This window comes from Bidens hawaiensis, unplaced genomic scaffold (assembly GCF_021521415.1).
Source record: "Bidens hawaiensis isolate Kalapana, Puna unplaced genomic scaffold, B.hawaiensis_p1.1 tig00052912_1, whole genome shotgun sequence".
Lineage (NCBI taxonomy): Eukaryota > Viridiplantae > Streptophyta > Magnoliopsida > Asterales > Asteraceae > Bidens > Bidens hawaiensis.
In genome coordinates this window covers 1-72,089 of record NW_027506231.1, presented here as the reverse complement: position 1 = coordinate 72,089, position 72,089 = coordinate 1, and the positions used below count along the sequence as shown (strand labels likewise).

At 36.9% G+C, this 72,089-nt stretch overlaps 2 protein-coding genes across 2 annotated transcripts; both read left to right on the top strand.

Annotated features, from left to right (window-relative positions):
- Nucleotides 1-53,741: 53,741 nt before the first annotated feature.
- LOC143617174 (dihydrodipicolinate reductase-like protein CRR1, chloroplastic) lies at nucleotides 53,742-57,893 on the top strand. Its single transcript, XM_077089815.1, has 10 exons — nucleotides 53,742-53,916; nucleotides 54,018-54,140; nucleotides 54,215-54,289; nucleotides 54,928-54,993; nucleotides 55,078-55,173; nucleotides 55,270-55,386; nucleotides 56,428-56,520; nucleotides 56,610-56,711; nucleotides 57,139-57,225; nucleotides 57,343-57,893. The coding sequence occupies exons 1-10, from the start codon at nucleotides 53,800-53,802 to the stop codon at nucleotides 57,373-57,375; spliced, it is 909 nt and encodes a 302-aa protein (XP_076945930.1). The 5' UTR covers nucleotides 53,742-53,799; the 3' UTR covers nucleotides 57,376-57,893.
- Nucleotides 57,894-68,575: 10,682 nt separating this feature from the next.
- On the top strand, nucleotides 68,576-71,299 carry LOC143617175 (putative transcriptional regulator SLK2). Its single transcript, XM_077089816.1, has 5 exons — nucleotides 68,576-69,600; nucleotides 70,384-70,515; nucleotides 70,598-70,646; nucleotides 70,746-70,960; nucleotides 71,054-71,299. The coding sequence occupies exons 1-5, from the start codon at nucleotides 68,779-68,781 to the stop codon at nucleotides 71,153-71,155; spliced, it is 1,320 nt and encodes a 439-aa protein (XP_076945931.1). The 5' UTR covers nucleotides 68,576-68,778; the 3' UTR covers nucleotides 71,156-71,299.
- Nucleotides 71,300-72,089: the final 790 nt, after the last annotated feature.

The following is a 72,089-nucleotide window of genomic DNA, read 5'->3' as shown; positions in this document are numbered from 1 at the left end:
GGCCGTAATCAAACTAATCCTAGCCTTGAACACTGGAAAGCAGCTAAGAAGTTGCTTCGATATCTACAAAGGACGAAAGACTACAAACTGACTTATAGAAGAAGTGATAATTTAGAAGTGTAGGTTATTCTGATTCTGATTTTGCTAAATGCAAAGATGGCAAGAAGTCTACTTCAAGGTATATCTTTATGTTAGCAGGCGGGCCAATCTCATGGAGGAGTCTTAAATGACACTTAATGACAACTTCCACTATGATGGCAAAATATATAGTTGTTTATAATGCAACATGTCATGGAATATTGCTTAAAAATCTGATCTCTGGACTTAAAATAGTCAATTCCATTTCTAGACTATTGAAGCTTTATTGTGATTATTCAGTTGACGTTAGTTTCTCGAACGGTAACAGTTCGAATGGAGCTGGTTTATATATTGATACAAAGTATTTGTTCGTGCATAAACGAGTTGAGGTAAACAAACTTTGTATTGAGATTATTAGTACATATAGTATGCTAGCGGATCCGATAACTAAAGGTTTTCGACCTAAAGTTTTTGAAGAACATGTTTCTAATATTGGATTTTGTTCAAACAGACATAGGGCAACTAGACGGTATTAAGTATAAAAAAGAAATTCTTTATATATATATTCGAACCACTCTTGGTCATATTTCTCTTTATCGAGAAATAGAAGAAGCCATACAGGGATTTTGGCAGGGCTGTTGTAATTCTATGCTGCCAGGGGGAATTCGAATCTCGCCGGGTTAACTAGGACTAGAATTGCGGAATTTCTACGTGAATCAAGATCTAGAAAAGGAAGTTTTCCAATCACTGACTCAAACCCATTGTCAAAAATTCTACTCAGCACAACGCAATATGGAGGTACTGATGGCAGAACGGCCCACTCAGGTCTTTCACAATAAAGTGATAGACGGAACTGCCATGAAACGCCTTATTAGTCGATTTATTGATCACTATGGAATAGGATATACATCACATATCATGGATCAAGTAAAGACTCTGGGTTTCCGACAAGCTACCGCCGCATCCATTTCATTAGGAATTGATGACCCCTTGAAAACTTTGGTAGTGTTCCTGAATCTGAATCAACATAATGACTCAGAGCACATGGAGCCATCTTCTTATTTTTCTGTCAAAAATAAAAATGGCGGACTACTCGACATGAATTAGGCGTTAATGAAACCTTTTACAGGAACCTTTCACTTTACTAAAGACCTTATTTAATTGCATATTGTACTTATTTACATTTTATTTAATAAAATTTCCTCGGTTTTGATTTTATATGTCTATTAATATGTTTTGCGTGCGTAATGACATATAAACAAATTAGTATACAAATCAAATATTTGAAGGGCTTACATATAAAATTTTGATCATAACTACTTAGATTTTAAACAATGACCACAGTATGATTAATGAGGGTCTTGAGTTGATGTTCAATTCAATGACTGTATTCATCTGCTCTAGTTTGAGTTTAAAGCTAAATAGATTGTTAAAATCTACACACTAATCCAATGCTCAATATAAATGATTATTCGGCCAAGTGAGAGAATGTAAAAATCTATACATATATATATATATGGCCATCATTATCATTTATATAATATTAGATCAAAATTAATTAAATTATACCTTATTATTAATTAGCTAGGTAATTGTTTCCCCTTGGGTATAAATAAATATATAGAGAGGCTAATTAACATCATAAGACATAACCCTAAACCTCACAAGAAATTCGTCACCCTTCTCTCTATATATATATTATTCAATTTCTCAAGAACCTAATCTCCATCACTAATTTACATCTTAAAGGGGAACTCGACAAAGCTGATTATCATGTCGTCTGGATCATTCTCATTAGCCGTGGCTACTCTCTCTGTTGTAACATTTATGCTTTAGTTATAGGGTTATCATCAAAATATTGATGTTTTTAATTACAAACGTGAAGAACTGATCAACGTCATCTAGAATTATAATGGCATAGCTATAGGTTATCGTTTAATAAATAAATTATTACTATGCCTATTATAAGTTTTGGCTTCATTGACCAATTTTGATTCCACTGTTTTGAAATCAATATAATTAAACCAAAACCTACTGACCAACTCTTTTTCCAAGTAATGAAGGTCGAGTTTGTAGAAGAAATTATGCCTATAATAATGGTTTGTGAGGGTTTTTCAATGGCGCCATCAACATAGTCGAGAAGGTGTTCATAAGAGAAACGATTTTTCTATAAGACCACTTGATATGCTCTAACGCTTCTGATGTGAAATGGCCACATCACCACGCGTCCACACGAGGTGATGTTAAATTATATCATTCAAAGCAAAGGGGCGCCAAAAGAAGGGGGCTCCTTTTCCCTTCGGTTATTGTGTTAGCGCCGGTTTGGCTCAAATTAAATGACGGGTTGGTTAAAGTCTCGCTGTCTACGTGACAGTGAAATGCACTTTAACTAACATCTCATGGTTAAACCATAATAGATAGCCTTTGGTGACATTGGATGAGAAAAGTGGGTCGTTGGGCCTACGGAAACAGGAGATGGAAAAAACTTACGTTTACATTTTTTGATGTATTCATTCATCATATATAATGCAAGTAGAATTAAACAATAAACTACTCTACTTTTTATAAGATTTATACATCAATAGCGTACTCTTTATCCTTACATGTTCAAACTTATGTTGTCCTTTTAACTTGTTTTATCACAAATAACAACACGTTAATATTATATATATATATATATATATATATATATTAAAAGACAACATACTTAACCAAATTCGTGCTTTACAGGTTGTACAGCTGGTTTATATTGTTATACATGGTGTTTTACTCATTGTAAATTTGGCTCAGTGGATTGTATCTGTTGCCATTGGTTTTAAAGTCACCACGTTAGATTACACGTGTCTTCCCCACATAAGACTTGTATGTCTTCTGCATGTTCTTTTCCTTTTTTCCTTCTCTTTATTCCTTTCTTTTCTTTTGTATGCTTCCTTCTCTCGTTCCAGGCTGAGAGATGACATATCCACATCCGGTAGTCTATGTGTTGTCGTGTTCCATTTTGGAAAACCTAGGCGGCGCTGCGACGGGGTGTGTGTGTTACATTCCCAAAATTTCGATCCAAATTTGACAACTTAGTAAAGTTAAAGGATCAAAATTATTCTCAAAAATAAGTTATGAGAAAATTTAAATAAAGAAAATAAAGCATTTGATAAGGAAATAAAAATATTCCTTAAATAAAGTCATCTTATGTTAAGTTTATGGAATAAGGAAATTCCATCCCACATGGAAAGATGGAAGAAAGTGGAAGCATTCCACTTGGGTATAAATAAGGAAAATGGAATCTATCCCACATGGAAAGTGGTAAATATTAGGAAGCTCTTTATAAAGAGATAAAATTCCATACTAATATTCTTTTATGCCTAGCATGCATCTAGTGGTCCTAGCAGAGGGTGCGAAGCACCCGACGCGCACACGCACGGGCTCGAGCAAAAGGCGATGGGCACAATGTGGCGCTTTGATAGCGCACTTCGCATTCTCGCATCGCCGCGAGCCGCTTGAGAGCCGCCTTAGTATTTTTAGACAATAGGAGTTAGACCCAGAAGTGACAATCTAACAAAAGACAAGGGACCAAAAGTGAAAGATTGAATTCAGGAACCCATCGCTCTACGCGATGAGCCCAGAACACAGGTCATCGCGTATCGCGATGGACCTTAATGAGCCAGCGGACACGCGTCAGCACATGGTATGGCGGCGTAAAAATGCGGCGTCGCGATACGCGACGGGATTTCTAAGACCCATCGCGTATCGGGATGGGTTGAGAGATTAGGCTATAAATAGGGGTTCATGGCACCTCATTTTCTCACACCAATTCATTTTCCCTCTCTAGAATTACTCTCTCTCTCTCTACCTCGGTTTCCGTGCCATGAACCGACAATCATCACCTCGATTTCCGTACCATATACCGACGATACCTCGAAGTGCGTGCGACCTGAAAATAACCCGACAATCTATCTCGAAGTACGTGCACGACACGACGACCACCATATGCCGCCTCGTTTTGCGTGCCGAGTATCATATTGTGTGCCAAGCTCTGAGGTTCCAACAGTCTAAGCTCTAGAACGCGATAGAGAGTGGAAGTGTTGCTCGATCAATCTTAGTAATAGAACTTCGAATACCCGCGTAAGGTAGGGATTCTGCCAAAGTCATTATTTTATTACTATATTATATGGCTTAGACCATAGTCAGGGGTATAGCCCAAACCTTGATCATATTTATGTTTACATAAGCTTTAAACATACAAGGATTATAGTAATGTTTCTTTACAATTAAGAAACATATCATTTTTCATTCATAAGGATATCGTCAGAATATAGTTTCTTCACGATTAAGAAACGGGGCTCGGGCGAAGGGCGATGGGCGCAATGTGGCTCTTTGATGGCGCACTTCGCACGCTCGCATCGCCGCGAGCCGCTTGAGAGCCGCCTTAGTATATTTGGACAATGGGAGTTAGACCCAGAAGTGACAAGCTAACAAAAGACAAGGGACCAAAAGTGAAAGATTGAACTCAGGAACCCATCGTGCTACGTGATGAGCCTAGAAAACAGGTCATCGCGTATCACGATGGACCTTGACGAGTCAGTGGACACGTGTCAGCACGTGGTATGGCGGCGTAAAAATGCGGCGTCGTGCTACGCGACGGGATTTCCAAAACCCATCGCGTATCGCGATGGGTTGCAAGATCAGGCTATAAATAGGGGTTCATGGCACCTCATTTTCTCTCCACCTCGGTTTCCGTGCCACAACCCGACAATCGTCACCTTGATTTCCGTACCACATACCGACGATACCTCGAAGTGTGTGCCACTTGAAAATAACCCGGCAATCTATCTCTAAGTACGTGAACGACACGACGACCACCATATCCTGCCTCGTTTTGTGTGCCGAGTATCATATTTTATGCCAAGCTCTGAGTTTCCGACAGTCTAAGCTCTAGAACGCGATAGAGAGTGGAAGTGCTGCTCGATCAATCTTAGTAATAGAACTTCGAATACCCGCGTAAGGTAGGGATTCTGCCTAAGTCATTATTTGTCAGGTCCCTGATTTTCAGCTGGATCTTACTTAATCATGTCATAACTCACACAAATAGATGTGTCGACAAGGGAGTTAATGACGGGTTGCTATATTTAGAAAGATATCCGTTTGTTAAAGGCGGAATCAATAACAAACATGCGGTTGCTTAATCAGTATTCAATGGTAATCAACACTAACAAGATTCACTCAAAAGATTTCCATTTATATAATATCAATCATACAAATTGGTTAATAGATTTAGGGTTTCTTGAAGGAAAAGCGGCGCTGCTCAATAAATATTCTCGTATTCAGCTGCCTATTTTTCCGTGTGTTCTCTCTCTGTCTCAGGTGTGCCCTAATTATTCCTTTTATAGGCCTGACACCTTCGGACAACTGTCATTCCTTCTAGAAACCCCAAAACATTAATACATATTCAAATTACATAATCACAAAATATGCTAAGTGTAAAACAAGTCTTCCAGGTAGGCTTTGCATCAACCTTCATTCTCCGAGTAGGCTATGTACTCTGCCATCCTTTACAACTTGGTAACATAGAAGTGTGTCCGGGATCAGTTTCCGGGTAGACTTTACTTGAAGAGTATTTACCAAGTAAAATACTCACCGGGTAGACTTCAGTCTTCTTGACTTTGCCAGACTTTGCCCGACAAACCCTTACGAGCAACCCTGTTCTTCAATGGTCCATTTCAACTCTTTGCTATAAAATAACTTATTAGCAAAGTGTACTCGAGAGTACTGTTCCTTTCTTGAGTTGAACCTCGCCCGATTTTACTTAAAGATATTTATCTAAAATATCAAGCTTGCTCGGACCACGATTATTAATAAATACCTTGCCGGGTCTTCCAAATACTTGGCTTCAGAGCTTGGTTAGCCAAAAGCTTACTCGGGAGTAAACTTTGCTTGGCTATGAAGAACTGACTTGTTTGATAAAGTGAACCGTGCCCGGATTTACATAAATTAGTGAACCTTGCCCGGCAATGAACTAATTTGCAAACCCTGCTTGGATATCCACTAATGAAGACTTCTTGAAGATAACCTTGCTCGATAGACAAAATATCGTACCCGGCTAAGTAAAAGCTTGCTCGGAGGTCTAAAGTGTGCCCGGATCCATACTTAGCAAATTCTGAGGAGGTTGAGAAGATTCCAATCTTCCATATACTTCATTTTGGTCAAATCTTTGACTCAACAATCTCCCCCTAGATTGGAACACCTCAGCTGACCCAAAACATTTCTAAGGTTACTTACACTTAGTCAAAATATATATCAAATCAAAATCAAATTACATATTCAAATAACATACGCATATTACATAATCAAAAGCTGTCCGAAGACATTACAAAGCAAACCCTATTCTATTTATCTTGTCTCTTCCTTGCATTATGGGCAGCTTGTCTTCGATTTACTATTTCTGATGCAGCTTTCATTTTGAAGATATTAAGGATTTGGTAGTGAGTATGACTTTCTGGTATAACCAAATCCCTTATATTCATCAGATCTTCATTATACAGGCAGGTCAAGTCTTCATATTTCTTAATAATCCCCAATATTTTTCCATCAGAGTTTCTCAGTACATAATGATCAGCATTTTCTTTATACTTAATCTCAGCTATAATGCCATTCTTTTATACTGTGTAGTTGGGGCGTATCATTCTTCTACCAAGACTTATGCATGTGTTCATGTTTGACTATGGATTCTCATCTCTGAATCATATAGTCTCTATTAGCAATGTCCATTCTTCTCAATTTTTCTGTCCTTTTTGACCTGTGAAGTTGAATCATTCTCCAACCTCTCTTCTCCTTTAAGAACTTGAATCCTTTGTCAGCTTCATCTTTCAAAAACTTTGATAAATCATTCATCTGCCTTCCTGACATTCTGTTTCTGTTTCTGTAATCATACAAGTTAAGAGTGGCCATCCTTTCCAATTGTTCTTCAGTATATTCACGGAAGTCACTTCTTACAACAATTTCTCTCAGTTGCCTACTTTCCATAATCAATTTCAAGGACTCAGTAACAGAATCAAAGTAGATTTCTCTTGGAAGATCTACATTTGACTGTGGTCTTGTTGTTCTTTGTTGTGCAGATCTACTTGATTCACCTCTTCCACCTTGTGGTTGTCTTCTTGAGACTGGAGGCCTAAAAGGAACAGACTTCTTTGGTTTTCCAGGCCTTAAGTTAAAAACTTTGATGTAGATAGCTTCTACCATTTCTGGTAGAAGGTTGGCAAGTTCAACAACATCTAGTCCTGCTAGTTCTTTAAGATCAAGTAACATTTTTGGCATACCAGGTCTGTCTGACAATCCAGCAGGTACAAATTTTCCATCTACTAAGCTTCTAGGGTTTTCTCCTTCCCTTAGAGCTTTCTCCCATTCGGCCTTTTGGATAGAGAAAAGGTTCTTCAAATCCTCCTTTTCCAAAACATTAAAATCTGCTTCACTCATTCCCCTTTGATTGATCATTATGTTCCTCAAAATCTTAATCATCTCTTCATTCTCCCAAGGAACAATTGGTTCATCTTCAGGTTCAGGTTTCACTTCTTGTGGGGTAGGAGTTTCAACTGATTTTCTTTGCTTGAGGTTCATCAATTGGTTCAGATTGTTTGGAAGACTTCTCAGTTTGTGTTCTTTTCAATTTTTCTTTTCTTTTTAATTTATTGTACTGGTCTACCACTGATTCTCTTGACAGGTTTTCAAAAATTTCAGGCTTTAATTCTCTTTCCAGTAGGTAACCACACATACCTCCATGCTTCTTTTTCAAAGCTTCAGTCTTTTCAAGTTTCTCATTTTCTCTTACACACTTTTCAATCACTTTTTCTCTTTCACTGTTATACAGATCTTGGAGTTGGTCAAAGTTAAAATGAGACAGATCTTTCTCTGAATAGTTGTGCCTTCTGAGATATTCACTGAACTTCTGACTATCCCTGTTCTTTTCTTCCATCTTTTTCTTTAGACCATCTCTTTCCTTATCAAGTCTCTTTTGCAACTGATCATCATCAAGATCAGCCAAAGTTTCAAAACTTATGCCATACTTTCTCAACTTTACAATCAATGGATTTTTCTTTTTAGCTTCCCTCATACTCAACTCAATGTTTGCCCTCTGTTCATCAGTCATTACAACCTCTGGGGACACATCATTAGTAGATTTGACACTCTTTCCTTGATCATTCTCAGGATCATCATCATCATCATCATCATCAGAATCCTCAGACTCATCCTCTCCTTCAGTTAAGTCATTCACAGCATCAATCTTTGGTTCATCAGAGGGTGGATGATCTGGTTCACTTCTGATTGGCACATCAGGAACACCTTGAACCCTTTCACCTGGTTGCAAGGTCTGCAATGGGACTACCCTGATTGGGCTTGAATCATCATCAGGAGTTTGTACAAAATATTTGTTTTTCTCATCCCATTTGCCCTTCTTTGCAGGTCTCTCATCTTCAGATTGTGCCTTTTTCCTCTTTCTTCTCATGTAAATCTTAGAAAATCTATTGACTTTCTCAGCAAATTGTTCATACAAATTTGAAAGTCTTTCTTTCTTTTGTTGGAGTGTTTCTGGTCTTTGAGATTGAGTCACTTTTACCCTTTCAGACCAGCTGTCAGTTGGGTTCTTCTTAAGATCTTCTTTCACTTGCTCAGCCCATTTCTTGGCAGCCATTGAAGCAATGGACTCACTAATTTCTTCTTCAATAATCAGACCAGTATTCAGATTGGTTGGTTCATCAATTTCTGCTGACTTACTTTCTGGTTGACTTTGGGATTGAAACTTGCTAACCACCATAGCTAAGGATTTTTCAGCTTCCTCTTGCTCTTTTAACTTAATTAAGGCTTCAATTACTTCTTGATCAGCCACATCATCAATGATTTTTTTGTAAGTTTGGCTTGTTTGATCAAGGCTTCCTGTTCTGCCATTTCTTCAGGAGTCATGGATTGGGCTAGAATTTCCCTATCCCTTGTTTCTCTCAAAATGTTCTCTTGTTCTCTTAAGGCAGCATCAGCAGCAATGGCATCATCTGTAAACAGGATGTTTTTCTCTTGATATGCCTTAGCTGGTTCTTCTTCAGTAACTTTTCCTTTGCCTTTATCCATTCTTCTAGGCATTTCTTCCTCATCTTCATCAAACTGTCTATAATCATCAATTTCTTTTTCAATTGCTTCTAACTCAGGGTCATATTCTACTCTCTTGGAGCATTCAGGTTGTTCAGTTTGAGTAATAGGCTCCTCAGTAGCAACATTCCCTTCATTCATCACTTCAGTCTCTACTCCAGTTTGAATGTCAGTTAAGACATCAGTAGCTATATCAGCAGCAGCTGCATTCTCTTCAACATTTGTCTTATTAATTTCATCCTCTGTCTCAACATTTTCTTCATCCCTTTCCACATTTACTATTTCATCATTGTAATCATAGTCCTGTTCTTCAACATCTGATCTATCACCTTCATACTCCTCATCCTCAATCCTCCTCTCCTCACTACTCTCCTCTTCATCATCATAAGCATTCATAATCAACTTCAAACTGTCTGCAGTCTCTACAACTGTTACAGTTTCAGTTTCAACATTTACACCAGAGACAGTTGGCAAACTTTCATTCTCCCCTTGTTTTGGAGCAGCTGAGGTCTTCTCAACCTCCTGCTCTAGGGATTTGATTCTCAATTCAGCTCGTACCAACTTCTCAATCAACATAACATTCTCCTCTGTCACTTCCTCATTTCTTCTCTTCAGTTCAGCATTTTCTTTTAACAGTGTCAACAAGTCCGTGTTAGTGGGTGGTGTTGTAGGTGGTGATGTAGAAAATTGTTCATATTCAGGTTGTTCTGTGTGTGTGGTGTGAGTTTGGAATATGGATGGTGATGGTGATTGTGTATGAGGTGGGCTTGAAATGAATGGATCAGTATGAATTGGGCTTGTTGGTGGTGGTGTTTGTGGTGTTGGGGATATATGTGTTGATGTTTCAGGTTGGCTTATGGTTAGGGTTTGTGGTGGGGATTGAGTAGTTTGGTGTGGTGGAGTTTGTGGTGGTGAAGGTATAATGGGTTGGTCAATGTGTGGTGGTGATTGTGGTGGTGTTGAAATAATGGGTTGTTCTTGTTGCTCTGGTTGCTCCCCCTGATCGTATGCACCAACAATCATGGCTCCTCCAGCCCCTCCTTCATCTCCATCAAAATCATCATCAGAACCATCATCATCACCTTCCTCTTCTTCCTCCTCTGAGCTCAAATCAGGCACAGGCGTCACCTTCAGGTTATGATCCAACAACCATGGTAAAATTTCAAATGGAATTTCAGAGTCAAATCTATTGGCAGCACCTGGATTCTTAATTCTCTTGTAAGTGTCAGGATTTTGCAGTAGGTGTGTTATGCCAACAGTCGGTAGATCTTGTAATTCACTGTTAAAGATTATCTGTAGAAACCTTGGGTACTGCAGAAATCTATCTACCTCAGCCTTCTTCAAATTTGAAATTAATCCCTCAAAGATCATCTTTGAGAAATTAACTGGTAGATCATAGATAATTCCAACAGTGGCATTTGCTAGATCACAACTCATCAAAGTCCATGATCCTTTTCGTGGAGCAAATCCTTGTATCACATGATGTATTAAAATCTGTACAACATAGGGAACATTCCCTTTTGAAATTGTCCATCATGTATTGTCCCCTGATAGCCCATCGTTTCTTCAAATATTCTCATCAGGTGATCAATATTGAAATTTATTGGATTATGGTCATCATCATTCAACTATAAGCATCTTCTAATCATTCTTTCAGTTATCTGTATATCTTGTCTTGCCACAGTTGCTTCGATTCTTTTTCCATTGATATCTTCAACTAGTTCCGTAGATCTCCAGAAATCCAGTGAATGATTTCTGTAGATGACAGGACTTTCAGTGAAAGTAAAGCTGACATTTGATCTAGCCATCCAAGTAATCATTTTCTCCATTGGCTCGTTGTCAGGAGTGACTTGCAACAGTGCACACATATTATGCTTCTTCTCGAAGAAGTATTTGGGTTGTTCTTCTTCTTCTGCCATATCTGTTCTTCGACAAGTTTATAACCTAAACACATAAACAGAGTATTAGTAATCAAATACATAATCAAAGCCCATTATAGTCTAATCGTGATCGGAAAACACATTATTAATGCTTACCGAGTCAGAATTAGAGGGCTAATTCAAGTTAGGGTTTGGATTAAAGTTGAATGGGATAAGTCGGTTAGGTTTCTTTGCAAGTAAGCAGTTGCAGTGGAATGAGAGAGAGGAAAAAGTAATGTTGAAAATTTTGCCTAACTCCCTCCTATATACCTTTTGAAAGTGGGTTTTAAATGCTTTTTGTCATTTTGTGAATTATTAGCTGTCAAACAGTAACATTATCCACTTGATATATTAAAAACAATATTTATCTTTTAAGTTAATAAAACCTTACTCGGAAAGTGTAATATATCCAAAGTCTACTCGGTATACATCCACTTACAAAGCTTACCCGGTCAAACCTTGCTTGGAAAATTTTCATTACTGAAATTACAAAGTTTGCCCGAATACTTCCATTTATAAACCTTGCTTGGTCAAGTTAATTAATTTAAAGTTAAGACATAATGAAGAAAGCTTACCCGAAATACTATATTTCTCGAGAACTTAATCACAAGGCAAATAATCAAGTATAAACATCAAATAAACATCCTTACTAGGAATCAATTAAGACACCCGTATAAATTTCTCAAATTCAAATTAAAAACTTAATCTAGCATAACCCTATCAGAATAAGAAACATATTCAATCAAGCATATTAAAAACATATTCAATCAAGTATACTTAGAAGCATAGTGTGCCCGAGCAACCTTTCATAAGAATAGTGTGCCCGATCATCCATCTAATGCAAAGTATACCCGAATAACCTTCATAAAGTACAAAGTGTGCCCGGAAAAGGATTTCTAACAGACAGTGTACTCGGAAAGTCAAGTTTTGAAATTACCAAGTATATTGAGGGAACAAAAGTGTACCCGAAATATAAAGTGTGCCCGGAAAACAAAGTTTGCCCGAAAACATTTGTAATTTCAAAGAAATCATAAACACAAATATCACAGAGCATGCCAGGTATGAAATTAAAACACATTAACATCTAAGTGTGCTATAGTCTAAAATTTCAGATAGCTTGCTCGAATATCCTATGTTAGCACTAAGCTTGCTAGGATACACACATTCAATCATCAGGTATGCCCTTACCCGAGGGATTTCAACATGTCAAACCATACCCGAAAATGACAAACTTAAATAAAAGTATCTAAGTGTGCCTAGAAGAATCAAAATCATTCCTAACATATTCACACATAACACAAAGCTTACTCGGTGAACTATTCAAAGTTCACAAAGTTTGCTTGGAATTAATAATCAGCATATAGAATGCAAAGCTTACCCGAAACAAGAATTTCTTATTAAAAGCTAGCTATAACACATAATCATTTCAAGACTTCAAGCTTGCTCGGGAAATGAGTACACCAATGTACTCTACCCGGAAAGTGTTAACACTTCAAAGCATGCCCGAAAATCATAAACTTAGAAAAAATAACTAAGCTTGCCCGGAAAGGTCATAAATCATCAAACCTTACCCGAAAATACATATTCAAACATATTCAACTGTTTTGTGCCCGGAAAGGTTATAAAACACCAAACCTTACCCGAACATACATATTCAACCTATTAAAGGCAAAATGCAACTCTTTTTGACTTAAACCACTTGTCATAATATATTTTTCATTAAAGATCATAGTTTAAGAGCAAATGGTGCATTTAGAGATCAAATTTCAGTTATATTTCTCTTCAAAACAGTTTGTTTCATTTTCTGAAAAGATCTCAAGAATGGGATCATATTGACTAAGTAGCTTTCTCAATACTTCATTCTCAGCATTATTATGACAACTTAGATAGGTTAACAGCAGGTATTAACAAAGCATGATTTTCATCTATTTGGTGATATGATTAAGGTTCATTTAGTAGCATAATGAATTAATGGTCAACACTGTGCTATGATGCCTCATATCTCTTCTCAAAGCTTATTTGGCATTCCCCAGATCACCCCAATTTGACTCCAACCTCCTGTATTTGGTTAAAAATTGTTTTTGTATGACAGACTTATTGTATTTTTGTATTTTGAGATTCAAACATATATAGAGGTTGAACTTTGGACTTATAGTTAAATAACAGGCCTTTCATTCAAGATGAGACAGATTTTGTCAACATCTTTGTAGTTCTAGTTGTAACCCTCTTGTTTGATAAAATATTTAAAACACTTATCAACTTTTGGTTGATTTATTCATACTTCCCCTTGTTTTTGATATTTTCTCAACTTTTCTTAAATCATGTTCTTTGTCATATTTAAAGATGCTTCATTTTCGGTTGACCAAATAACAACAGGATCGTGTATGACTGGGTAATCACTTTTCTGCCTATCATTTGGAGAGATTTATCTTGAGATATGCAAAGACAACTATGTATCTCCACATAAAGATCAGCATATTCATTATGTTTATGTCACCTTAGATTTTACATCATCATGGGAAAGCAACCATACATGTTAATGACTATACTAAGGCCTTTTTGGCTTATTAAATCCATATGATTGGCTAAGTAGTCAATGTACTATCATTTCCCAACTTAATTCAGTTTAATATTCAATCACCCCAATTTCTCTTAATTGTCAGGTAAATGGCTATCCTATTTGACCAAAGGTGATCAACAAGACCAAACATACATGTGAATATATGTCCTTTCAAAGTCAGAGCTATTGACATAGATTTAAGTGAAGGAAAAAGAAACAAGTCATAATTGCCCCCAAATGCATTCAATTTTCAGGTCAATGGATATCCTTTCAATCTGTAGATATTTAAGGACCAAACATACACAAGTGTATGTTCTTCCAACTGAGCAAATGACATAATTTTTAGCAAGAACAATTATTTGAGACTTTTCTTTAAAAATCCTTCTTTTAAGCTTCTTTTAAAGCTTGAACTGAATAATCTTATCATATCTCTGTACCATTAATCAACATGCTCATTTTGACTAAAATAAAGTATTTATGCAAAATTCATTAGAAAATTCATTTTATCACTTAATTTTGACATAAGACTTATTTTGACACAAACAGTTGTAACATATTCAAATCTTAATCAAACATGATATCATCAAGAAAGTAGACAGTACAAACATTCAAAGTCTAACCTATCTTAATAACATTAGAAGATCAGATAAAGTACATATTCAAGTATTTAAGCAATGATATCAGATAAGCTTACATCAACAGATAATTCATAACAAGAACACTTATCCTAACATCACAAATGCACATTAGGTGATAAACATGCACATTTTTTAAGCAAAATTAATCATGTTAAACCTTGCACATAAAATCAGTTAAAGCATATAACAGTTAACATATTCAGTAGCATACTCAAGTAACATAATTAAGCAACATAATCAAGCATATTCACTAAACATTCAAAATGTGTAATCTCTAACAAAATAATCAGTTAGCGCAGAGAGACACACAGCTAGGCACACATCCTTAATCAGATTTCATCAAAGTTGATCATTCCCAGGGCTTTCAGAAGAAAGTTGAACCTGGTTCTATCAAGTGGTTGGTGAATAGGTCAGCCAAATTGTCACTTGTATCAACTCTTTGCATTTCAATCAAACCTTTTTCACTGCAATCTCTTATGAAATGATGTCTGATTTCAATGTGCTTAGTTTTAGAATGCTGAACTGGATTCTTAACAGTAAAATATGCAGCAGTATTATCAATAAGAATAGGGGTGTTCAAAAAATTCAAACCATAGTCCAGCATCTGATTTTGAATCCATAGAACTTGTGCACAGCAGGCAGATGCAGCAACATATTCAGCTTCTGCAGTGGAGATTGAAACAGTAGTCTACTTTTTGCATTGCCATGACACTAGCCTTTCACCCAAAAATTGACATCCTCCAAAGGTTGACTTTCTGCTCATGTTATAGCCATCATAATCACTGTCTGTATATGCGATTAGATCAAAAGATTTGTTCTTTGGATACCAAATCCCTAAGTCTAGTCTTCCCTTCAAATATCTGAATATTCTTTTAATAGCATTCATGTGGGAGACTTTTGGACTTGATTGGAATCTTGCACACACACATACAGCAAACATGATATCTGGTCTTGTTGCAGTCAGATACATCAGATATCCAATTTTGGCTCTATATTCATGTTCATCCACAGTCTCCCCCTTTTCATCTGCAATCATATTTTCTTTGGTGTCCATTGGAGTTGAAACAGTCTTGTACTCATGACAGCTGAACTTGTTCAGGATGTCCTGCACATATTTATTTTGGTGAATGAAGATTCCTTCAGCTTTCTGTTGAACTTGCAATCTAAGAAAGAAGTTCATTTCTCCCATAGAACTCATGCTGTATTTGGACTTCATCACCCCTTCAAACTCCATGCACATTTGTTCATTTGTAGATCCAAAGATGATATCATCCACATACACTTGTAACAGAAGTAAGTCTGATCCCTTTCTTTTGTAGAAGAGTGTCTTGTCAATGGCTCCTCTTTTAAAACCATTTTCAAGAAGATGGTTTGACAGCTCATCATACCATGCTCTAGGAGCCTGATGCAGTCCATATAGAGCTTTGTTTAGTTTATATACCCTGTTTGGATACATTGGATCCTCAAAACCTGGAGGTTGAGCTACATACACCTCTTCATCAATCTTTCCATATAGGAATGCAGATTTAACATCAAGCTAGAACACTTTAATGTTCTATGAGGCAGCATATGCAAGAAAGATCCTGATAGCTTCAAGTCTTGCAACAGGTGCAAAGACTTCCTCAAAGTCTATTCCTTCTTCTTGAAGGCATCCCAGTGCTACAAGTCTAGCTTTATTCTTAATCACCAAACCCCTCTCATCCCTTTTGTTTCTAAAAACCCATTTGGTTCCTATTGCATATCTGTCTCCTATCAACAAGATCCCACACATGTAGGTCTCTGAACTGTGCCAGTTCCTCCTGCATTTCTTCCACCCAACTATTGTCTTTTAGTGCTTGAGCAATATTCTTTGGCTCTATTTGGGATAGAAAGCAGGAGTAAAGGCAGATGTTTGCAATTTCAGAATGACTTCTTGTAACTCTTTCATGCAAATCTCCAATGATGTTTTCAGAAGGATGATTCTTTTCCACATAAGGAGTTTGTACAATCATATCTGTAGACAAATTTGTGTCAAGATTTGTTTCATTGAGATCTGGTTCATCAATGATCAAATCTGTTTCAGCATCATGAAATTCTGGTGCTTCATCATTATGTTGTCCTGAAGTAGATGCACCATTGTTTTCTAAATTCAATCTTTGAAACAGGTCATGAAATCTTGCAGTAGATGCAGCTACTTCTTCACTTGCTTGGTTGCTTATGTCTCCCTCATTCTGAACTTGACCATTCTGTACATCTTGATTGTTCTCAGAGTGATCATACTCAGGAATGTGATGGTTTTCTTGATTATTCTCTTGATCTTGCACAGCAGCATCACATGAGGAATTCTTCACAAAAATGTATTCCTTTTCTTTTCTTGCAACCTTCTTCCATAATTCTTCCAAGTCCAATATTTTCTTTTTCTTTTCTTCAATTTCACTGGTCTTGTAGAATGAGTTGTCAAAGTCTTCAGGATAAATCTTGAAAGACTTTACTAACTTCTCATGATCAAACAGCCATGCTGCACCATCAACTGTATTGAATTGATTCTCATTAAAGATGATGTCAGATGATTCTATAACACTCAAATGGTCTTTCACATATACTCTGTATGCTTTTGAGTGTGTAGAATATCCAACAAAGAAACAATCCAGAGATTTTGTTTGAAACTTGTTCAAATAATCCCTTGTGTTCAGAAGAAAACATTTGCATCCAAAGGGCTTGAAAAACTTGATGTAAGGCTTTCTATTGTTGAATATTTCATAAGGAGTTTTGTTACGCCTTTTGTTGACAAGTACCATGTTCTGAACATAGCAGGCTGTATTTATGGCTTCAGCCCAAAAAGTGACAGGTAAATTGGCATCTGCTAACATGGTTCTTGCAGCTTCAATTAGTGTTCTGTTTCTTCTTTTTGCTACACCATTCTGTTCAGGAGTTCTAGGAGCTGAGAATTGCTGTAATATTCCTTTCTGTGTACAAAATTCTTCCATAACTCCATTTTTGAACTCTGTGCCATTGTCACTTCTCATCTTTTTGACCTTCTTATTCAATTTGTTCTCAATCATTGTTACACATCCCTTAATCAACTCTGCAGTCTCATCCTTGGTACTTAGGAAATAAACCCAAGTATATCTTGAATAGTCATCAATGATCACAAGACAATATCTTTTCTTTCCTATACTTGGCACACTCACAGGACCAAAAAGATCCATATGAAGTAATTCAAGTACTTGATCAATTGAGTTGATGAGCTTTGGCTTATGAGTGGATTTGTGTTGCTTTCCTTTCTGACATGAACTACAGTGATTTTCCAATTTGAATTCTCTTGTGGGTAAGCCAATGACATGCTCACCTTTCACAAGTTTGTTCATGTTTTTCAGGTTCACATGACACAGTTTCCTATGCCACAATTTTGACTCGTTTTCAGTGGCTTTGGAAACAAAACATGCACCTCCTTTTGAAACAGCTTCTTTCATGTTCAATTCATACAAGTTGCCATTTCTTGGTGCCATCATCATAATCATTTCAGGTGGAATTACAAACTCAGGTTTTAGAATGAAACAGTGTGAATCATCAAAACGGACTTTGTATCCCAGTAGATTGTACTGAAGACCTTCAACATGAAACACATTGTCAAATGAGACCTTTCCATTTGTTAAGATTCCTTTCCCTACAATCTTTCCACCATTTTCATCACTACCAAAAGCTACAGGACCTTCAAACTTTCTTCATAATTGATAAGAGATCTCTTGTCACAAGTCATGTGCCTAGAACAACCACTATCCATGTACCATATGTCATTCAGAGGAGTGGACTGTTCCTGCACATAAGAAAAAGTTTGATTAGTTGAATGATGAAGTGCAAGCCTTATCAACTTGCAGTTCATCAGATTCAGTTTCAGACACAGCTTGGGAAGTGAGTGTTGTTGGGTCAGGATCTTCATGAGTGATTTCAATGTTTTCTGAATTGTCAGTTTCATAACCACACTCTCTAGGGGTTTTAACAAATGAGGTTGAGTTCTGGTATTCTGCTTAATCAGTGGCATACTCCTTTATCACATAGTCTTTCTTCTCAGAGTAATCTCTTACATCAGCAACTGTCTCAACTTTGGTTTCAGCCTTAGGTTTCCAAAGGAATCCTTCAGGTTCAAATTCATGTTTCATCAGATACTTTTCATCACCAGTGAGTTCTCTTAGTTTCTTTCTAGGATATGCATCTTTTCTTCTTGTCTTCTCACTGCTTGATGATCCTTGAGAACTATTAGATTTGACAGATTGAGTATCCTTTTTAGTGATTATTCTCAAGTGTTGAGAGCCCATTCTAACATTTTTCACATGTTTCACAGGAGATTTACTCTTTTTAACAGGCTTATCCACATGTTCTTGGCTTTCATTGACTGCTTTTGTCTCTCATTCTTCAAAACTTCCTCTTCACAAATTTTTCCCATACCCAAGTATTTTTCATACTTGATTTTGTATGCCGCAAAGTCTTGTCCATACCTTGTTTCATCTGGGACATGAAAAGGTTTGAATTTGAGTCTTTCATTACAAGAGTCTGTATGATGACCATACTCATCACACTTTTTTCACCAAACCTTTCCTTTATATTTCTCATGTTCCTTTTCTTTCTTGAATCTTTCACTTGGTCTTGGTTCTTTGACTCCAATGGTCTTCTTGTTCTATAGACTATCAAAGTTGATTGAGAAAGGGACAAATTCCTAAATCTTGATGTCTTATCTTTCAGTCTTGCTCTTTACAAACACAATTTTTTGCATATTCAGTGGTTCTTCATCCTGATTTTCTCTATATCTTGATTGTCTCTTCTCATATTCTTCCATAGTTTTCACTTCTCCAATATCAAGAACTTCATGATTAGAGAAAATAGGATAAACAAGGATAAAGTTTTCAACATTCACATCTTTCACCCTTTTCTTGTTAATCTGCTTTATCCTTTCCAATACTTCTTGGCTTGGAGGCCTTACAGCATTGTAATTTACCTTCTTTCTTTCACAAATGTCAAAAGAAAGATGTTCTCTCTTTGTTCTTTCATTCTGTTTCTCCATTCTTGATGTGACAGGTGGATACTTTGGAAGTTTGTCAATGGATTCGGCTTCTTGAATCTTCTTCCTCTTTCAGCAGCTTTAATTTCCTCTTCAGTAATTTGATCACTTAAATCACTCAAGTCATCTTGATTCGAATCAATTGACTCAAGGTCATCTTCAGAGACTTGAACTCCTATTGACTTTTCTTCTTTCAACTCTTTCTTCACAACAAACTCTCCTTCTTCACTTACCTGAACATTCTTGTACAAATCCACAAGTTCTTCTTTGTCTTGAAAGACATCTTTGAATTGTTGTAGATATGCATTTCTTTTCTCTTTATCAACTTTTGGCATAAAGTTGTTGTTGAAAGGTGGTGGTACTGCTTTGTACTTGTCTTCTTCCTTAACTTGGTTTAAAATTCCACAAATATTTCCAGTGGAGACCAAGTTCTTCAAGAATTCATTATCAGCATGCAGTTTTGTGTTCAGCACCTTCTCTTCTATAATCATTTTCTTCAACCCATCAATTTCAGTTGTGAATCTTTTCTGAGCTCTGTAACTTTTTACACAGTCTTCTTCCAAACTTTTCATTCTCTCCTCACTCACTAGTTCACTTGCCTCATATGCATTGATGATACTTTGTTTCTTAAAACACTCACTTTCCAGCTTTCCTACTTTCATTTTTAGTTCATTGATAACTTCAGTTAAATCAATAGTAGGAGCAGAATGTACCTGAGATGATGATCCAGATTCTTTCTCAATTATGGCCATGAATGCCACATTTGCCTTCTTGATATCATCTGCAATATCTTCTTCATGATTGCTCCAATCAAAGTTACCCTCATGTTGTGTTGTTACAGCAACATTTCCTTGATTTCTGATCTGGTTTTGATTGGCTGGAACAGTGTTGTTTGGAACATTTTGAAGATTTTGGTTGTTGTTTCTCTGAAAACCTTGATTCTGAGGCACTTCTTGATCATGATTGTTCATTTGAGGTTGGAAGTTGTTGAAGTTGGGATTATATTTGTTGTTGGGATTGTTGTTGAAGTTGTTGGTGTTAGGTCTCTGCCGATATTGAGGTTGTTGTTGATATTGAGATTGCTGATTTCTTGGTTGGTTCTGAAATTGATTCACTTGGAAGTTTCTTGGCATGTTACACTCTCTTGCAAAATGACCAGGTTGTTGGCAATTATAGTAAATGGCCTTTGACTTGTCAAAACCAATTCTTTCATTTGGACCCAATAGAAGTGACCTACCAGTTCTGTTGTAAAGCCTCTTGCTTCTAAGAGCCAACATGGCTGCTTGCCACTTCAAATCCATGTCCTCCAAATCATCTGCATCTATCTGCTCAAGATCATCTTGTACTACACTAGTGTGAATTAAGTTCTTTGCAACAAATGCATTATATGACTCTGTAAACATAGAAAGCAAGGCATGTGTTTCATTGCCTTGACTATTTCCACCACTAGAGTGAGGTAAATTCCCACTTGCCATTGAGGCAGAATCAGTGTCATCAATCAGCTACACATTGAACCTCTACTGATTTCCTTGATTACTAGTGCTACCACCAATGAAAGACTTTGTAGTATCAGCATTATGCTCAACTGGTTCCTCAATGATAGGAATCTGCTGTTGATTCTTGGTAGTCAAATTACCCATAGGTTCAATCAATGCATTTGAAACATTGAAGCAGGGTCTTTCCTCCTTAATCGTCTCATTCTCTATCATCTCTATCCTTCAGCTTGAAGAAAGCACACTACATCATCCAATTTCAAGTCATTGAAGTTGTGCTTCTGAAGGATGAATTTGCAGGCAGTGTACCATTCTTTTAGCATAGAGTTGAGCAGCTTGGTATTAAGGTCAAAGTCAGTCATGACATAGTCAGTGGTTCTTAGATCATTAACTATCCCCAAAAACCTTTCAAGGATAGACTTTAACCTTTCTCCATCTTTATACTTAAATCTTTCTAGCTGCTACTTCAATCTTTGCTTCTTGATGTTTTTAAGCTCAACATTTCCCTCAAACATTTCAAGTATTGCATCATACATTTCCTTGGCATTGGGATGATGTGCAACCTTGGTGAGTATTTCCCAAGACAGACCTAGCTTCAACATAGCTAAATCCTTGTCATCTACTTTTCTCATCCTTTCTCTCACAGCAGCAGTTGCTGCCGGATTTGCACCTTCTTCAACAGTGGCTTGTGGACCATTCCTGATGGAGTTCCACATATCAACATCATTGTAGCAAACAGCTGCTTCAAACAAGATCTTCCATTTTGTGAAATTTTCCTGTCCATACAGCCTAGGAATCTTGTTAGTAGACACTTCTTGTTCTTCGTAACCAGACATTTTAAGAAATCAAAAGTAGTTTCTTTGTTAAAAACAGAGTTTGAAAATAATCAGATCTGAAAACCGATTGAACAGACCGAGGTGTCTGATGCGACAAGAACAAGATTTATATATAAAGATTGAAACTTTAATCAAAATAAGGAAGAGAAAACGCCGGTAGATTGTAGATCTGGAAGAAAAATGAAGAACAGAGCTGCTGACATCACTTTTCAATGTAACAGTGGCCTGCTTACGTCTTTCTTCTTCAAATCTTCAATCAGCAACAATCTTTCCAAAATAGCAGTAACAAGCTTTGATACCACTTGTCAGGTCCCTGATTTTCAGCTGGATCTTACTTAATCATGTCATAACTCACACAAATAGATGTGTCGACAAGGGAGTTAATGACGGGTTGCTATATTTAGAAAGATGTCCGTTTGTTAAAGACGGAATCAATAACAAACATACGGTTGCTTAATCACTATTCAATGGTAATCAACACTAACAAGATTCACTCAAAAGATTTTCATTTATATAATATCAATCATACAAATTAAATAATTGATTTAGGGTTTCTTGAAGGAAAAGCGGCGCTGCTCAATAAATATTCTCGTATTCAGCTGCCTATTTTTCCGTGTGTTCTCTCTCTGTCTCAGGTGTGCCCTAATTATTCCTTTTATAGGCCTGACACCTTCGGACAGTTGTCATTCCTTATAGAAACCCCAAAACATTAATACATATTCAAATTACATAATCACAAAATATGCTAAGTGTAAAAGAAGTCTTCCGGGTAGGCTTTGCATCAACCTTCATTCTCCGAGTAGGCTATGTACTCTGCCATCCTTTACAACTTGGTAACAAAGAAGTGTGCCCAGGATCAGTTTCCGAGTAGACTTTACTTGAAGAGTATTTTACCAAGTAAAATACTCACCGGGTAGACTTCAGTCTTCTTGACTTTGCCAGACTTTGCCCGACAAACCCTTACGAGCAACCTTGTTCTTCAATGGTCCATTTCAACTCTTTGCTATAAAATAACTTATTAGCAAAGTGTACTCGAGAGTACTGTTCCTTTCTTGAGTTGAACCTCGCCCGATTTTACTTAAAGATATTTATCTAAAACATCAAGCTTGCTCGGACCACGATTATTAATAAATACCTTGCCCGGTCTTCCAAATACTTGGCTTCAGAGCTTGGTTAGCCAAAAGCTTACTCGGGAGTGAACTTTGCTTGGCTATGAAGAACAGACTTGCTTGATAAAGTGAACCATGCCCGGATTTACATAAATTAGTGAACCTTGCCCGGCAATGAACTAATTTGCAAACCCTGCTTGGATATCCACTAAAGAAGACTTCTTGAAGATAACCTTGCCCGATAGACAAAATATCGTACCCGGCTAAGTAAAAGCTTGCTCGGAGGTCTAAAGTGTGCCCGGATCCATACTTAGCGAATTCTGAGGAGGTTGAGAAGATTCCAATCTTCCATATACTTCATTTTGGTCAAATCTTTGACTCAACAATATTTTATTATTATATTATATGGCTTAGACCATAGTCAGGGGTATAGCCCAAACCTTTATCATAATTATGTTTACATAAGCTTTAAACATACAAAGGATTATAGTAATGTTTCTTTACAATTAAGAAACATATAGTTTTTCATTCATAAGGATATCGTCAGATATAGTTTCTTCATGATTAAGAAACATAGCATTTCACATACAACGAATATAGCTAAAACATTGTTTCTTCATCATTAAGAAACATAAGATTTTTCATACAAAGGTAGCAGTCAATGAATGTTTCTTCTTGAAGAAGAAACAGATTATAGATGTTTTTTCATGAAGAAGAAACTCAGCATATGATTTGTAAATAAAAAGAAAGACTAGAGGTCTAAATATTTCACTCGAACAAATGATCAATCAAGGTTTAAAGCTATCAAAACTAGACTAAAGGTTTATATCCGAATCAAGAGACTCTCCTGGTATTTATGTAAACCTATTTTATACGTCAATCATCAATCAATCAATCAATCAATCAATCAGTCAATCATTCACAGTCAAGGTTTCAAACGCACACCCATTACAGGTGAATACGTTAACCTTTCAATCAGTCAAAACATATTTATACTCGATAAGATGAACGGGTGTCTGTCTTATTGAGTCAATCAACGTTTACATGAGATTATGTGTTCTCTAAAACGTTATAATACAAGATAGAAAATAAAAGCAACTCAGACCGATTACACATGTGTCTGGATCCAAACATAACTGTTCAGCCTAATCAGTTAAAGACCAGGTGGCTGTGGGCTAACGATCATAACTAGTTTTCCTTGCAGGAGCTACATAGCTCGGGAGAACACTTGTGCGTGTGTAGGGTAGTGGTACAAAGCCCAGAAGTAGAAATACCTCTGCTGATTGTACAGAAAACTATAATTGTATTGTAATCGTCATTAAAATATTTTATAGAGTCATACGTGTTCACCAGCATATAGCTGACGTATTTTCCCTACATTTCAGGGAAAAAGATTAGCACAGGTAGCAAGGAATATAGTCATTCATGAAGATAGACGCTCGCAAGGTAGAGATGGCTCAGTTTTTAATTACTAAAATATTATAAACAAGATTTAAACATGATTTATAAATCAAACACTCGGGTATTTATTATCCGAGCAAAGTTTCAAATAAATTAATATTTTATTATAAAAGTCTTTCGCTAAAATAAACCACAACTCTGATATATTTACAAAACAGATACCAACTATTGGTCATACGCCTAGGCCCTAAACCGGGGTGTGACAGTGTGGGTGGTCGTAAACCATCGTTGCCGGCGACATTTTTATGCCGTTTTTGGTGGCGGTGGTGGTCGTTATCGGATTTCATTTTGGAATCCTTGGAGGCAACGATGGTGTAAGTAAAACGGTGATGTTTGACCGTTGTGGGTTCCATTTTTGAGGTCTTAACGGCTTCTATGGTGGTGGCGGACCTTCGACTTGTCACTGTGGTCATGGTTGAGGGATTTTGCCCTAATTTTGAGGTAATTACCTACTTTCTAACCTTTAAAGCTTGATTTTATTTAACCACTTAAGTTGAAAGTTAATTAATTTGACTCTTTGGTTGTGTATTTATTCGTGGATTGAAGAATATGCTGATACAGTTTTGGTTTTTCATCAATCATGTTGAAATTGGGGTTTCCTCTTTCTCATCTGGGTTGGTGGTTCTGTTCCCACTAAGGAAGGAAGGTACTCATCTTTGTTGTTCAAAATACTATAGTTTTCAGAAAAGAGAAAGGTTGTTTTTGTTAAATTTATTTAATAATTTGTCAAGTAAATTTATACCATAAGTGGACAAATATGGTTATTACGGGTCTCATGACTGTTGACAGGTTCCTTTTTGGAACCGTAGGTGACAATTCGCCCCACTTTTTGGAACAGTGGCTGCGTTGTATTGTGCTGCCGAAGCAACGGCTTTGTGGTTGTCAATCATTTGTGATTCGCGGTGACTATTTTGCCCATTGTCGAGTTAGGAAATCGTAATGGTTGGTTTTGAGGGTTGTATCAGCAGCCTCTAGATGGTTGTTTTACCGATGTCTTACTTTGGCGCAGCTTGGTTGACAAAGGCTATGATGATCATGTGTTTGAGCCTATGACGATGATCGTCTATCGTTACCAGGCTCTGATTCGTAACCCTTGGTGACGATTAAGCCAATTTGGCATTTTCCGACTGTGATTTAGTGTTTTGTCGCTGGCTTTACGCCTTTACGGCTTACGTTGACATGGTTTCACTGATAACGGCTATGATGATCATGTATCTGAGCCTATTATGGTTCGTTTTCTTATTCGTTTAAAGATTAATATTATTTTTTTACTGTAATTATGAAGACTTGAATGCAGTTATAAGGAAATGTTATAATTGGGTTTTTTACAAGACGTAGTGTTGTCTGCTTTACGTTTTTGAGGTTACATTCTATCTGATACGGTCGTGATGATTAACTTACATGTGCCGGTCGTGATGATCAACTTACATGTGCCGACTAGATTAAAGTAAAAACATTGATTATCTACATCTTGGCAGGTCAATCATGCCGGTTATGTGTAAGAAACAATTGTTTGTATCTGAACCACAATATTCATTAACAGGTTTGTGGGTTTTTATTTGATTTCTTATCATTTTTTTTACTGCGGTGAGAAGTGTGTTTGTGATTAAATTAAAGCTATTGTAACTTTTACCACTAACAGGTTGAAATCGAAGGTTTTTCCTTCTATTTTTAGTTGTATGTTTTAACTCAGTTTTCTTATTTTTGCTGCTGTTTTTCCTGTTCTTTCTGTTGTTTTTTTATTTTTTTTTTTTTTTTTTTTTTTGCTTTTGATTGATGATTAATTCAAAGTGAATAACAATCTTAAAAGTGAATTGTGAAGTGAGTATTGAAATTCAATTAATCATTCTCAAAGTCAAAGTTCAAGTTTGAGATTAGATTAAAGCTATTGTAACTTTTACTACTAACATGTTGAAATTGATTTCGAATTGAAATTCATCGCATATTTGAACATTCTGTCAAAGGGCAGCCTTGACTATTTGTTTGTACACCGCGTTTCGCTATGATGACGCTCCGTTATTTGGAACGGCAACATATGTTGCAACCATATCGGAGATCTGAGCCTATGTTTTGTACCGTTGTTTTATTTTAATTCATTTGAGCTATGATGATGAGTTGAAACTGAACTTTGAATTAGTTTGTCATTTTTCAAAACCGTGATCAAAATTGAGAAAATTTGATTGACTCGATCACTAAGATCTAAACGTTGCCTATGGTTCCACAACCTCCTGCAACGCGGGGAGTCGAAATACTAGTTTAACATTAAATAACAAGAAAACTTCCAAATGAAACGAATTAAGTTTCACATTCCGAACTCAAGATAACTTGATGAATGGCAAAACCACAACCCATGTTCAAACAATTACAACTAACCACCTTGTTTTGAAAACTTAACGTGTGGTTTTCTTTTGACTAAAACTTATAGATTTGTCATACAAAAGGGTATAATATGGAGTTAATAGAGGTATTTAAATCTCACCTATCACAAATAATTTCTATCATTAAAGGTGAACAACTAAAAAGTATTAAGTTCATGTTATAGACTACCTTACTACTTCTCAATTTAACATCAATAACATTCATAGCTAGTTGGAAGCCATAGAAGGTTTGCAATTATCAGGGGTTCAAGTTCAATAACACAAGGATTTTGTGTTATAAGATCGCGGAGGAGGTCAAAGAAGGGTCATTTCTATGGATGAAGCTTCGTTCTAAGTTCATTGATTTCAGATCGGAGAAATTGGTGTAATGCTATAATTTAATGATGTAATGTTGTGTTTTGCTAGGTTCCCTTTGTTTTTTCCTTTAATATTAACCGCTTTAAATAAAATATCTAAATATAACAATGAAATAATGATTGTAAGAACATGTTACAAGTATACACTTATACATTGAACTTTACTAACACCACTACACGGATTTATAAAAAGATTATGTGAAATGATAACCATCGGATTATGTGAAACACATCATACATATGTGACCTCAAAGGGATTAAAGATGTAAAAAATAAAAATACAATTATATGTTAATTTATCAGCATGTTCGTTGCTGAAAATACATGATTCATCGTCGATTTTACATGTAAAATCAATATTAGTTCTGAGAAAGATATATATTGGATTTTTTTTAATGATCATTTGAATCACACAGTGATTCATCCTGATTCATCCGATCATTTCCATTTCATTTTTAGTTGAAACCCACCATAGATGTAGCATTGGATACAATATTTTGTTAGTTTTAACCTTATCCTCAATCTCACAACATATCTACACAACATATCTACGATTGGGCCTAATTGATCTTATTAGAAAAATAAGACTACATGCTAAATGGCTCACTGGTGGAGAAACTTGAAAGGCCCAAGAAAGTTACATTTAGAGCCATTCAGGCCAGGGGTAGTATAACAATTAAGCAGTGCATGTGCCACCATGTCGCCTCCTTACTGGATGTGTTGGTTACTGAAGAGGTAGGTCCCAGCAGAGCCCAGTTGGACCCGCAAGACTCACCTTGAAGAGGGACGTCTGCACAAGGACCAACTGGTTCCGCAGGACCCACCATGCTCAGAGATGAAGACCTTACGCGCAGTACGCCAGCTGTTCCCGCAGGGAAAGCCTCCCAATGGTGAAGTACCCCGCCTGTCCCCGCAGCTGCGGATACAAGCCATCAGGGAAGGCTACCCGCACTAATAGCAAGGCTACACGCACAAGGCACTAACTCTCAATAATTCAGTGTCACCTGAAGGAATGAGCAAGGCGGGAATACTCCCGCCCAAATGAGCCAGTCCGTATGCTTCTGGAAGATCTTTTGTACTATACCTGCCAAGGTATGGACAAAATAGACAAGATCTGACCAAAGCAGCCCATGAACCAATCACAGGGTGACAGCTCACCGACAACAGTACGAGGAGGAGCGTGCTCTAGTACTGTTTGTCACTATTAGCCGCTGCCTACTCACCAACCCTTGTCGTGGCACGCACATAGCCTGCAGTTGGTGGAAAGGGAACAGTACACAGCCGGCCTTGTCACTATCAGCCGCTGCCTACCCACCAACCAGCATGGCACGTGCGTAGCCCATAGTTGGTAGAACAGGAATATTATACAGCTGGCTGTACCTGCTTGGAAACCTACCTTCGGCTATAAATACTCCAACACCTTGGAACGGTATCATCATCTTGTATCTTATCTTCTCTAGCAATCTCTCTCTATATACACATATTCAGAGCAATCTAGTCTGATTCTCACGCCGGAGGGTGGTCACAAGGAGGAACCCCCCCCCCCCCTTCTCAGTGACGAGCTCACGGTGTCTGTTTTGCAGGTCATCAGAATAACCATCTCTGCCGGACCTAACCCTCGTGGGAAACATTACTTAACCCCCAGGTTATCCATAATCTGCTCGGGGTCGATTAGTGTTTCTTCAGTTACTACGCCTCATGTAGTATGTTCATCATTCTGATCAAATTTAAAAAAAAACTCAAAATTCCAACTGGAAATCACTAAGTTCGAAATTCGATTGATTTTTAATATCGAATTTGTGATTTTTTGATTCAATGTTCGATTTGTGTTGGTTGCTACTGGCAATTTCAATCCTTCGACTTTTCTAACACCAAAATGCTTTATTCCTCAACATAGAATATGTCATGAATACTTGTACGTATACTCATTTTATAGAGGGTGTTACACCAAACACTACTTGCATGATTGACCTTGTAAACCAATCAAAAATAACGATTAATCTTTTGATTAATTCTGATATGTTTTGTTTGCATCATTGTCATTGGCAACATGCCACTTGTTAATAACTTTATCTATATCTATATTATATACTATATATAATGCATCACTCATGAGAAAATTAAAAACACTCATTTTTAAGTAATTTACAATATTTGAAGCATGATGTATAACAATAACTAGGGACAAAAATATCATTTTTACATTAAATCTCACATGCATTTAAAATTTTTTTCAAAATAATTACAATTTGCATCCCTTAAAGTTACAACATTGGTCCTTACTCTTTTACTTATATATTATTTTATTTTCACTTTTAACCCAACTACCGCCATGGTTTTTAACGGTCATAAATTTTTCATACGTTGATATTTTTCAAAACAAATGGTATCATAAAAACGAGCATTTTATTATCTTTAATTTGAGTATGATATTGTTATAATCTTCGAAGTTAAAAATACAATTTATGCAAAAGTGTTTGCGGTTCGGTTTTGATGATTTTAAATTAAACCATGAGCCAACTTTATACGTTTTTTTTGTCGTCGAAAATCAAAACTGAACTGTTTAAAATTAAAACCCAACTAAGTCAAACCATTACCAACGATTAGGTTCCGATATAGTTTGTAATTCAATAAATAAAAATTGAGTTTAAAAGTTAAAATAAGAATTAGTAATCTGCATATACCTTCATTTCAAACTAAGCACCAACTAATACATTATTAAGAGAATCATACTATGAACAAATATAACTTTGGTCGCATAAATAATAAACGTTATTAGAATAAATAGAAGACGAAATCATAACAAGAACAAAGACTATAAAAAACATACTGAAAATTGGGCTAACTTAAAGTTGTAATATACGAGTTTTCTTGTATTAAATACAACTTTGTTTAACTATATTTTAACTATGTCTAATATATATTATAAAACATATCTAATACTAAATAAGTAAATAATTAACATTTCAATATGTACGACCAGCTCCGGTTTCAATCGGGAAACCAAACTGGTGAACGGTCTCACAGTTTCAAACGGAATAATGAACACCCATAAATTTATTACATGATTATCAAAGTATGTGTTTCCCGCTGTATCGCGCGGGCATTTTCTTAGTACTATATATAATAGGAAAATTGGTTTTTATTGGTCCCAACTATTGCCTTTTGGTCATTGTCGGTCCCAACTAACGAATTGGTCACTGATGGTTCCAACTTTTAATGTATTTGTTCTTAACAGTCCGCGGCTAACAGAATCCTAATGTCGTTAGTTTCAAGTCGCCGGAAAAACGTTTTTGGCCGGAAAAGTCAATTTGTTTTGCCGGAAAACACCACCTGAACACCGTCACCGCCAACTAACCACCATCACTTATGCACCATCAACTGATTCCGACAATGAATCTAGGCCGGCGACATCAATAATTGGGGCTTTTACTAGAAAAAGGTTCTTAAAGGTACGATACAAAGTTACCATGATGTTTAGGATAAAATTGTTGAGTTTTCGGGAAAACAATGTGTGTTTTCCGGCCAAAAACGTTTTCTGACGACCTGAAACTAACGACGTTAGAATTCTGTTAGTCGCGGACCGTTAGGAACAAATACGATAAAAGTTGGGGCCGTCAGCAGCCAATTCGTTAGTTGTGATCGGCAGTGACCAAAAGACGATAGTTGGGATCAATAAAAACCAATTTTCCTATATAATATAGGAGTCATGGGCAAATTAAGATAATAGATTCTAAGGGATTTACAAATGTTTAAACACATAGTACAACCTAAAAATGAGGGCAAACTGGTCATTCTAGCATTAAATCTCAAGTGTTTTCCATTTTTCTTCAAAATAATTACAACTTTTCTCCCTTAACTTTAATCAACTTTTATAAATTTAAAGAATAATTATAAATTTGGTCCTTTATCTTTTAACCATCTATTTATTATAATTTCATTTTTAACCCAAATACACCCCACGGTTTTTAAACGGTCATAAATTTTTCGTACGTTAATATATTTTTTTAAATATTGCACCATAAAATGAGCATTTAATTCTCTTTAAATTGAGTATGATATTGTCATAGTTTCTTTTCAGTTAAAAAAATAAAATTTTACGTATATGCATTTGTTGTCCGGATTTAATGGTTTTAGATTGGGATATTGATTTTAAATACTCTAAACTTTGACCCATTGGTAGATAACACTCCCAACTTAAGAAATGTTCCCCAACACTCCCAACTTTTAACATATTTTCTTCTGGCACTCTCGGAGTAACGAAACACTAACTTCGTTAGTGTTTGGGGTAAAAAAATGTCATTTTTCAAAGTTCAAGGGATAAAAACAAAATTGTATTTATGTAAGTCCCGAATCTGGATCACTACAATTATGATATCAATAAACAAGTATTGGTGCAAAAATCCAACACTTGGTGACTCAAGAACACACGCAAATACAAACACGTAACATGGGGATTGCTTCAAAACACACGTATGTCTATTATACGTCGGGTGCTTAAGCACAAATACACCTCGTCTATCAAATACGTAGACGGCTAACAAAACAAGTGAGTGAACAACCTAACCCTATACTATGCATGTTATATATATAGGGAACCAACACAACTGGCCCAACATCTAACCAAAAGCCCACCGAGATCCCAAGGGATCTCGGTTTACATCATTAGCCCGTAGCCCAAGCCCAAAATACAAGCTAAAACCAAACACAAAATAGACTAAGTACAAACCACTCTAATCTAGGCCCAACAATCTCCCCCTTGGTTTGTAGCTTGGTCTTCAATCATGCTCCATGTAATCAATATCAACATCTTTGAACGCGCCAGCCCAAAACTTGCATCTGATAATAGACGCTACCATACTCGTGTATTCCTTAGCAGCAACCTCAAAAAGTGGCTCAGCTATTATCTGGATGTGCTGAGAGTCTTAATATCTTTTTCACCAAACTTCAGCAAATTCCTTGGATCAACAAATCTATATTGCCCCTTGCCCTTCTGTAATTTGACAACAACGGTGGCAGTTGCACTATCGTAAATCCAAAACCGCATGTTGTCCAATGTACCGTCTGGAATCGCGTCAGGTACAGGAATATGAGTAGCCTTCTTTGTGGCAGGCCACATAACGTTTACCATTGTTTTTCCTGTCTTCGGATCTATGACTCCCTTAGCTTTCTTCAGGAATGATTCGGCAGTTGGCATTGTTGGAAAACCTCGATCAACCAGATTTCTCAAGAAGTTCCAGAAATTCGTAGCACGTTTATCATTCGACGGGTTGTGGAACGGAGAGTTTATCAAGTCATTGAGATCCACTCTGGTCCAAGACCCAAATTGTTTCATCTTTTTGTAATACTCAGTGGTTCCCGACTTCCTCTTTACCCACCACATATTTTTCTCAGCGTCAAAACCCCATGATACAACTCCCGATCTATCACCATATTTATCCGAGAAGCCCTTTGGAAAAGTTACGACGAACCTGTCTGGATGGTCTGATGATTCCACATTCTGATTTGAGTTCTTCATCACCAGTAGCTTTCTCTGAACTCTATCTGACTTTTCTTTGGTGATTGGTGGTGCAAACATATACTGTTTCAAGGTCTCAGACTCATAAATGTTGTCAGCTGGACGAATATGAGAGCTCTTACCATGATCAACGTTGGGTGTTTGAGAAGCCACATCATCATTGCCTTTAAAATCATCTCCAAACTTTTGAAATAGTTTTTGTTGGAGGTCAAGATACATGGCGTTAATCCTCCCTTGCCAGACTGTAACTCTTTAATCTTGGAATCCTTTTCAGAGTTGCTTGCTTCCGGTTCTTGAATACGAACATCCTTGACCGCTGAATCTTGCTCGAGTTCAAAGACTCAACGTTGTAGTGCGTGAATATCAATAGAAGCATCTTCAGGAACAACTCCCTTACCCTTGTTCTGAAAATAAGTTTCTTGCATGACAAGAATTTGGGCAATCTTGTCTGATGCGCCAGAACTTGACTGACCTTCATCAGCTGGGCCAGATGAGCCTGAGGGGATGTGCTGAATATCTATCTCGAAATCAAAATCACTAGCAAAGTCATCAAACATCTGATCTTGAAATAAAGACTCTGTAGTGGATGCACCTTTGTAAACTTGAGTCTCTGGAGCATGGGACTCAGGTTGTTGTTGTCACACCCTCAAAATCCACTAATGGAGTTTTACCTTCAGAGGGTGTGAACTAACAGGATCGGAATCATTAGTTATAATCAAACACCATATTCAAAGTTTCTTTTTTTTAACCACAAATATTAAAGTTTAAATACGTGTGGAAGCGTAAATCATAAACCAAGTGTTGCATCACGCAGGACGACTTAAAACCCAATTTATAACAGTTTAAAAACAAGTTTGCAAAAACGATAGTGTTCAATGAAATGCATGTTCCTATACCACGCGCCCGCCTCGGCTACCTGAGAAAAACATACTAAAAGTGTCAATACAAGGTTGGTGAGTTCACATATATATATAAAGATAATGTTTGCGTTTACGTTTTTGCGTTTGCGTTACCAGATAATGTTAAGTCAATTATATATCGATAGGTAGCTAGCCTATAAAACAAGTATTACTAAGTGTTCGACACCGAAGCTGACTGTTTATCAATTGTCTTGCCACCATGTCTACCACGACCATGGAAAATGTGTTAGCCAAGATTACACCCACTCGACCTGCCGTCAAGTTTAGAGTTGGGTGGGGTTTGTCAAACCCAGTAGTACTACTCAACAGTGACTCGCTATTATACAAATACTAAACGATTCGATGTTATTAAGGACTTTAGTTGGTTTGTTTGCCACTTAGCCTTACAAGTGATATATAACTAATAACAAAATCTAAAGCGTTTGGAGTATGTTATCTCCCCCTAATAAAAGCGTTTAAAAGAGTAAAAAGGGGACGTGAAACTCACTGTTTGCGAAGAATTCAAAAACAAGTCAACCGAGAGATGCGCGTCACAGAAAATCCTCACTAGCGCTCTAAAACAAGAATGAGATTTTCTAAGTATTGGAACTATTATTGAATCTCTAGACTCAGCACATAATACCTATGCATGAGATACGTTTCGTGTTTCGTTTGTGAATTATGTGTGACTCGACAAACACATTGGTGACACGTTACATGTGTAAACAACTACATAAGTATCAAGTACTAACATTGTACATTACTAGTAATTATTCCCCACAAGGGCAATTTAGTCAAAAACATAGCAAATATCGATCAACAAACACGTTTCATGTATTTTCACATAGTTCAGCAGCTAGTTTTATCAAGACGGAATTCTACTTGGAAAGATTACTCAATTCAACAGATCATAACATATCAATTAATTTTCCAAAAATCGTCACAGAAGAACACATGAGGTAGGTTTCTAAAAATATTTTTATTGTATTTTTATTCCACATAGATTTCTCACAATGATCAAAACATTACAGTAAACTCACAGCAGTCAAGATCATGCGCAACAGAATGATATTTGTTATTCCCGTTAAATGGTATATTCAATTAATGCAAGACCAATTGGGTTAGATTCTTAACTCAAAATTTTAACTTCCAGAAGTGGAACCAACCCATTTGGTCTTGTACTTTATGAGGTATGATAATTTCAAAACATCCTAACAGCAGACCTCACAATTCAGACTTGCACTACGGTTTTGTAAAATAATAAAAGTTAAATTTTACACGTCCAATAATTACGAATTTGGATTCTTTAGAAACTAGACTCAACCTAGTATATTATAGAATCAGAAATCGCATCAAAACATGTAAATAACATCGAGTTACATTCATCCAAACATGAATTAAATAATCTATCCAGCATCAGTTTTGACCTTTGATCACTTTTAAATCGTTTGAGTAACCAAAACACCTCCAAATCAGGCGTGGTTGGGTTTTCTGAAAACTAGACTCAGAGTACTACCTTTTAGACTCAAAAATGGTCCAGTTTGGTTTCATATTTAACAAGTTACACCTCGTTCAAGTTTAACTATCTCTGCTGTCAAAAATCAGCAAGCACACACAATCATCTAGCATGCATCCTAAGCATACGACACATCCCCAAACATGCAATAAACATTGTAATCATGCAGAAACACTTTATATTCAGTTGTAACACTAATCATCCATAAAAATCATTAGTAAACCCTATAGGTTTTACGAAAAAATCAATGATATAACAATTTTTCACTGTTCAAAATCACACACGATCATTTAAATCAACAACCGAAGCATAATCAAGCATCATCTTATCAAAACAAAGCATATGAACACTTAACACATAATTTTCGAAAACTAGGGTTTATGTTTATACCTCAAAAACGCAGAAACAAGCAAGAGGAAGGTGAGGGATGACTAGAAACAAGTGCGGGATGCTCCGATTATGAAAAACGAGGTCAAACGGAAGTGGTATGGTGGTGGTTGGTGATTGCCGTCGCCAAGGGGGTGTGAGGAGGGGGGGCGATCGATTGTAAGGGAGAGGGAGCGAGGTTAGGGTTTGTTAATATTAAATATTAACTTGTTACACTTAAGTCCCTCTACTTCTTGTTATTCAATTTCTAGTATAATTAATAACCCTTGTCTCTTGTGTTTAGTATTTCACATACTTATCAAGTAACATATAGATTATAACATATACTTATCAAGTATTTATTGTTTGATATTTGTCGTTTGTTCACCAATGGTTTGAGTCAACTCGTTTGCGTTTCGGTGCAATCCCGAAAGACTACATGTGTAGTGATTGTCGAGCGTCATTTAAAACCCTATTTTAAATGTAATGAGATGTGTGTTATAGTTCTAGTGATCTTAAGTTTGAATTGACGGAGTTTGGTTTAACGGAGTTAACCTGAAATTGACGAGTGTCACATCATTCCCATGTTGAAAGAATTTTCGTCCCGAAAATTTAAGTCAAGTCGCGATGGGTGTCTGAAAAAGCAAGAAAAATTTTCAGTTTGTCATATCATCCCCTAGTAGAAAGAAATTTCGTCCCGAAATTTAATTCATACCTCTGGCGATTTCTGAAGGTTTGACGGCTTTCGCGGTTTTCGGTGTTTGGTCAACCCTTCAAAAATGTGAGGATACTTTTTCATCATTTGGTCCTCGCGTTCCCACGTGAACTCTGGTCCACGTCTCGAGTTCCAACGAACCTTAACGATTGGAATTTTGCTGTGCTTGAGTGTTTTGGTTTCCCAATCCATAACTTCGATTGGTTCTTCGATGAAGCGTAGCTGTTCATCAACTTGCAACTCGTCCAAAGGAACTGCTTGGGTTTCATCGGAAAGGCATTTCTTCAAATTGGATACATGGAATACATTGTGTATGCTACTGAGTTCCGTTGGTAAATCCAGTCGGTACGCTACCGGACCAATGCGCTCAGTTATCCGGTATGGGCAACGTATCATGGATTGAGTTTGTTTCGCTTTCCGAAGCGAACTACACCTTTCCAAGGTGAGACTTTGAGTAAAACTTGTTCGTCCACTTGGAATTCAAGAGGCTTTCGGCGCTTGTCAGCGTAACTCTTTTGGCGATCTCGTGTTGCTGCCATGCGGTTTCGGATTTGGACAATCTTTTCAGAGGTTTCAAGTACTAATTCTGGACCAGTGACTTGGCTATCACCCACCTCTGCCCAGCAAAAAGGTGATCGAAACTTCCGTCCATACAACGCTTCAAACGGCGCTGCTTTAATGCTTGCGTGGTAGCTGTTATTATACGAAAACTCTACCAAAGGCAAGTGAGGTTCCCAACTCTTTCCGAAATCCAACACGCATGCACGCAACATGTCCTCCAAGGTCTGAATGGTGCGCTCACTTTTCCCATCCGTCTGAGGATGGTATTCTGTGCTCATATCAAGGCGGGTGCCTAGTGCACTCTGTAGTGACTTCCAGAAGTGCGAAATGAAACGGGAATCTCGATCAGATATGATTGAGACAGGCACTCCGTGTCTAGACACTACTTCTTTCATATAGATGCGAGTCAGTCTTTCTATTTTGTCTGATTCCTTGATTGCTAAGAAGTGTGCAGACTTAGTCAACCGGTCAACAATCACCCAGATGGTATCGCATCCCGTCGGTGTTCTGGGTAATCCCGTGATGAAATCCATGGAAATGTGTTCCCATTTCCACGTTGGAAGTTCCGGTTGCTGTAGCAGACCAGATGGTTTCTGATATTCTATTTTGGCTCTTGCACAAGTCAAGCATTTGCTCACGTAGGTGGCAATGTCAGCTTTCATGTTTGGCCACCAGTAAAGTGCCTTTAGGTCGTGGTACATTTTATCTAAGCCAGGGTGGATGGAATATAGGGACTTGTGTGCTTCGTCCATTACTAGGGTTCTCAACTCTCCGTATCAAGGGACCCAAATCCGGTTTTCGAAATATCGGACTCCGTCCAATTTGGTTTCAAGTTGTTTGTTCATGCCCCGCATGAGTTCTGATGGGAGATTGTCGTCTTTCAAGGCTTCGAGTTGAGCATCACGAATCTGATCGGGTAAGTTGGCGTGAATCGTGAGTTGTAATACTCGCACTCGTCTAGGTTTGTCAGTTTCTTTTCTGCTGAGAGCATCGGCCACTACATTGGCCTTGCCAGGGTGGTACTTGATGGCACAATCATAATCCTTAAGCAGCTCGACCCAACGACGATGTCGCATGTTCAGCTCCTTCTGATCGTAGATATGTTGGAGACTCTTGTGGTCGGTGTAAATGGTAAACTTGGTACCGTACAAGTAATGCCTCCATATCTCAGGAGCAAACACCACAGCTCCGAGTTCCAAGTCATGGGTCGTGTAGTTCTTCTCGTGAATCCGTAGTTGTCGAGAGGCATAGGCTATAACCTTCTCGAGTTGCATCAACACGCAACCGAGGCCTTGTATCGATGCATCACAGTGCACTTCAAAATTTTCCGTTCCCTCGGGGAGGGCTAGGATAGGGGCGCTACAAATTTTGGTTTTCAGCAGTTGGAAGGCAGATTCCTGCGCGTCACCCCAATTGTACTTAGTACCCTTGTGAGTCAAGCGGTGAGGGGTTGAGCAATCTTTGAAAATCCCTCGATGAAACGTCGGTAGTAGCCAGCCAGTCCTAGGAATTGTCGCACAACAGTCGGAGTCTTAGATGCTTCCCTGTTTTTGATGGCCTCTACCTTGCCGGGATCGACATGGATTCCATTCTCATTGATCACATGTCCTAAGAAGTGAACCTCGCGAAGCCAAAATTCGCATTTCGAGAGTTTATCATACAGTTGTTCCTTCTTTAACAATTCTAGGATCAACCTTAGGTGTTCTTCGTGGTCGGTCTTTTTCTTGGAGTAGACGAGGATATCATCAATAAATACAATCACAAACTTGTCGAGGAACGCCTTGAATACTCTGTTCATGAGATCCATGAATACGGCTGGTGCGTTGGTTAAGCCAAAAGGCATAACTGAAAACTCGTAGTGACCGTACCGAGTTCTGAAAGCCGTCTTTGAAATGTCTTCTTCGCGCACTCTTAATTGATGGTAACCAGATCTCAGATCGATCTTCGAGTAGTAACTCGATCCTTGCAGCTGGTCGAAGAGATCATCAATTCGGGGTAAGGGATAACGGTTCTTAACCGTCACCTTGTTCAGTTCTTGGTAGTCGATGCACATGCGGAAAGTCCCGTCCTTCTTTTGAACAAATAAGACAGGAGCTCCCCATGGTGATGAGCTGGGTCGGATAAAACCTTTATCCAACAAATCTTGTAATTGAGTGGACAACTCTTGAAGCTCCGCCGGTGCGAGCCGATACGGGGCTCGTGCTATGGGTGCTGCACCGGGGGTCAATTCGATTTGGAACTCGACTTTTCGAATAGGTGGGAGTCCAGGCAAATCCTTCGGGAAGACTTCCGGAAAATCTCGCACAATCGGTATGTCTTCGATTCGCTTCTCCTCCGTGGGTTTCTTGACAATATGAGCTAAAATTGCTGGATGACCCTTTCATAAATATTTCTGCGCCTTCATGAGGGTGATGACGCTGGTGGTCATGCCGCTCTTCTCGCCCTGGATCGAAATGATTTCGCCGGAAGGGGTAGTGATGTGGACTATCTTGTCGTGACATATAATCTCCGCTCGGTTCTCGGATAGCCAGTCCATGCCGACAACGACATCGAAACTATCCAGTGTAAAAGGTATGAGGTCGATATCAAAAGTATGACCCGACAGTTTCAACTTACATCCCGCAAGTACATGAGTTGTTTTTATAGACTTACCGTCGGCTAATTCAACAGGAAACTTAACATCTAACGGGGTTGGAGTTAAGTCTAAGAGTTTACTAAAGGCTTCCGATATAAAACTCCTGTCAGCTCCATTGTCAAACAAAACAGAACCAAAACAGTCGTTCACAGGAAACTTACCGGTAACCACATTCGGATCGTTGCGGGCCTGGCCCGACCCAATGACGAAAGCTCTACCTTTACCACTGCTTCCGCCACTGTTGCTGCCTCCATTGTTCTCATTCTGCTTTAGTTTGGGGCAATCCTTCCTGAAATGACCCTCTTGACCACACTCGAAGCACCCTTTAGTCGCTGTAGGCTGTTTAGGAGCACCCTTTGCCGCTAGGTCTCCCCTACAGTCGTTGGTCTGATGACCCATTTTTCCGCATCTCAGACAACTTGATACGGTCGCATGAGCCAGCATGGTGATAGCTGCACTTGCTGCATTTCGGGTACTTCCCAGCATAGCCACTCGAACCCTGCCCGCCACCGTTGTTGTTATTGTTGAAACCCTGATTATAGAAGTTCCGAGTGAGTTCAGGTTTACGGTAGTGTTGTTGCTGTGGGGGGTTCGATGATGAGGACCTGGTGCTGTCGAATTTCCTCTTTCCATTACCCGAGTTGTTGTTGTTGTTGTCAGTGATTGAGTTTTCTCGAGTTTTAGAGGTGGAACCTCTAGGTGGTAACGCACCTTGTGCCACTTCTTGGTCTGTCAGTTTGTGGGCTATTCGGATCGCTTGCTGAATCGTAGCCGGTTTGGAAGACGTCACCATACCCTGAATCTGGGGTACCAAACCATCGATATACATCTCGATTCTCTTACTTGGCGGGTCTACCATCCGTGGACACATTACTTCTAGCTCATGGGAACGGGTGGTATAGGCTTCAAACTCGGAACCCACCATTTTCAACGACCAAAATTCAGATTCCAACTTCGCGATTTCCTCTCTAGGACAATACTCTTCCCGCATCATATTCTTGAACTCATCCCAGTTCATAGCGTTCGCCAAATCCAACCCAAGAATTTGCACATTAGAGTTCCACCAGGTGAGGGCGGAATCCTACAGTGTTCCAGCAGCAAACTTGACCCTGCTGGCTGATGGACAGTTGCACTTCTCACCCTGAGATGTCGTCATCTGAGGACACGTCCTAGTGTGCCTCCTCCCCAGCCGGCTCTTCCTCCGGTTCCTCTTCGGGTTTCTACTCGGGACCTTCTTTGGGTTCTTCCTCGGGATCTTCTTCAGGATCCTCATCCTGTGCCGCTGCGTTCGGGGCAATTCGTGCCTCTAGTGTCTCGCAACGAGCTAGAGTTACTGCTGCAAGGCTTCTTGCTTTCCAAACTTCTTCCTGCAAGTCTATCATCTCTAATTGCATCATGGTCACTAGCTTCATTAACTGAACATGAGAGCATCCTGAACTTCCTTCATGGCTTCAGTCAGGTAGGAAATTTCTTTCCTAGTCTCGGTTCCATCTCTTAATAATTCGGGAACGTTCACTTTCGCCGAGCGAATAAAATCCGCGTCACGCTCTAGACAGGAAACAACAGCTGCGAGAACACGCTCTATCGGTTCGGTTGTGGGTGGTAGGGTGTTGGGGTATGCAGGACGGCTCGGGTGAGGTAGTGGGGGAACTTGCTCGCGGTAAACCATACGCCTGATCTGACTCGGGTACCACTCCCAGCTAATGTCATTGTTGTACATGCCTCCAGATAGGCGATGCCTCTTCGGTGCAGGGGCTTCTAGTTCCGGGGCTACTCGGGGTGGCGATGAGGTAGGTAATTGCGGTTCCTTTCCATGGGCATAAGTCACCTGGTCGGATAATGATGATGGTGGCGTCGACATCCCTACAGGATAAGTCGTGTATGCGCGCGTATGAGGGAATGAGGTAAAGAGATAAAGATAACGAAAGACTAAATAAAATATATGTGCAGTGGGAAGAAATTATAACAAATGGGTCGTTGCGGTTATAGTTTAGTATGCATGCAATTCTAGTTCTCTATAACCAATGGCTCTGATACCAATCTGTCACACCCTCAAAATCCACTAACGGAGTTTTACCTTCAGAGGGTGTGAACTAACAGGATTGAAATCATTAGTTATAATCAAACACCATATTCAAAGTTTTTTTTTTTAACCACAAATATTAAAGTTTAAATACATGTAGAAGCGTAAATCATAAACCAAGTGTTGCGTCACGCAGGACGACTTAAAACCCAATTTATAACAGTTTAAAAACAAGTTTGCAAAAAAGATAGTGTTCAATGAAATGCATGTTCCTATACCGCGCGCCCGCCTCGGCTACCTGAGAATAATATACTAAAAGTGTCAACACAGGGTTGGTGAGTTCACATATATAAATAAAGATAATGTTTGCGTTTACGTGTTTGCGTTTGCGTTACCAGATAATGTTAAGTCAATTATATATCGATAGGTAGCTAGCCTATAAAACAAGTATTACTAAGTGTTCGACACCGAAGCTGACTTTTTATCAATTGCCTTGCCACCATGTCTACCACGACCATGGAAAATGTGTTAGCCAAGATTACACCCACTCGACCTGCCGTCGAGTTTAGAGTTGGGGGGGTTTGTCAAACCCAGTAGTACTACTCAACAGTGACTCGCTATTATACAAATACTAAACGGTTCGATGTTATTAAGGACTTTAGTTGGTTTGTTTGCCACTTAGCCTTACAAGTGATATATAACTAATAACAAAATCTAAAGCGTTTGGAGTATGTTATCTCCCCCTAATAAAAGCGTTTAAAAGAGTAAAAAGGGGACGTGAAACTCACTGTTTGCGAAGAATTCAAAAACAAGTCAACCGAGAGATGCGCGTCACAGAAAATCCTCACTAGCGCTCTAAAACAAGAATGAGATTTTCTAAGTATTGGAACTATTATTGAGTCTCTAGACTCAGCACATAATACCTATGCATGAGATACGTTTCGTGTTTCGTTTGTGAATTATGTGTGACTCGACAAACACATTGGTGACATGTTACATGTGTAAACAACTACATAAGTATCAAGTACTAACATTGTACATTACTAGTAATTATTCCCCACAAGGGCAATTTAGTCAAAAACATAGCAAATATCGATCAACAAACACGTTTCATGTATTTTCACATAGTTCAGCAGCTAGTTTTATCAAGACGGAATTCTACTTGGAAAGATTACTCAATTCAACAAATCATAACATATCAATTAATTTTCCAAAAATCGTCACAGAAGAACACATGAGGTAGGTTTCTAAAAATATTTTTATTGTATTTTTATTCCACATAGATTTCTCACAATGATCAAAATATTACAGTAAACTCACAGCAGTCAAGATCATGCGCAACAGAATGATATTTGTTATTCCCGTTAAATGGTATATTCAATTAATGCAAGACCAATTGGGTTAGATTCTTAACTCAAAATGTTAACTTCCAGAAGTGGAACCAACCCATTTGGTCTTGTACTTTATGAGGTATGATAATTTCAAAACATCCTAACAGCAGACCTCACAATTCAGACTTACACTACGGTTTTGTAAAATAATAAAAGTTAACTTTTACACGTCCAAAAATTACGAATTTGTACTCTTTAGAAACTAGACTCAACCTAGTATATTATAGAATCAGAAATCGCAACAAAACATGTAAATAACATCGAGTTACATTCATCCAAACATGAATTAAATAATCTATCCAGCATCAGTTTTGACCTTTGATCACATTTAAATCGTTTGAGTAACCCAAACACCTCCAAATCAGGCGTGGTTGGGTTTTCTGAAAACTAGACTCAGAGTACTACCTTTTAGACTCAAAAATAGTCCAGTTTGGTTTCATATTTAACAAGTTACACCTCGTTCAAGTTTAACTATCTCTGCTGTCAAAAATCAGCAAGCACACACAATCATCTAGCATGCATCCTAAGCATACGACACATCCCCAAACATGCAATAAACATTGTAATCATGCAAAAACACTTTATATTCAGTTGTAACACTAATCATCCATAAAAATCATTGGTAAACCCTCTAGGTTTTACGAAAAAATCAATGATATAACAATTTTTCACTGTTCAAAATCACACACGATCATTTAAATCAACAACCGAAGCATAATCAAGCATCATCTAATCAAAACAAAGCATATGAACACTTAACACATAATTTTCGAAAACTAGGGTTTATGTTTATACCTCAAAAACGCAGAAACAAGCAAGAGGAAGGTGAGGGATGACTAGAAACAAGTGCGGGATGCTCCGATTATGAAAAACGAGGTCAAACGGAAGTGGTATGGTGGTGGTTGGTGATTGCCGTCGCCGAGGGGGTGTGAGGAGGGGGGCGATCGATTGTAAGGGAGAGGGAGCGAGGTTAGGGTTTGTTAATATTAAATATTAACTTGTTACACTTAAGTCCCTCTACTTCTTTTTATTCAATTTCTAGTATAATTAATAACCCTTGTCTCTTGTGTTTAGTATTTCACATACTTATCAAGTAACATATAGATTATAACACATACTTATCAAGTATTTATTGTTTGATATTTGTCGTTTGTTCACCAATGGTTTGAGTCAACTCGTTTGCGTTTCGGTGCAATCCCGAAAGACTACATGTGTAGTGATTGTCGAGCGTCATTTAAAACCCTAGTTTAAATGTAATGAGATGTGCGTTATAGTTCTAGTGATCTTAAGTTTGAATTGACGGAGTTTGGATAAACGGAGTTAACCTGAAATTGACGAGTGCTTTCAGTCGTTGGGTAAATGGCTATCCTGTGATACTACAAGTAGAACACCGGACCAACCATATACAAGTATATGTCCTTCAAACTTGAGCAACTGACATAATTTTAAGCGAGAATGAAATAAAAACAACGCACACATACTATTTTTTTTTATTTTTCTAAAAGACAACGCACACATTTTTATTTTTCTAAAAGACAACGCGCACACTATTTTTGACTTTTTGATATTTTGATTTTTCTCCCCCCAAATTTGTGCAAATTAAACGAATATGTACAAATTTATTCCCAAAAAGACTCAATCCTCGAAACGAAGCATTTTAAGAAAACTCACAAGCTCATTAAATTAGGTTGTTCCGACCGGTTTTGTAAATAAGTCCGCCACATTGTTGTTAGTGTGAACTTGTTCAAGGTGAATCAATTTTTGATCGAAACAGTCACGAATAAAATGAATTTTAATATCGATGTGCTTGGTTTTAGAGTGCTGAACAGGATTTTTCACAATTGCAATGGCAGCATCATTATCACAAAAAATTGGAGTATCAAGAAATTCCAAACCGTAATCCAGCAGTTGGTTTTGCATCCAGATAACCTGAGAACAGCAAGCTAACGCGGCAACATATTCCGCTTCGGCGGTCAAGGTAGACACTGTCTGTTATTTCTTACATTGCCATGAAATGAGACGATCTCCTAAGAACTGGCATGATGTGGATTTCCTGTCAATGTCATCTCCACCATAATTGCTATCAGCAAAAGCATAAAGATCAAATTCTAATTGTTTGGGATACCAAAGACCTAACTTCGGTTGTCCCTTCAGATATCTAAAAATACGTTTAACAGTAATTAATGAGAGATTTTAGGATTAGCCTGGAAACGAGCACATTGGCAGACTGCAAACATGATGTCAGGACGACTGGCTGTGAGGTACATCAGAGACCCGATCATCGATCGATAGTACGTTTGATCTACGGGACTCCCTTCAGGATCAGATGACAGCAATGGCCTTTCTGCCATAGGAGTGTTGGCACTCTTGGAATCTTGGAGTCTATGCCACCGGGGCATAGACTTCAGTGTAATCTAATCCCTCAACCTAATGAAAACCACGAACTACTAACCGTGCTTTATTTCGAACAATAACCCCGGTATCGTCTTGCTTGTTTCTGAAAACCCATCTTGTATCAAGAGCTTTCTTTCCTTCCGGTAATTTAACCAATCTCCAAACCTTCAACTTATCAAACCGATTCAATTCTTCATGCATAGCATCAACCGAACTAGATTCCTGAAGAGCCATTTCTACTGTCTTCGGCTCAATTTGATAAATGAAACAGGAAAACATACAGATGTTTATGTGTCCTGTCTGACTTCGGGTGGACACTACCGTTTCAATGAGACCTATGACATTCTCAATTGGATGATTCTTCTGGATTCTTGATGGAATTAAATGATCGGAAACATCACTGTTAGGTTGCAGGTTTGACAAGTTCTCACTAACATCAGCAAGGGGATTCTTCCAGCCAGAGGTCGCCGTACTGTGAGAGTACGAAGTACCGGCAACATATTCATTTGGAATGGCACCGGGAAATAGTGTGCTCCCGAAGATCTAACGGATGGAACTCTCCCCCTCAACTGCAGCAACATCTTCAGACGAGTTCGACGAACGTTCGGTTTATGGAGTTTCCTTTGGCTGAGCGTTGGTTGCGGGTGAGTCATTACTTAATTCAGTGACATCATCATCCAGAAATGGAGAGATATGAGATACTGCCAGTGGGTCATCTTTTGCAGTTTCCACTATAGGACCACCCGAAGGTTCTGTGTTGATAACTGGGAACACGTTGAATGGTTTGAAGAGTTCATTGTAATCAAATAACCAGTCTGGACCAACACGAGTATCAATCTCATTTTCTTCCAACCAACGAACCTCATAGGACTCTAGAATCTGCTTGGTTGATTTATTGTAGACCCTGTAAGCTGTATTACCCGCATAACCAACAAAATAGAGCTCATCAGTTGTGGCCCCAAACTTTGGAGTAGACTCAAGATTTAGTAGTGTGCAGGGACAGCCAAAAGCTCTGAAATGTGCAACAGTGGGTTTGTGACCATAGACAATCTCATATGGGGTTTTCATCTTGGATTTGTTGATTATCACCCGATTCTGAACATAACATGTAGTAATAATAGCTTCTGCCCATAAGAACAAAGGCAGTTTAGAATCAAACAACATAGTCCTTGTTGCCTCGATAAGAGTTATGTTTCTCCTTTCAGCTACACCATTTTGCTGTGGTGTTCTTACAGCGTTTTACTGACGTAGCACCCCCTTTTCTGAACAGAAATGATTCAATGATGCATTCTTGAATTATGTTCCATTATCATAGCGAATTCCCTTCAGCTTCAAGTTCAGTTGGTTCTCCATGAGCACAACAAACTTCTTGATTAAATATGCAGTTTCGCTCCTATTCGACAAGAAAAATACCCATGTAAAACGTGAGTAATCATCAGTAATAACAAGACAATAAGAACTACGAGAAAGACTCAAAACATGAACTGGTCCAAAAAGGTCCATATGGAGCAATTGAAAAACTAATGATATAGTATTAATTAACTTTGGCTTGTGAGCTTTTCGATGATGTTTACCCAAAGCACAAGCCACACACTTTTCAATAGTCACAAAATCCTTAATTGGTAAACCACGTACCAAATTATTTTTAGCAAGACGATTCAGGTTTTTAGAATTAGCATGACCAAGCCGACGATGCCAAAGCATTGCATTATGTTATGACACTTTTGAAAACAAACAGGTTATTTCGTCAGGAACATCTTTGTTCATGTCAAACATATAAGCATTATCTTTTCGTTATGATCGAACAAGAATCCAGTCTTCTGGTATGATAATACCATGTTTCAAAATCAGACACTCTTTCTTAGTAAAATGATTTGAGAACTCTCGGTCACAAATTTGTGACACGCTCAAAAGACTGTGCTTTAATTCTGGAACAAAGTTAACATTTTCAAATTTTAGAACACCGTTACTTACAATACCCTTTTGAGTGATCTTTCCTTTCTCTCCTCCCACAAAGGACACATACCCACCATTAAATGTTTGAATGTCGTGTAGTTGGGTGATGTCTCTATCATGTTCCTGGAACAGCCACTATCAACATACCAAGTTCTGATGATATTCCTCCATAGCTGTCCCTGCACAAAGCGCGGGATTAGTTAGTTTTTGGTACCCAGTCCATAGTTACACTAGGTGACCCTGATTCATCTACAGTCGTCACGGATTGCCATGACATGTCCTTCTGAGCGTCAAACATAGATTTGGTAGATACTTTCACTGGAGATTTAGGCAACCATTTATGTCTGTATGATTTAGTATTATAAGTGCGGATGGTTGTCGTAACCTCCGGTGTTTTGGATTTGGAAGAAGACGAATTTGTCTTTCCCCCCTATTTTGGTTTAAACTTAGTGTTTATATTTGAGTTTGAATTTGAAACACCTTTTCTAACCCTTTCGCGAAACATGTTAGGTTTGGTCTGATGATGACTAACCCTGCCAGATTTGTTTCGACTCCAATCATCATCAGAGCGACTAGCCTGATTATGCCTGAATCTTTGCCTGAATGAGTTATGAGGCATATGGGGCATGTTCCTCTCATAAAATCCATAATAAGGAACACATGGACGATGTGGACAATTTCTGGCAATATGACCAAGAGTGCCACAATTAAAACAAGTTTGACGTTTTATGTAAAAATCATTTTGGGCAACTCCTCGTCTGGACTGGTTGTGTGGACCAGTTTGCTTAAAACTGCGAGAACCCTTTTTAGCATCCTTGAACTTATCATCTTGTTTGTCATTAGAGCATCCATCTTTGACAAATTTAGGTGCTACGTGTTTTTTGGATGTTTTTTAATTTTTAATTTTATTAGAAACCACATTATTAATATTCAAAGTTGCAACCGAATCAACCACACAAAAATCCTTGCTCTTTAAAGCAGAGCCCACACAAACAGTCGGAATAACATAATTCAAAACAGGAAGTTTTAAAGAAACATCAGAAACAATGTCATTATCAAATTCAAAACAAGGGTCGTCATCCTCATCAGTCCATTCCTTCACAATTACTTTTTTTGCACATGAAGTAGACATATTAGAATCGTTCATATCTGAAATTGACGGACCAGCATTCACAGAATTGGTTCCATCACCTTTGTCTTGTTTACCATACTGCATGTCCTTTACCTTTTCTTCCTCTTCTTTGGTAACAGGGGTATGGACATAATTGTGGTTGTAGGGTGGGGGAACCTGACTGTATCCTATTCCCTCACCTTCATTTTCTTTCCACCACAATTGATTCTCAATCATTGAGTTGACTACCTTACTGGAACCATCAAATTTCTTAAAGTCTAGTTCAGCTCTTTCAAATTTACTAGTTAAATTCAAAATTTCTAACTTGGAGGCTTCCAGTTTAGTAGTCAATTCTATGATTTCTTGTTTGGCATCAAGGTGATGACAAGACTTTATACTAAATTCAGACTAAAGCTTAGAGATATCCTTTTGTTGAGCTTCTACTTTATCTTGGAAAGCCTTTTCATTTTTCATAAGTTTAAAATTCTCATATTTTATTCTTTCCATATCTCTAATTAAATTGTCATTATGAAGCTTATATAGTTCTATTTTCTCAACACAATCTAAAGAGCATGGTTGAAAACTTAGCTCAGATGAACTTGGAGAAGTGAACGCCATATATGCAAACTGAAGTTCCTTGATCTTCTCTTCAGTAGCATTTTCTTCTTCAGTGTCTTCAATATTGGCAAAGTTTGCGGTCTGATTTCCAATGTTGAGTGCAGCCATCTGACCTTCCCAAGAGAACAGTTGAGCAACCATACCTCTTTCACCATTACCTGAACTACCTCCAGCCTCACCTCTGGCATTCCCAACTGGAACCAATGCCCTTTCCGTGTTTGCATCCTCTGCTGGGTTAGTACATTCACGAGCAAAATGACCTGGCTCGTGACAGTTGTAGCACCTAAGAGTGTCTTTGTTAAAACCCACCTTTTGATTATTAGACATGTTCCAATTATTTCTACCCGTCCTCTTAGGGAACTTCTTCGCACGAAACACTGCCATGGCGATTTGCCACGAGATGTCCATTTCTTCAACATCATCAGGATGGATCTGATCAAGTTCAGCAGCAACTACAGGTTGAACCAAGTCTCCAGCCAAAAATGCATAATAACAGTTCATGAATCCAGCCATTAGATCTATATTCTCCTGAGTCTCCTTTGGGATGGTAGGAATCTGACTGGAGTTTTGACTGGAAGTTACCCCTGAGAGTGAAGCCTTTCCATTATCAGTTGAAGACTGACCAGACTTAGTGAAGAAAACTGGGGTTAGTTGAGGTGGAATGGAGGATGATTGGCCTAAAGTGGATGTGAACATCTGAAAGCTACCCTGAGGTGGTTGTTGAGTAGCCTTGAACTATGAGAAACTGTCTTGAGAGATGAGAGCACTGTTGGAAGAAACATTACATCCAGCCGCACTGTAAGAGTTTGCATGATTTATTGCACGTTGCTTATCATCCATATCACATACCTTAATAGTAGCTATCATTTCACTCATAGACATTCTGTTGAGATCTTTAGTCTTTTTGATAACCGCAACATTCTTGTCACAACTCTTTGGCAATGATTTCACCAGCTTGTTGTTTATTTCAGAAGTTTGCAAATAAATACTTGCTGATCTCATTTCAGTCACAAGTGATATGAATCTTTGAAGTTGGGATTCCAACGTTTCTCCTAGAACATGATTAAACATGTTGAACTTTTGTCGCAGCAAATCTTGGCGATTTCTTTTCATATCTTCATTTCCCTCATACACTTCGATTAGTGCCTCCCATAACTCTTTAGAAGATTGAAGTTCTCTAAATTGAAGCGCAATCTCGGGTAAGAGTGCCATGGTTAGAGTGAAAAGAGCCTTCTCATCATCCTCAACTTTAGCAAAATCATCATCGTCATACTGTGCAACAGGTTTCACAAGGATTTCAGTTAAGTTATCCTTTTGATAGGTGATTCTTTGAGGTCCCCTTACAATACTTCTCCAAACTTTTGCATCTTTCATCTTGACAAATTTTTCAAAATGAAACTTCAATTCACTAAACCCCTCATGAGACAAGAGATGAGGTATACGAGTGACAGTCCCCATGATGGAGTCAAGTTCTTGATAGAGTGAAATGTTGTTGGTTGATCCATTACTAATGGTTAACTGGTCCATATCAATAGTTAATTAAGGTCCAAAAGTTTAATTATCCAAGTAATAAGTCCAAGTTCAGATCAGACAAGCCCAAACAGTTTATTGGACTGGGAATAAATGTCACACTGGTTGACCGAGTATGACCGAGAACTCAATGTCTGACCAAGTTTGACCGAAAACGGCTAATGTTGACCAAACTTTGACCGAGAACTATCAATATTGACCGAGAACGAAACTTGGCGACCGAGAACTGTTCTTGACCGAATACTGTTCTTGACCGAAAACAATTATTGACCGAAACCCTAAGTTGACCAGGTTTTGACAGATAATTGAGTGAAGCCGAAAACCAAAATCAGCCGAGAACTGATTGTGGCCGAGATCAAGAGGCAGCCGAGAACCCTGTTTTTACCAACAGTCAACCTAAATGCAACGAACTTCCGAGAAAAGTGGAATTTGATTTCCTTTCCAAAACAAAACTCATTCTCTAACCAAAACAACTTCTTCTTCTCCGATTTGATTCTCCCCCGAAAAACAAGCAAACCACCAATAAATCAAGATCTTGAATCTTTGACATCACAATAACGAGCCTGAATAGGTCTAAGGCTTTGATACCAATTGTAAGTCCCGAATATGAATCACTACAATTACGATATCAATAAACAAGTATTGGTGCGGAAATCCAACACTTGGTGACTCAAGAACACACACAAACACAAACACGTAACACGGGGATTGCTTCAAAACACATATATATCTATTATACGTCGGGTGCTTAAGCACAAATACACCTCGTCTATCAAATACGTAGACGGCTAACAAAACAAGTGAGTGAACAACCTAACCCTATACAATGCATGTTCTATATATAGGGAACCAACATAACTGGCCCAACATCTAACCAAAAGCCCACCGAGATCCCAAGGGATCTCGGTTTACATCATTAGCCCGTAGCTCAAGCCCAAAATACAAGCTAAAACCAAACACAAAATAGACTAAGTACAAACCACTCTAATCTAGGCCCAACAATTTATAATATACTTCACATCCTTCTCCACCCAACCACCACCCCCTCTTCCCTACCACCATCGCCCTTGCAGCCACCGCACCTCCCTGCCAATAGTCACCAACCACCACCGCCATCGAAGACCACGACAAAAGAATCTGTCACCACCACTGTCGTACTTACCCTCGCTACCAGATCTGAGGTCACCGTCTTACCCTACCACCGCCCTGTTATCATCACCATCTCCGGCCGACCCCATGTTTCTCTTTGCTTTTACGGTTAGTGCACTGCATACTGTTTTAGAAGCCTAAACTCTGCATCAATCACACACACACACTCAAAATTAAATCAAGCATGTTGAAAATAAAACTAAATTCATAATATTCTTCTACTTCTTCTTCACTATCATAATTCTCGAGAATACGAACATACAACGGTAACCTAAATATTAGCATAAACAGATCTAACCAGAAGCTAAAACTCAAAATCAAAAGCTAATCGCATTAATTATTTAATTAAAACACGCGTACACAAAACTAAATCAATCAGATAAGTAAGTAACGCCATCGGCCATACTGTACTCAACTGGAATTACTTATCGGAAACAAAAACCGTTCAAGTAATCAGATCGATCCATAACCTAACATACACCTTAACAGTAAGATTCGGCGAGAGCGGCCACACAGTGAACTCATAAACCCTAACTCAGTTGCAGTGATAGACTCGTGGTCGTCTATCTTCCACAACCAAACGTTACCTTCAATCTGGTAGTTTTGATTCTAATTATTCTTAATTATTTATATTTGTTGGCAGGGAGGTGAGGTGGCTGCAAGGACAGTGGTGGTTGGGTGGAGAAGAATGTGAAGTATATTATAAACACAATTTTGATTTTATCCCTTGAACTTTAAAAAAATGACATTTTTTACCCGAAACACTAATGAAGTTAGTGTTTCTTTACTCCGGGAGTGCCAGAAGAAAATAGGTTTAAAGTTAGGAGTGTTAGAGAACATTTCGTAAGTTGGGAGTGTTATCTACTAATGAGTCAAAGTTTGGAGTATTTAAAACCAATATCCCTTTTAAATTAAACCATGAGCCAAGCCATTATTAACGGTTTTTGGTCACCGAAAACTGAAACTAGACCGTTGAAAATAGAAACCCAACAAAATCAAACCATTAACAACGGTTAGGTTCCGTTTTCGTTTCTACTTCGATATTAAATTGGGTTTAAAATAAGAACCACGAATTTACTTATAACAATAAATGGTTTCACACTTACAAACAAAACAACAAGCACCTATAAATCTACGTGATTACCAATGTCTGTATTTCCCACAGCATCGCGCGGACACTCGTTTAGTATTGATATATCTACTTGTATATGTTCATATGAACTATTAAATTGGTTTGTAGATGTGTAAATTTATTGAAATGAATTAATGTGAAATTCTAAGTATATTAACAGATCACATTTTCATCATTTTTTTAAGGAATGTCTTGTGTATAAGTTTCACATATAACAAAAAAATGAAGGGTTTTAGTTTGGGATAATTGATTTTTTCATTTATTGTGAATTTCATTCAAAGGGTGTAATAGAAATAATCGGATGGGTCTGGTGACACATTGAAAACATAAATTCAAATCTAAATATGATTTGAACATTTTTTTTATAAAAAACACATCTAGTTATTGAGAACATAAAAAGTATATGTTTAGTAACTAGGGTTGTTTAAATTGTTCATCGCTCGCTTAAAAAATGCTCGTTCGATTTGGAAATGAGCCGATCGGATCAGTTCGATTTGAAAACAAGCCAAGCACGAGCAAATCTTCGCTCGATTCGGTTTGATTTTTTTTTGCTCGAATTATTTTTTAGTTTAAAATTTATATATATAACATGTATTTATATACAAATATACAGAGTTTTAAAGTTTTTTTGATTTCCCACTTTTGTATTGACTTTAAAATTTAATTTTAAACCTTAGCACTTTTTTCAATACTTCCACTTTTCCACAAACTTTCATGTCATTCTGTCTTTCAGTACTACGATTACACCTTTGAAAAACTAGTTACTGGTTCTCGTCACACTTGATACACATATTGTTAGGAGAAAATATCGATCATGTATCTTTATTGAACTTATTGTGTATGTTTTCTTGCTAACTTTGAATTTTAGACTTTTTAGAGTTGAAACTCTATACATATTTTTAGTTGTAAGTCTTGAATTAATGACATCTTGGAGTTTTACAAATTTAAAATTGAAAACTTTGTACGAAATCAAGCCGAACCAAACAGCTCGATTTAAAACCAAACCAAGTTCAAGCATAAACATAGTGCTCATTTCTTTAAATTCAAGTTGTTCGGTCCAGCTCAATTTCAAACCAAACCAAGTATGGGCATGTCTACGTTTGGTTCAGCTCGATTCGAGAATAGCCCAAGACTAGTAACTACAAATTAAATATGTAAATGTGAGTATTTGTAAACGCACAAGTCGTTTTTAAAAAAGTAACCAAAACACCTCCTAACAAATATTCAACAATAAAACGTACAAAACTAGACCAGCCTCATCTTTGGAAAGCTTATCTTCCAGGAGTAACAACAATGGCTGCCCTCAGAATCCAAATCCGTCACACAGCCCACAAAAATTACACCCTCAAAAAAACATACACTCCCTTCATCTCATGTTCAATTCAGCAGCCTCCTCAAAACAACATTAAGGTAACACAACATTAATAACTGTGGGCGGTTGAAATCCTGGAAAAAAAGAATGAATGAATGAAAGATTTGTGTGATGATGACATTGACATTAACATTAACAGGTGGTGATCAATGGAGCAGCCAAGGAGATTGGAATGGCGGCGGTGTTAGCAGTCACCAAGTCCAGAGGCATGGAAGTTGCCGGAGCTGTTGATTCACATCTTGTTGGACAAGATATTGGAAAGGTCAGTGTCAGTATGTTTATTTTATTGTTTGTGTGGATTGGTACATTATAATTTGGTGTTTGTTTTTGTTTAAGGTTTGTGGCATGGAAGAAGCTCTAGAGATACCCATAATCAATGATCTGACCATGGTACTAGGTTCCATTTCTCAGGTCAATCATGAATATATTTACAAGACTCAATCAAACCTAGTACTTTCAGAATTCTAAATTCACCATAAAAAGATTATCTGTGTAATCTTCCAATTCACATGATTCTTAACGAACAACTTCAAAATTCTTTATTATTTGAAAGTTACATAATTACTCAATTAACTTTTAAAGCAAGTCAAACATGACAAATACTGTCATGGGTTGGTTTTGGGCTCCAAACCGAACCATAAACTGAAAATTTATTTTTGGTTTTTTGAAAACTATTCGTTTCAGTTTTTCGGTTTGGTTTCGGTTTTAACATTTGGGCTAGAATTTTATAACCGAAAATAATGAACTTGGGCACAAATCTTTTAAAGAATGATTAATTGATTATTATAGATGTTTGCTAAAATATATGGGCTACACTATTTATTAAATTCTTGTAAATTACTTAACATTCAAAACTAAAAAACGAAAATCCATACATTTGGTTCGGCTTTTCAGTTTTAATTACATGCAAAACTGAAACGAACCAAAAAATTGGGTTTTTACGAAAATATAAAACAAACCGTAGATTTTTGTTTGGGTTCGGTTACTGATGGATTTCTTGGGTTTCATGCACACCATTACTGACAGTCGAATTTGTAACTCTTTGACAGTCAAAAGCAACATCAGTTGTAGTCGATTTCACCGACCCGTCTGCCGTTTATGACAATGTCAAACAGGTTTGTGGACTTGTTCTTTCCTCGAATGATTTTATACAAACTATCATTTGTTGTGATGTTTTATTGTTGTTTTGAGGTTAACAGGCAACCGCATTTGGTATGAATAGTGTGGTTTATGTCCCACGAATTAAGCCCGAAACCATTGCAGCATTATCCGGCTTCTGTGAGAAGGCGAGCATGGTGAGCACAGGGTGAGAGGTTGCGTTTCAACCTTAAAATTGTCATAAAAATAAATGTAACTTTTAAGTGGAAATAAATGTGGCATTTGCGTTTCAGGGTTGTTTGGTTGCGCCGACGTTGTCAATAGGGTCGATATTGCTCCAGCAAGCTGCAATTTCGGCTTCTTTTCACTATAATAATGTCGAGATAGTTGAATCTAAAGCTAACACAGGAGTAAGTTGATAATATAGTTAACGGGTCAAACAATCAAGTTTTATATATGTCAAAACGGGTTGGTTGACCTGAAATATATTATTCAAGCATACAAATGGTTTGGGGTTATTGTGCGTTAGAAATGATGAATATCGCCTATCGACCAGTTTGACCGGTTTTTCTTTAATGTAGGGTTTCATTATAATGTATTTGACCCGTTAAAAATAAAGACATAATCCCAAACTGTTGATCCGTTAAAGTAAAGACATAGCACAAACTGTTTGACCCGTTAAAGTAAAGACATAGGCCAAACTGTTTGACCCGTTAAAATAAAGACATAACCACAAAATGTTTGTCCCGTTAAAATACAAACATAACCCCAAACTGTTTGACCCGTTAAAATAAAGACATAATCGCCAAGTTTTTTGACCACTTAAAAATAAAGACATAACCCCTACCAGTTTGATCTGTTTTCTTTAATGTAAATTCTGCTATATGTGTTTTGACTCATTAAAAATAAAGAGAACCCCAAATTGTATGACCCGTTTTCTTTAATGTAAAGGACTATTATAAGTTTTAACCCGTTAAAAATAAAGACATAGCCCGAACTGTATGACCCGTTTTCTTTATTGTAAATTTTTTTACATGTGTTTAACCCGTCAAAAATAAAGACATAACCCTGAACTGTTTGACATGTTTTCTGTAATGAAAATTTTTATAATGTGCTTGACCTGTTAGAAATAAAGACAATTCCAAACTGTTTTACCGGTTCTTTAATGTAAATTTCTATTATTCACATTTGACCCGTTAAAAATAAAGACAACCCCAAGGCCCAAACGGTTTGATCCGTTTTCTTTAGTATAGACTTTTATATTATACGTGTTTGACCCGTTAAAAATAAATACATAAGCCCAACCAGTTTTTCTTTATTGTAAATTTTTATTACACATGTTTGACCTGTTAAAAATAAAGGCATAACCAGAATCGACAAGCTTATAAGTGAATTTAAAAGTACCAACTGTAATGAAGCTGTTTAAAACTGACATAACTGACAATGAACAGGCATTTCCGTCACAAGATTCTGTGCAAATCGCTAACAATCTCTCTAACCTCGGGCAGCTTTACAACAGAGACGATCTTGAAACAAATGTTCCAGTAAAGTTCAGTTTGAACAGTCAGTTACATGTTGAATGTTAAACATATCAAAATTAAGTAACGTATCATTTTTGCCATTTTGGTATCAGGCGAGAGGGCAACGACTAGGAGAAGACGGGATTCGTGTGCATAGTTTAGTTCTTCCCGGGCTCGTGTCTAGTACATCAGTCCATTTTTCGGGACCGGGAGAGGTATGTTTCTTTAATGCATGTGCTTTTCTCAATGACCACAAGATAAGTGGGTTGGATAATGGGTAAATTAATTATCAAAATAAGCCGGGCCCGTTGGTTTAACGTTTTCCTAACAATCGCACAAAAGTTACATATTTAGTCAATAACAGTTTAATTATTCAGCGTCGTCAATTATAAGGTTGTATGCATTAAAAATACATTTTAAGTGACCTTTAGGCTTTAGTCTATTATTTTAGACTTTTTTGCCTTACCTGTTCGACTGGATAGAAATTGAAGAGAATGTTGAAAGTGACACTAACACGGTCTATTGTATATAATTCTTATACATGTTTAACTCGTTAGAGATAAAGAGAAGGTTAAAAGTGACCCTGACACAACACATTTACTTTTTCTAGAATATAACGCATACGTTTGTTGATTATAATAGGTGTATTCTATCAAACATGATATCACAAATGTTGAGTGTCTCATGCCTGGACTTATTCTAGCGATAAGAAAAGTTGTACGTCTAAAGGTACTTATAAGAACAAGCCGAGAAATATATAACCGTAAACTTTAAAGTTTCAAAGTATAATTTTATTACAAATGTTTTCTTTCTTTTTTTTTTCACATTGGTTTTGTTATCTTGCAGAATCTCGTTTATGGGTTAGAGAAGTTCTTGTAGTAAAGTTTTCTCATTGCGTCTAAGATGATAGCGATTTATTTCACCTTTGGATTACCGGATATGTTTAAATGATTTGAGAGTTCTTTTTACCTAAATTGACAATACGACCTATATGTGTATCTCTTCACACAAATTAACCAACATGAAACTAGGGATGCTAAACCATTCTTGTTCATGGGTTGGATGGTCGAACTGACACGAGCTTGAACAAAACACGCGTATATGTGAGTTGTCAAGCACACGATCCGTTTAACTGAAAAGTTATAATTATTTTGAATATTTATACTTTTAAGTTATAAATATACAACCAAAATGACAAATGTAAATATAACTTGATTTCTTTTAAATTTTAAGTATAAATATTAAGGGAATATAAATTTTGACATAAATATATTTTTCCAAAAGGTTGTAAGAATAAATGTGTTAAAGGGGTCAACCTATTAGGTAAAGTGTGTTTATGGGTTCAACCTGAAATCGATTGAAACTCGGTAAGACTAACTCAACCTCATGAATTGCATGTGACGATCATGTTGTCTCAAGAATTGATACCGTACATGAAACTCGTTATAAATTTTCTTAAAAAACTAATCTTTAGATCAATGGAATTGGTGTGCTCCGGGCTAATATGACCTTCTTACACAATTAATACTTTAACATGTGTTGAGCTCGAGTTTACGCTCGGGTTGTTAACAACTTTTGAAGCTTGAGAACGATTGTTAAGTATTATGGATTTCATTTGTAAATCAATAACTATTTTATTTGTATAATATTAAATATTTTTAATACAATATAAATTGTTCTGTTATTGATTTAATTACATATATAATACTATTTAGTTATTTTAAATACAATATAAATTTGTTCTGTGATTGTGAATATATATTTATTATATGCAATAAGAGTTATAATATTTGTATAAATAACAGGTTTGCTTTGACTTGCTACTTTAGTTAAAGTTCTATATGTAACCCTCGTGTTCGGCTCATTTCTTAAATTTTATAGGCTCGTACGATCGAGTTGATCTCAAATAATTTGTAGGTGTATTAACTTGTTTACACCCCATCTAAATAAGATAAAAGAAAAGGTAATTGCATTGATGGTAACAATAATGCAATGATAAGATATCCTATATAAAGTTATCTACGATGCGGGTAGTATGGGATCACATTTTATTATTGAGTTATTCTTAATAACTAGTCGGACTTTATTATTTGATTATTGAAAAAAAAAGACAAAAAGACAATGATAATAATAGTAATTATACAGATGCGAATAGTTAATAGCAATAAATAAATTAGTACTAATAATATAAATGACAATAATTGTAATAATAACAGAATAATAATAATAATAATAATAATAATAACAATAATAATAATAATTAAAAAAACTAACAGAACAAGTAAAGTTAATACCAAGCTGTATTCTAAATACCATGTGCGGTAGATCATTCAATATCCTTCTTAAAAGTAGTCTACTTGTTAAACATATAATAAAAAAATTGTTTATTTTAAATCACACGAAATCCACATGTTTTCATCGTATAAGTATACATCTAAATGTTGTTTTTTAGCGTACATGTAATTTAAGTCACACGAAATCCACATGCAGATATTTAGTGTTTAAATATTCAGTTCAAAAAAACATTCAATTTATTTACACTTTGATACGATTCACATGTGTTTAAATAAACTATTTTATAATATCAACCTTGGCCAAAGTCACAACCTCATCTCTTTGTGCACTTTCTTCATGGTGTTCAATCATTGGAGGTATGCCTAAAGAATCTTACATTACATCATCTTTAATCTCAAAACAGAGGAATGGGGCTCTCTCCGCCACAATCTTCGTTCTCATTGTCATCCAGTGACGGATTCAGAAATTTTTTTTTAGGTCATGCACTACATTTATATGCTTAAATTTCATAGAGTCGGTCGGGTATAAAAAATTCCAGGTCGGTTTGAGGTTCGGGTCGATTCGATGATTCGCTCAAAGCTCATTACATAATAAAAATACGATAAAATAATAAAAAAATACACCGTCATTAAAGTGTCTTAATTTACCAACTATTTGTTAGAGGAAAATCATGCCCGGTTGGTTAACACGTACCTCTAAGTAGATATGCCCGTCTAATTTCATCTTTTTGACTTGGGTGATAAGATGAAATAGTTTGCCTTTCGAAAGGATCCCATGAAAGATCATCCAAAATTATTTTTGACGGTTTACTACTTGAAATTGATAATCCAAGGTTCGATGGTTCACTTTGGAAATACCTCTTGATATTCAAAATACCTACAAATCAACAATTACAAACTAACAAATTAAAAACTAAGAAACTAACAAAATCTAACAAACTAACAAATTAAAACCAACAATTTAACTAATTAAAACTAAAGTAACAATCAAAAACAGTTAACAAGAAGTCAAGAACAACTAAAACTAAAGCAACAATTTAACAAATGGGTGTATACATCACCCAGTTTCATAAATGTAATGTTGTTGTAAATGACAACTAAAGATGATCAATTTATAGAAAACTTTCTAAGAAGCATTTCATCAAACACCTTGTAAGCATAATTGTTACAATAAAAAAAACATTTATTCATCTCATTCTACCACCTAATTAGGAAGATATGAGAGTTGAATGTGAGAGTTAAACAACCAAACGACTTATTAACACAACCATAGACCATAAGACAATAGAAAAAAGCAAAAATCCCAAAATATTTCAACATATCGATGGGAATTGGGAAAGAACATGGAAGATCGAACTTACCTTCAAAGTGGGAAGAAGAGTACGGCTGAACGGGGACGAGGGGTCAGGGGAGATAGGTTGTCTGTGTTTGAAGAGAGTCCAGGGAGGACTGAAGAGGCGCCAAATTTTTTGTTGTGTCTTAGTGTTTTAATAAAACCCATAAGGTGAGTTGGTAAAAAAAAAAAGGAAATTAGCCTTCAACCAGAATAGAACCTGCGACCTTAAGGAAACAAAACCAACACCTTACCGGCTGAACCAACACTTCAAACTTCTATATGATGGTTCCTTTCCTATTTATAAGGTGGTTCCTTTAATATTTTTTATATATAATTACACTATTATTTCAAAACTCAGGTGGTTCCACCCACTTATACTATAGATCCGCCCCTGTGCCATCCGACCAGTGGCATGGTCGTGATAGGACCATCACCGCCACCATCACCTCTAGCACCACCGTCATCACCAAATTTCAACTTTTTTTTCTTAACAAACTTACGACCAAAAATAATTATTTTGTCAAGAAAACGCATCACAAATTTTAGTTCTTATAAATTTAATTTCTTTAGAATCTAATTATTTTGACGAGATTCAATCTCAAATGCAATTTGGTCACATTTTAGTTGTTTTAGAAAATTTCAATACGTTTTCACTTTTTACGAACCGAACATTTTAGTGCTTAAAGATAAGAGAAAGCACTTGTATCAATTAGTGTTGTATACTTTAGTTTAATATAATTAACTGCTTTAAACCAGCACGTTGTGGCAGGGACACGATCGTCACCGATTCATACCATATTATAAACTTGTGGAGCTGTTTGTGTAACTTCATGAAACTTGAGGGCTATCAAATTAAAAAGTAAATTTATGGGTTTTAAAGCTTAACCCTGCCTTTCTTCCCTTTGAATTGGTATTCCCCTTCTTTAACTCCTCTCATTGTGTTCATGAGATAATTTTGTTTTCAGTTAACCATTTGATAACAAAAAGAACCCTGGAATTTTACTAGTTTATAAATCAAATAGCTAAGTTAATTGGGACCAAAACCAATTTGAAAACATGCACACGAACTATAATTTGAGATGATTAAATTAAAACTTGTGTGGTAACTATGTAAACATTTTGATACGGACTTCAAAACTATGTTTTTAATAAAAACTATGTTTTTAATAAAAAAAAGTATAATATGTAACTCATTTTGCGTTCGTTATAATACACTAGTTTGAGTCCCGTGTATTACACGGGTAATTGTTAAAAATTTTAAACTTTGACCATTAAGTGAAATACATTCAAGAAATTGATTATATATTGTTAATACAATTACAATTAAATTAAATTACATAAATTACATAACTAAGATTACACAAATATGTTACGAATAGGTAAAAACTTCCTTTTACACTACATTTGTGATTGTATTAGCAGCTATATGTTGTTTATCAAAAATCAAAATCTTTAGTCCATGTCTGTTTGTAACTATTAATAAAGTAACATATAAGCCTGCTTATAACTCTTGATATAGCCATATATAGTTGTCCGTATGACAAAAAAGGTTCTCCAAGTACATACCAACTCTAGATAAAAGATAATATATATCTATGATACTAATAAAAAAATATTCATACATATAAATATCATAGCTTTTATCAATTAATATGATGTCATTTGAGAATATGTGCTCATATTTATAAAAAAACATGATTATCTCAAAAACTATATACCTGAACTTTGATGATATAATCATCATTAGAATCTTTAGAATTTAAAATTGATTGATCATGATAAATTTGTTGTCATTAATATTCTGTGTATGCCAAATTTTTAATTAACTTTATATTTTACAATTAAAAATTGCATAATCAAGCAAAATAAAAACCAAAAATTTAAATATAACAAAATGATTTGTTTGTTTTATATGAATGTAATTGCCATGAAAATGAAAAATACATACTAACATTAAAACCATGTTCAAATAATAGTGATTATTCTGAGTTAGAAGAATATTAGAAGATTTAAAGTTGCATAAAGTGAATGTAGTGATTCTTATATATATAATCGTTGAAAATAGAGCTGTCACTTTTACCCGTAACATGAAACCCAACCCAAGAAAACCCGTGCCTGAACCCAAACTAACTTGACCCGAGAAACTCAAGCCCAAGAAAATACTAACCAAAATCTGAACCGAAGTAATTTGGGTTGGTTATTGGGTCCGAATTCTAGGTTTCGGGTCAACCTGAAAACTTTTAGTTCTAAAATCTATGTATTTTTAGGTATTAAAGGCTAATGTCACACCCCGACCAAAGGCGGCGGAACATGCCGGGGTGCAACGATTGCTCATAAGCGCATGACACTATTTAAAGCGACAATATTTAACAAACTCATTTCATTTCACAACATCGAAAATGTCACATAACCAAATATTCATAAGTCAAATGCCACAAAATATAACAAAATATAGCAAATCAAATATTGTTCATTTTTGCTAATATCCTAACGGTATTTGTGACGTTTTATTCACCGAACTCCAAAATCAACCTAGATGCAAACCTGTAACATTTCATAAAATAAAGTTTATCAACACAAAGGTTGGTGAGCAATTCATAAGTTTGAACAATAGATATATAGTATGAAAAGCCACAAAACTAGTATACAAAACCATAAATAATAGCTATAAACTTGGATAAATAGTTATCGCTAACAAGTTAGCGACACCCAACTATAAGGGGTTGCCAAATAGTTTAGGATTTTATAGTTATCGTTAATTGCATTACGTTAACGACACCTTGCCATGAGGGGTTGCCAAATGGTCTAGGATTTATAGTTCCACCATCCAAAAGCGATAAACACATAGGCAAATAAGCATAACACCAAATCGAGCAATTATTCAAGTAAAGTATACAACAACGTTTGTGGTTTAAGACCCAAGTATAAAACATTTAGTTTAGATAAGATGAAATGTCACCCCCAAAATAAAAGATAGAAAACGGGGTATGAAGTTACTCACGTTCAAGTATAAAACTTGATCGGTAAAAGATGAATAACCGGATGGATGAAGTTTAACGAGTAAGGCCTAAATGACAATAAAATCTTGGATTTAGAATGGTTGTCTTGAAGATCTTTAAATAAAATAATTGTTGCAAAAAGTAAACAATTAAAGTTCAAGGTTTAAAATGTAACTATTTAAGAATTTATAATAACAATCCTTTAAAAATGTAAGTTTGCTCGAAACCGGGTTAAAGTATCTAACCTTAATATTTACTTAACCAATGTTAAGTAATAAGGTGGGAAAAATGCTAAAATGCAAGTTCCTTTGGGACAAAGATACTAAAACGGGTTTTTAACGAGTGTTCGGTTGTCGATTCAGGTCTTGACAAATGGTCAAACCCAAAGTCAACTTTCCAACATATTAATTGTTATGAGATAACTCATTAAAATATACTAACACTTAACCAAGTATGTAGATCTATTGTTTAGAACTAACAACGCACGTTAAGCGAGTGTTCGGTTTTGTCGGTCCAAACTATGTGATGAGATCAAGTTGGATCCAACAATTCCAAGTACTTAAGGAAATAATTAAAATCAGTTTGTAAACTATTTTTAAAGAAATATACAAGTCTTGATAGCTAAAAACACACTTGTGTGTCTTAAGCGAGTAAAAGTCGGTATAGTTCGGTTTGGTTCGGTCTCCATCTCACAAATAGTTCATAGATGGTTTCTACATGCCCAAATATCATAGAACTTGTATATTGGTTTATAAATGAAGAAAACTTAAATTTTACAACTAAAAAGTTAAACTACAAGTCTTTTAAGCAAAAGTTTCGGTTTAGTTCGGTTTCCATCTCCCAACGAGTTCATAGATGGATTCCATATGCTTAATATCAAAGAACTTGTAAAAATGATTTTTGAAACTCAAATCTAGCAATAAACATGTTTGAACAACTATTTTAACAAAACTAGTAAACAAAAGTTCGGTTTTCGATTTGGACTAGTTTCGGTTAAACTGAGGTTAGTCTTATACAAACCCACACCATGGAACTTGTAAATAAGATGAACAAACTAAAAAGGGTTAGAAGTTAGTCATAAGTTATATGTATAATAAGTTATGTGAGTGTAAATATATATCAAGAACACGAAGTCCTCCATGAAGCCTTGCCTTATGACATTCGAAACTTAACCAACCGGAGTTGGTGAAGTAACAAATAAAGGAAACAAGGGGTGTGTATTATATATATGTTGTACCACCATATTCAAGTGTTAGTAATATTAGATGAACAAGTTAAAATGAAAGACCATAGTTAGTTGACCTTAAGAAATCAAAGTAACAAAATGTTGAAGATGAATACTTGGATTTGAGAGAGATTTTGGAGAAGATGAACAACCAAAATGGTGTATGGAGCCTTGCTTTTATAATGGTAAGAGTATGGTTCATACAAATAGGGTAAAGATGCATGTGATGGTTGAAATGGTCAAACAAGTTTTTGGTAAAAGGCAATAATAGTCCCCAAAGTTTGGTTTAAGTCATTTAAAGAGTTTTAAGGACCAAAAAGAATGTTTTCAAGACCCAACAAGTGTAAAACAATATTGTAACATAAATTGACGAATGTCACAGTATCCCCTACTTTATGAAATTTCGTCCCGAAATTAAGATGACGATGATGATGCAAACAAGTGTGGATACTTCTCCTTCATTATGTCTTCTCGTTCCCAAGTGAACTCCGCGCCACGCCGTGATTCCCATCGAACTTTTACTAACCGAATACGACTACGCTTGGTTTTCTTTTCGTTACGATCCAAAATCTCAACGGGTCGTTTAACCATAATCATAGACTTATCAACATGAACTTCGTCGAGAGGTATATGAAGATTACTCTTGGCTAGGCACTTTTTAAGATTCAAAACATGAAATGTCGGATGAACACCGACAAGTTCTTGCGATAGTTCAAGTCGATACGCTACTTTCCCAACACACTCAAGAATTTTGAAAGTACCAACGAAACGAGGAGCTAGTTTACCCTTCTTTCCAAAACGGACTACCCCCTTCTAAGGGGATACTTTTAGAATGACAAGATCGTCAACATTAAATTCGATCGGTTTTCGCCGTTTGTCGGCGTAACTCTTCTGACGATCTCTAGCGGCTAGGAGATTCTTACGGATTTGATTAATGACATCGGTGGCTTCTTGGACCATTTCGGGTCCCGTGATTTGAGCTTCACTATCCGACCAAACCGAGGAAGGATCGAATTTCTGTGGGAGTTGTTGGAGTTTTCCAATCCTTAATGACCTCAATTTTAGCGGGATCAGCATGAATACCTTTGTCGTTTACGATATGTCCCAAAAATTGAACTTCCTCGAGCCAAAATTCACATTTGGAGAATTTAGCATAGAGTTGTTCGTTTCTAAGGAGTTCGAGAATGGAACGCAAATGATGTTCATGTTCGGCTTTAGATTTAGAAAAGATAAAGATGTCATCAATAAAGACAATAACGAATTTATCAAGGAATGGTTTGCAAACGCGGTTCATCATATTTACCCTATTTACAATATTGCCACTTGAGCTTGATTTGCATTCATCATAAAAGCTCGCCCTTGATTACCATGGTTGACTTGAGGTGCTTGTTGTGGAGGTGGAGGTGGTGCTTGGGATTCTCGTCTTCCGTTCATCGAGTTCTCCTACAACAATAGCTACCACTCTAGCATTGATGTGGCTCATTTTCAAGCTCTTTACGGTCGTAAATGTAGTTCCCCGATTTGTTGGAACGAAATCGGTGAAGCTCAAATCACGGGACCCGAAATGGTCCAAGAAGCCACCGATGTCATTAATCAAATCCGTAAGAATCTCCTAGCCTCTAGAGATCGTCAGAAGACTTACACCGACAAACGGCGAAAAACCGATCGAATTTAATGTTGACAATCTTGTCCTTCTAAAGTATCCCCTTGGAAGGGGGTAGTCCGTTTTGGAAAGAAGGGTAAACTAGCTCCTCGTTTCGTTGGTCCTTTCAAAATTCTTGAGCGTGTTGGGAAAGTAGCGTATCGACTTGAACTACCGCAAGAACTTGCCGGTGTTCATCCGACATTTCATGTTTCGAATCTTAAAAAGTGCCTAGCCGAGGGTAATCTCCATATACCTCTCGACGAAGTTCATGTTGATAAGTCTATGATTATGGTTGAACGACCCGTTGAGATTTTGGATCGTAACGAGAAGAAAACCAAGCGTAGTCGTATTCGGTTAGTAACAGTTCGATGGGAATCACGGTGTGGCGCGGAGTTCACTTGGGAACGAGAAGACACAATGAAGGAGAAGTATCCACACTTGTTTGCATCATCATCGTCATCTTAATTTCGGGACGAAATTTCCTAAAGTAGGGGATACTGTGACATTCGTCAATTTCGGGACTCGTTTGTATTCGTTTTTGTATTCATTTATCATGTAAACCGACACATTTTGTAAACCAAAGCTTATGATATAATCAAAATGATGGATTTTATGTTACAATATTGTTTTACACTTGTTGGGTCTTGAAAACATTCTTTTTGGTCCCTAAAACTCTTTAAAATGACTTAAACCAAACTTTTGGGACTATTATTGCCATTTACCAAAAACTTGTTTGACCATTTCAACCATCACATGCATCTTTACCCTATTTGTATGAACCATACTCTTACCATTATAAAAGCAATGCTCCATACACCATTTTGATTATATCATAAGCTTTGGTTTACAAAATGGGTCGGTTTACATGATAAACGAATACAAAAACGAATACAAACGAGACCCGAAATTGACGAATGTCACAGCTAAGCCTTAGCCGCTTGATTGTTCTCATTCCACATATTATGAATCGAATGTTTATTGTTTATTATTTTGAATATAAACCATAACAAACACTAATCATCTCTTGTCAATTCATATGGAGAATACTTATTATATGTATTTATGAATTTAGTTGAAATAAACCTATAATTTTAATGTCAAATATTGAAATGACTTAAAAGATAATGACCATATATGAAAATTGGTTAAAAAAAGGTGATGAGGGTTATGGTAATGACAAGTGACAAAAGTGATAGGCTTTTATTAGAACAGATAGATAAGTTGGCAGACTTAATTCAAAACCACTTGATTGGTTTCAATTGTTTTGGAGTGTAACATTAGTAAAAATAAACAAATTTTTATTTTCAAAAGCAAAAATAAACACACAACAAAATATAGAGGGAGTGTTAATGTAAATTAGTGTTAAAAGCAAAGTCAAAAGGCCGACTTCTGACTGACTCGGTTCACCCATCACCTTTATCTTTGTCGAGGGCCCCCGAGTGGAACTCAACTGACTCAGTCCCACCGAGTTGAACTCACACCAGATAATTCCTCTCAAGACCTACCCTGTCACAGAACCTTCCATCAACCTCACCAGATGTCGCCACGTGTCCCCAATGCACCTGATCACCGCCCGATCAACTAGATCACACGCGTCCCAACATAAACCGGCTACACCCGGTCACCTAAGCCTCTCCACCGGTTCTCCCGGTCACTCCGGTTCCCGCTAGATACATAAACTCACTCCGATCGATTGTTTGTTTGTTGAGCTCCGTGCTGATTCATCATTATTATTACTATTACCACTACCAGATATTATTATTATTATTATTTGTAAGCAATGTTTTATTACTATCTAATTCTGTAGCTTAATTATTAATTCAACTTAATTATTATTGTTTGTTTTTTTAACTATTTGATCAAAATGCTTAAACTGTGTGCATAAAGCAGATCTTTGTTTGTTTGTTTCCTTTTGAAAATTTGAATTTGGGTTTGATTCAAAGGTGCAGATTCTGATGCGTATTTAACTATTATAAGTAATTATTTTGGTACAGATTTGATCTGTTTTCATGTTTCTTCATGAATGTGATGAACTTGTTCTTGATTTTTATAATTTGTGAGTTTTAGTTGTTAATTTAGTGGTAATTAATTTTGTGTTTGTGCTTTAATTATTTTTTTCGCTGCTAAATTACAAAGTGGGTTTTTGTTTTCTCAATCAATTTAGGTTTTATGTTGTAATTAATTGCTGCTCTGAACTTTAGAAATCTTCTATGATTTTCATGTTAAAGTATTGATCTTTTTATTATTTTTATAAATGTTTTCATTGGTTGATCTGTTTGTTGTTGATTGTTCCTGAATGTTGTTGATGTAAAATTATAATTTCTGGTGTAATTTGATTTCTCGAGTTTTAATTGTTAATTTAGTGGTTTTCTTCGCAATTTACGCTTTTTAGGAGGTAATTTTGTGGAAATTTGGTGTTTAATTTGCTGCTAAATTACAAATTAGGTTATCTGTGGTAACTTTTGCTCTGATCTTTAAATTGTTTCAATGATATTGTGTTTTAAGTATTGATCTATTTCTTGTTGATTGTTTCTGATTTCAGGTTTTGTATCAACAACTGCTGCTGATTATTTTTTCGTTCAGGGTTACAAATTTGCTTATATTGGGGCATATTCTGTATTCGGTACATCCGGTTAATAGTATTAGGATAACTGGAAGCACTGGCGCTGGATAATTACTTAGATTCAAGCCAGCAAGCGGCCCTATCGCGAATAGGCCCGTCACGGGCTGGTGTTGGGCTGGTGCATTCTTCACCGAGCTCGGGTATTTTCTTTCAAGGAGATATGAATATGCAATCTCAAGGGTTAGGTAATTCACATTTGGGCTCGTTTGGGAACTCTGAAAATCCGTTTAATGGAAGTATGCGGTCAAACATGGTGCCTGTGTCTGGTGATATAACGAATAGTATTGGAGGAAGTTCGCTGGTTACGGATGCTAACTCGGGACTTACAGGCGGCGGTGGTGGTGGTCCGCGTTTGCAAAGAAGTGCTAGTGCGAATAACGAGTCTTTTATGCGGTTACCTGCATCGCCTTTATCGTTTTCTTCGAATAATATTAGCATTTCAGGGTCGTCTGTTATAGACGGACCGGCAACAATGCAACCGGGTTCAAGTCAAGATCAAGTGGGCCCGGGTCAAGGAGCTGGTGCACGGGTTGGACAAGTTGGTCAAATTTCACTACCGAATGGTTCACGAGTGCTTGGATCGTTCATTCAAGATGATGACAGCGTATCACACATGCAAAAGAAACCTCGACTGGATATTAAGCAGGAAGATATTATGCAGCAGCAGGTCTTGCAACAGTTATTGCAGCGACAAGATTCTATGCAGTTACAAAGCTCAAATCCACAGCTGCAAACATTGATTCAGCAGCAGAGAATAAGGCAACAGCAACAGCAGTTGTTGCAGTCTTTACCACCGGTTCAACGCGCACATTTGCTTCAACAACAGCAGCAGCAGCAACAGCAGCAGCAACAGTTGCAGTTGAGGCAACAGTTACAGCAACAAAGCTTGCAACCTGCAAATGCAATGAAACGACCTTATGATGGTGGTGTATGCTCACGAAGATTGATGCAATATTTGTATCATCAAAGGCAACGACCTGCCGTGAGTTTGATTCTCAAGCGTTTTATTTCTTGATTTTCCTTATTATAGTTTCATTTTCAGGCTTGTAAACGAATCGAATGAACACGAACAGAGCTTGTTCGTGTTTGTTCGTTTAACTTTAACCAAACAAATGAATAGACACAAGCAGTTAAATGAACGGGGTTTTCTTGATCGTCAACGTTTGCTAAGCAAATGAACGTGTTAATGTACGCCCCTTAACAGTATAAGTGAAGGGTTTGCGAACATAAATGAACGAATATAACTAAACATAAATGAACAAACACAACTAGGCTAAAAGTGATTAAATTTAATGCGTTTAACAATGTATCGGGCCTCAAAAATTTAAATGAATATATTTACAAATGTTAACGGCCGAACTTTAGCAAACGTAAACTAGCGAACATAAACGCATGTTCATGAACATAAATTTACGAACAAGACACGTGTTCATGTTCGTTCGTTTAACTAAATGAACTTAAAAATTTGCTTATGTTTATATATTTATTCAATAATCAAACATAAACTAACTTTCAGCCGAACTGTTCTTGAAGTTCACTGAACATAAATGAACGAACCAGATATGTGTTAATGTTTGTTGGTAATAATTGAATGAACAAAAATTTTTGTTTATGTTTGTTTGTTTATTAAACTATCTTTCAGCCGAACGGTTCACTAACAGTTCATTGAACGTTCGGTTCAATTACTAGGCCCATTAGTTTCTTAATTCTATAAATGCATGAATTTGTTTGAAGTTCAAACTATGTTTTGTTTATATATTTACAGGATAACAGTATTTCCTACTGGAGAAAATTCGTTGCAGAGTATTATTCACCACGTGCAAAAAAAAGGTGGTGTTTGTCTTTGTATGATAATGTAGGCCATCATTCATTGGGTGTTTTTCCACAGGCAGCTATGGTATGTTATATATTTTCTAACACAATGACACCTGTCACTTTTCTATTCGATCGCATCTTGTGTTCATATCATATTTTTTCAGGATGCATGGCAGTGTGATATTTGTGGGTCAAAATCTGGAAGAGGCTTTGGTATGTAATTCTGGTTATGTTTTGTCTTTTTGTCACATTTGGGTACTATTGTAATTTTGGTTATGTTTTGATGGTATATGTATGTATATGTTTTAACAGAGGCGACGTTTGAAGTATTACCAAGACTTAATGAAATCAAATTCGGAAGTGGTGTTATCGATGAGCTTTTGTTTTTGGATTTGCCTCGTGAATATAGATTTCCTTCTGGAATAATGGTATTGGAGTATGGACAAGCAGTTCAAGAAAGTATACACGAGCAGCTTCGTGTGGTTCATGAGGGTCAACTCAAAGTTATTTTCAACCCCGATTTAAAGGTATTATACCCAAATGATATTTTTAGTGAAAAAAAAAGAAATAACTATGTGATATAAATGTTTTTTTTTACTTAATTGAATCTATCTTTTCAGATATTAACCTGGGAATTCTGTGCGCGACGCCATGAAGAGCTGCTTCTACGTAGATTAGTTGCACCTCAGGTACAAAAGCACCGTTCTTTACCAAGAACATAATACATGAATATATAAATCCATTTTAAGTCTGGCAAAGTGGTTGGGTCGGGCTAGTTAACAGGAACGAGATCAAGTCAAAATGGGTATACATTCCTTGTAAACTTCACTAATTGATATTCATCCAACCCAAAGCTAGAATTGAATCTGACCTGATCCAAGACGATGTTCCTCGGTGTTCGAGATAAACGAACCACAACTTCATCTTCTTCTCCGGTAGCTTGAGATCTGCAATGGCTTTTGGGGTGTGGAGGTGACTGCTAAGAAATCTCGAGGATCTCTTGTTTACAGACACAAAAATGGTTATGGTGGTGGCTCTTATTGAGAACAACAACCCCCTTAATAAGGAGGCAGAGACCTCCTTATATAGGGAGCCTCATGGCCACCATCATGGTACCCTAATGGGCCTCGCCCAGTTAGGGTTAACTCCACAAAACCCCCTCAGCCCAATAATATTGTATTAGTCCACATAATAAAATAAGCCAGATATAATAAATTAAGGTCGTAAGCCGGGTTTAGTACCATACCCCTACAAGCCCCCCAAGTCCAGTGTTGCTCCTAGGCGTGCAAGCGTTTAGGTGGAGCGCTGGACTTCATAAGGTGTGTTAGGATATGAGGCGGTTTTTTCCCCTTTCTTCGGCCTTGTCTTTATTGTCTTTGAGTTTTGAGAGGTTTTCTCCATGATGGTGACATTTTGTGATCCTTACGATAATAATGGTGCACTGGCATGAATAAGATATAGCACGCATCATAACAATAGTGGCGCGGGGCCTGAAAAAAGATAGAGTGCGCATCTCGATAATAATGTAATGCAAGTTGCGCGCGAGGCAGCTTACGAGCTATAAAAATAATGAAGCTTGCGCGCGAGGCGACTTACGAGCTATAAAATAATGAAGCCTGCGCGCGAGGCGACTTACGAGCTATAAAATAATGAAGC

Bases quoted from the DNA above. Each gene is read 5' to 3' on its own strand.
- LOC143617174 (XM_077089815.1), top strand. From the start codon at position 53,800: ATGGCTGCCCTCAGAATCCAAATCCGTCACACAGCCCACAAAAATTAC. The intron at 53,917-54,017 runs GTAACACAACAT...TAACATTAACAG, and splicing joins CTCCTCAAAACAACATTAAG to GTGGTGATCAATGGAGCAGC. The intron at 55,174-55,269 runs GTGAGCACAGGG...TTTGCGTTTCAG, and splicing joins TCTGTGAGAAGGCGAGCATG to GGTTGTTTGGTTGCGCCGAC.
- LOC143617175 (XM_077089816.1), top strand. From the start codon at position 68,779: ATGAATATGCAATCTCAAGGGTTAGGTAATTCACATTTGGGCTCGTTT. The intron at 70,516-70,597 runs GTATGTTATATA...ATATTTTTTCAG, and splicing joins TTTTTCCACAGGCAGCTATG to GATGCATGGCAGTGTGATAT. The intron at 70,961-71,053 runs GTATTATACCCA...CTATCTTTTCAG, and splicing joins TTTTCAACCCCGATTTAAAG to ATATTAACCTGGGAATTCTG.